Source organism: Henckelia pumila, chromosome 2 (genome assembly GCF_033568475.1).
Source record: "Henckelia pumila isolate YLH828 chromosome 2, ASM3356847v2, whole genome shotgun sequence".
Classification (NCBI taxonomy): domain Eukaryota; kingdom Viridiplantae; phylum Streptophyta; class Magnoliopsida; order Lamiales; family Gesneriaceae; genus Henckelia; species Henckelia pumila.
In genome coordinates, this window is record NC_133121.1 from 196,372,473 (window position 1) to 196,444,561 (window position 72,089).

The window sequence follows — 72,089 nt, forward strand, 5'->3', positions numbered from 1 at the left end:
GATCATACTCTGAATGAGTCGTCTCAGGCAATTCGATAACTCGTCAAATTCTGATCTCAACAATTACAAAACAAAAGAACATCTGGTTGGGTAATTTAGCAACACGGATTTGGCGATGATCCGCAACGAAAGACGAAAATCACCTCGTGAAAAACTGAAAGAGACGGAACAAAACAAGTCTGTAGGCATAAACGCCTATCATCTCCAGACTCTAGTGAGATTAAATCAATCTCAGAGACGATTTCTCTCACTTCGCATATCTGACAATTCTTCTGAAAGTAGAATCTTCAGAAAAATTCAATCTTTTTGATCCAAATACGAAAGTCTGCCTCTAACATTTGTATACTTCAACTGTCTAGTCTAAGCCGTCTTCGTTCATGCCAGACAATCATCATCTGCTCAAAAAACTCAAAACAAATCTGGTCCCAAATCAGGTGACTCAGAAAAGGATCATCCCAAAACAAAGATGTTTTCAATTCTGCTCGTACAACTCATCAAAATATGCCATCCAGATAATCATCTGATAGCTGACGCTGTACAAAACTCCATAGGAGTTTGGAACACTCGTCAGCTAGTGCAGGATCAGGCACCAAACTCCAGATCTTCTCCTCTCGGAGTCAGGGAGTTTCATATTTTCCTCTAATACGAACCATGGACCTTCAGGCTAGGTACCATGAATTATCAAGTCTGGCAATAATTGAGCTAAAGAGATGGCATGGACCGCTCACCTTCAACTAGTCGAAATCAAGCTATACAAATTTTGGGTCGGCCTAGCACTACAGCTCGGCAAAGCCTCTAATACAAAACGTCTGTTCTGACTGTTCGTCGTTCTGAGGATAACAATATTACTCAGCTGCAATTGAATAACAAAAGCCTCTTCGAAGAATATACCAAGGAAAGGGTATATCAAAGATCTCTGTCTGAAACGCCCAAATTCGGCAATCAAAAAATCTGATAAAAGTTTTGACAGAATATCTAACATTTGATCAAGTCTGAGAATCATTCTGTATGGAATACAGAAGCAGCTTTCACCAATCGGTCAGTCTTAAACAGATAGTACCTCAAACTCAGACTGCTCAAAGAAGTTTCCTGACGAATCCATCAGAAACATGATCTAAATCCCATTTTGAACCAGAATAAACTGTACTACAGACCATTGGGTTGTAGTTTCTCTGCTTTCAACTGCAGACAATTCACAATATCGGAATTCATACCTCAACATCGTTCTTTAACTGCTTCTAACAGAACTGACTCTGATCATCGTAAATCTTTTGATCATCTGAAAGAATACTGAAACACTACAATGTGAAAAAATCCAGATATGATGTATCTAAATCAGAGACATCTGGCACAATAGTATGCTCAATCTCAAAATAGAGTATCAAAACCAACCTGAATCTCAGGCAGGTTTAGTTCTGAATTTTCTTAATCAAACTCTAAAAATTTGAATAAAATCTCTAAACGATCTTGATCTTTTCAAACAATTCTGGTTCGGATCGAAAGCAAAATGGCTGATAGAACTCCTATCTGCTTCAATTTCTAAACCAAAAGTGTCGTATTCATCTATAACGGCTCAGAGTATCCGCTGCTGCATACAATCTCTCCGGTTAAAGAAAAAGATTTTCCAATCGGCTATTCCTTAGTACCTCTAATAATCTTATCTTTCTCATACTCAGTCTGCACGATGAAACCAGTACTACAACTTCTAAAATCAAGAAGATTACGGGAATCTCCGCATAAGAAGAAAAAGATAAAAGCCATATCTTCTAATCAATAAGATCGCTGCGAGCTCAATATCCAGAAATGGACATTGAGTCACTTGCGTCTTCAGCTGTCTCAATGCTCGAGCAACAAGTGACTCTTCTGAACACGAAAATACCTCAAATCTCAATAAGAAGAATTCAATGTACTGCAATATCATCAGTACAGAAAGGAATAAATAATACCGAAGTGCTGATCAATCTCTTCTTCAATCAATAAAAATTGGTCTCATAAAATTATGTCCAGACAGAAGAACATATTCTGCTAAGTAATCGGCTTCACAATCGCTAAGAATTCCTCGAAGGGTTGGCGATAGAACTTGCTAAACCAAGAATCTTCAAATTCTAGGTAAGGACGTCGCTCTAGATCAATTCATATCGGCTCCGGTCTTGAGGTGATCACCTGACGTTCCACCTCAGAATAATATGGTTGAGGAAAGACAACTTGATCCTATCAGAATTCAGCCGTCGATAGAATAACATATAACTGTTCGGCGCGCAATTCTGCAAGATGATTCTCGAATGCTCTACATGATCAGTACAACTCTCGATCCGAATGGATAAGAAATCATCGATAAGATTAGTCACAAATTTCGTCCAATTATCTCTGAAGATCCAGCTCCTAAAATTCATACGCACTGCAGGACCGTCTGCCAAAACAACTGCAATACAAAGTTCAAGAGACATACCTCGTTCTGAGTTCTATCTTAGGAAGATGATACTCTAATTTCAATTCTGGCCGAAGTCAATCTAACGAATCAAAATCAAAACCGGAAGCTCATCCTGCTATATCATCGTCTGCAAATTCTATAACCACTGGTGTATCAACCAGATCGGGTTAAAATTTTAGGACATCCTCTGCCAACATAAAGAATTCTTCCGCGCATTTCTGTAATAAACGGTCATTCTACAGAACAATATCAAAAGAATCTACGAATCAAGAATTCTTACCGGAGGGTTTCCACGCGTCTAACGAATCAGATCTGAAATCTGGAGACTTTCAGAAAATAATCCTCGGTTGCCCTGTACTTGGTTAAACAACTCAACGGATAATAACTCATAATCCGATAACCTAAGTACCAGCTGCCCAGTTAAATATTATTCTCAATCAAAACAAGAGTTGCGACTAAAGTAAACAAAAAGCTTGAAAAAAAATGGAATGCATTAACTAGATTCCTCAAGAAAAGGTAGGGAAAGCAACAATATCTAACATTAACAGGCAGAAACCAAAAATTCGAATGATTACCTGTCTTATCATCTCCAGGTGCAGCCCGAGTCTGCGTATCCTCATTAAGAGCAAATACTAAAGTCTGTTGCATCGGAGGTTGATTCATATTCGGATAACCTCCTAGTTGATTCTGCTGCGGCGGCTGAAAGGAATGAACCACAGTAGTTTGCTGCCCCTGTTGAACCATCGGTCGAAAAGAACGCCTGGACCGAGATCCAACGGTATCCCGCAGAGAACATCTCCTCGCGTAGTGTCCGGTCTAAGGCAGATATTGCAACTACCATAAATTCCTAGACAGTGCTCGCTGAGGTGTCGACCTCCACAATTGCTGCAAGATAAACCGGAAGATCCAGAACTCTGTCCTGAACCAAACTGTTGGGATCCGCTGGAGCTATAAGAACTGCTCCCAGACTTCTTGAATTGTTTCCCTCTTGGTTGCAATTGATTCCTCGTATTACTTCCTCTATAACCAGTCGATTGTTGGAACGGAATCTGCCGAAGAAATTCTGCTTTAAATAAACTCCAAGAAACAATCATAACTTGATTCTCCAAGGCTTTCTTCCTTGAATTCCACCAACCTTTGGCAATCCCCTGTAGTTGGTACACTACTAAACTAATTCGACGCTCATCGGTGTAATCAAGAGAATCAAACAACTGATCGATTTCTTCTATCAAATTCTCGCACCCCACATCATTCTCATTACTCTTCAGAGTTGGTGGGTTGAACGACTGAAACCTCAACAAGAGTGCTTCCATCGGAGTTGGAGTGATATCCATTCTTTCAGTCTCAGAACAAAGTTGTTCGATCGGGGTTGCTACTGAATGTTTCCTGATAAAAAAAATTCATCGAGGAAACATATCTCAAATTCAAGAGAATTAGGACACAAATATCTCAATTCAACAATCTCGTGTCGTTGATCTCTGTTCAAAAAATCTCATTCCCTATCAGGAATAATTAAATCCGCAATTCTAGTATATATTATGCTTTAATATTTAAATCACATAATCATGTAATTCAAATAATTTTCAATTAATAAAGCATGCTCGCATGGAATTAAATAAACAAAAGATAACTCAACCACATGCAAGGAGCCAATACATGCGGACTCGAACTACCCCGCTCACTCTAGTTCAACCAAGAATTTATCTCTCTGATACCACTTAATGTGAGACCTCGGTTTTAAACAACTAATATTGGATTAAACAACAATTAAGCATACAAGATCCAAGATTAAAAGCAATAATTTTTTTTTTGAAATAGTGCCTCGCTCGATCTGTAGAATTCAACCTATCGAGCGAGCCCAAAAATTCAAAATTTCTGCCCGGGATTAAAACCCAGCACCGCTCGATCGGTTAAAAACCACCGATCGAGCGGGCAGAGATAAAAAGAACAGCAGAAATCATGCCAACGTTCAAGTCCATTACATTCAATGCATAACAAGGTACATATTACATGCAACGACGACATTCAATCCATAATATTTGAATAATAGAATCTACAAACAACAACAATTCGAGTTCTAACATGCTTCAAATCATAAACTAGATTGACATGCTGATTCAACTTCTAAACCGAGTCTCACTTCTATCCCTTGACCTCAAAGCTAACCAAGCCTTCTCTGACTTGATCCTCCTGCCCCACCTGTTGCCAAGTACACATACAAAATAAAGCAACAGCCGGATAACTCCGGTGAGAATGATATTCCCAGTAAAAGCAACATAAAATGCAATACAAATAATATATCAATAGCATGATATAAAGACAACATATTCAATGCTAATACGAATGAAATGCATGTCTTTAAAAACAGGGATATCAATTCTGATAATCAAGGAATTGCTGCTCTGTTTTTGGGATCCCGAGGATGAGATCACGTAAACAACTCACCGACTCTCCCAATCGAGGTGGTGCCACGTATCTCCATCCTCTAGACTTTGGTGCGACTATAAGGAGTATGCTGACACTAGGCGAACCTCTACGCCTAGGCCATTCGCTTAAAGCCCCCAAAACTTCTAACATAAAAGGGTCGTTCTGCCCGCTGAAATCAAGGATTTTGGCTCAAGATGAATGCATAAAGAAAATGAAATGCATTAAACCATAATTCAATAATAACAAGAGTTCAAACACAAAATACAAGTTCCCCATTCTAGAACAAGTATTGATGCAAGTATGTGATTTAAGGGAAACTCAAGAACCAACTGTCTTGAGTGTGCTACCCCGCTAAAACGATGTCTGCTTGTACCTTTCGATACGAATAGCTCCAACTTCTGGATAAGATACAATAAAAGGTTATATCAGAAATTATACAACCTAACAACAAAAACGGCTCAAGGTAATATCTTTACCGTTCTTCATCCAACTCTTAGACGATCGACAGCTGCTAACTCTGGGCTCGACAACTTCAAACGAATCTGTACATAGGCAAAAGATTATCAACAACGATGAACAAAACCATTTGCCAAAGTTCTACGATTCAAATGTTTCAAAATCTCAAAACTCAAACTGGCGGCATCACGACTACAAACTGATTAAACCGGAAATGCAGACAGCAGTACATCAATGCAACTAACTCAAAACAATGCTAAATCAACAATAACAATCTGATTCCAACAAATCTCAAAATCTCCATTTTCAAATTATGCTTCCGAAAATCATAACAATTCCTAACGACGCTCTATTTTAAAACCGACTGAGAATATACGATCAGAACTCTGCCAAGAACAACATAACCGAAACTCAATAGATTCTAACAACATCCGAAAATAGAAGTCTAGCTGATCGAAGAAAAACTTATGATAGAACGAAGCTCTCGCTACAGTGATCGTTAATCTGTCTTCAGAAATAAATTCTAACGGACGGATCGAGCTCGGGGTGGAATCTGAAAGTTTGGAAAAGCTTGGAGGCGCTTCAATGGAGGGAGGCGTGCAAAAGGGAAGAAGATGGAGTGAGAGACCAAGTCAACCCAAGCTAGATAATATATTAAACTCCAATTTTGCACTCTAGTCCCTGAAAAATCTAAAATTTGCAAAATAGACCCTGATCAAAATCAAGTCGGCTCTTGAACTCTATAATCTCCGATTAACTCAATTAAGATGAAATCGGGGCATTACAAAAATAATAACTCAATCTACGTCATTGAAAATCAATTTGTGAATGTAAATCATTTATGAATGGGTGGTTGATCACATTAATGAAGAGGCTCATTTGTAATATATATATATATATATATATATCTTACTTTCCATATATATCTATGTGTGTGTGTGTGTGTGTGCGCGTATGTGCGTGTATATATAAACGCAGGCAAACCATTCACCAAAGACTATGGCTGATTCTCTAGGCTCTTCTCCAAACCAGTTTCAAACAACGACAATGTCTCCTTACCCACTGAAATATTTCTTCTATCCAGTAGTGATTCAGAGGATGAATATGTAGAAATTGTACTGCTATCTTCTGAAAATGAGTAGCATGATCCACCAGCGCCTTATTTGAGTGATGGTATTCCTCAAGAAAATGTGGGGGACGATGTTGGCGACGAGAAAATAGTCACGAGCAAGATTTATGGAGAAGGAGATAATATAGTAGCTAACGATGATGAAGTGATTGGCACTGATACGACGGTGGTGATCATTGAAGACAACAATAGTGATTGTGATTACCCACGCAGCTCGAAGTCATCGAACTCACTATCTTAAGAAGAGTTCATGAATATGGTTTGGTCATTGTCCCTACTCTTTTGTACCACATAAACTATGTTTTGCATCACGGTTATAATGTCTACATTATATCCGTTGTAAGTAAGTTTTGGTTATCTTTTTGGCATATGTCACTGGTTGTAGGAAATATGTAAACGCCGGTAGACGACTCAACTGCAGGATTATCGCCAAACCATCTCCTATTATTGTGTAATATGTATGTTGATGCATAATTATATGGTCTTTGACTATAACCAAATTATATATTTCATGCTTGCTTGACCGATTTGCTAATGCTATCTTACAATCCAGTCTATGGTATATGAAATCTATAATGGGACCATAATGCACTTGTACATGACATGCCATCATGATTTAGTAAAAACCAGAAAAGCCTTTGTTCGGTAGCGGTATAAACAAAGCTGGTGTATTTTGTCATATGGTATTCAAGAGATGACTTTATATAAAATTTATCATAGTCTTGGCCAATTAGTTCGGTCGCTGGTGTGTTTCTCGTAGTCTTCTGAAGCAGAGATGGTATATGAACAAATATTTTCAATTGTAATTTAATTCTCAAATGTTTTAAAATTTACCAGAACAAATACATTAGCTATGCACTCAAATACCCCTAAATCACTGAGTTTCGAAACATCCATTATGGGTGGCCATGCGTTGAACTCAAATACCAGATTCCCTTACACATGCAGCAGACTGTATCACTCCTTGAAAGCATGTGTTGCTTCCCCAATTCTCTTCCAAGTTATTGGAAAAAAAGAAGCTATACTGCATTGTGTTTGGAAAGCCCTTTATCAGAGATACGGCGCATGAAACCGAGGATGTTAATGAGTCCCACATATCAAGCATTTTTTTTTACAGAGGATGCTTGATAAGTGTATTTTATACACTTAATTTATATATGCTTTTAATTGTTAATTGCTTGTTTCGAGCAGATTTATGTGGGTATTTTGTTATTTTTGTGTTTGTAGGAAATTATGGAATTTATGTGGAAAAGGAGGAAAAATGAGAAAAATGAGATTTGAGAGAAAAGAATTAAAAGAATAAAAGGGAAGAAGAAAAAGGAAAAGAAAAGAACGATCAGACAAAAGAAGAGAAGGAATAGTGTTGGGCCTTTCTTATTTGGGCCAAGGTTCAGCGCTTGTTGTTAGCGCTCCAAGATGTGCTAACGCGCAATGCTATGTTTCTGAGAGAATTGAGATTTCGAGTTGAAGGCGCGCCCGCGCCGTTCTTAGAGCGCCCGCCCTGTAGCTGTTTGGAAAGTTTTATTATTTCGGGAAATTTTTATGGGCTTGATTTTTGTGGGCTTTTGTGCACGTTATAAAAGGATTTTTTTATCTGACAAGTTTGGAGGAGAGCCGCCACACACACATTAGAATATCAGAAGGTTTGATCGAGAGATTTTCCTCGAGATTTTCTGGAGCTTAACTGAAGAACGAAGACGGAGTTTGATAGTCCGGACACGGCATCGACGATGGATTTGTTTCTTTTATATTTTATTTTGTTAATTCTGAATATGTTTGGATTTATTATTTATTGTTTTCAAAATTTTATTATGAACTAAATTTTTAGAGTCTAGAGGTCGGATGGAACCTGGTGTAGACGCTTTCTTGAATTCTTGATTTTATTGAATTGAATTTCTTCTAGATTAATTGTTTTTTTTAGAATTGATTGTCTTTTCAATTATCTGATCAATAATTGATTTGTTATATTTATTTGAAATCTGGCACTCGGGAGAGGAGATTTTGAATAGGACATTAGAAATTACACTGTTAATTGTTTATCTGACTCGGGAGAGCTTATAACTTTAACAGAGCTTTTAAAGAGAACATTGTTTTGTGATAGATCACTGCGATAAATTCTTAATAGGGATATTGGAATTGAATTGTAGTTGATAAACATTATTTGTTGCTCGGGAGAGGAAAATAATAAACTTAAGTGTTCTTGGCTATTAATCGACTGAAATTCATGAAGATTAATTAATTAGGATTGACTGTTGTTGAAACCAGGTGAAATCTATACCTTTAGACCATTTTTCTCTGATTGATTATTCCTGAAAGTTGTGTGCGTGCTATCTAAAATCATCTGATTTTTTATTTTATTGCAAAATTCTCAAAGTTTAATTTTTTAGATAAAGTTTAGACTATTTTAATTACAAGCACTGAATATTTTCATTTTACACCCTGTGGGATCGATATCTGATTTAATCACTATATTAAAACTTGACACTCGTACGCTTGCGAGGAAATTTCACAATAAGTTTTTGGCGCCGTTGCCGGGGAGTAAATTTTGATTATTTTTTAGTCTTGTTACCAATTAGTCTAGATTTTAATTTAGAGTTTTTTTTATTTTATTTTTTAAGTTACTAATTAATTTCTTCTTATCTTTTAATTGCAGTTTATGCGACGATCTCAAAGTGCTAATTTTCTACTGTTTGATCCGGAGATCGAACGCACTGCACGTGCTTTAAGACGAGCTAGAAGAGAAGAAATTGAAAGAATGGTTGAACAAGAAGCAAATCAAGCTCCCCTAGTGCCAATTAGAGATCACTTCAGACCGACGATTCAGGCTCACTATTCTGGAATCGCTCGAGGAACTATCAATGCAAACAATTTTGAGCTGAAGCCTGCATTGATCAACATGGTTCAACAGAACCAATTTAATGGGAGCGCCACTGCCGATACTCATCTACACCTACACACTTTTTTGGAGATAACCGATACGGTAAAAATTAATGGTGTGTCTGAGGATATTATACGCTTACGCTTGTTTCCGTTTTCTCTCAAAGATCAAGCCAGAAGTTGGTTGCAATCACTGCCGCTTGGAAGCATCACTACTTGGGAGGGGATGGCAAAAAAATTTCTTGCAAAATATTTTCCTCCTGCCAAAACCACCCAACTGAAGATCGAGATCAGCACCTTCCGGCAGATGGACACTGAACAGTTATACGAGGCATGAGAAAGGTATAAAGAATTATTAAGACGTTGTCCTAACCACAATTTTGCAGATTGGGAACAGATCGAGTGGTTTTACAACGGACTGAATGCGCCTACAAGGAGGAATGTCGATTCTGCTGCTGGAGGTACTATATATGCAAAGGATCATGTTCAGGCTTATGATATGTTGGAGGAGATGACGGTCAATAGTTTCCAATGGTCATCTGAGCGTATGGGAGTCAAAAAGCCAGCTGGAGTGTATGCAGTGGATCCTCTCACGTCCATCACTGCTCAATTATCGGCACTGACTACACAGGTAGCTACATTGAATAAAGTGAGTGTTGCAGAACCAGCAGGTGTGCGGAGTGCTATGGATGAATCTCACTATCATGAACAAGCCCAGTACATCAATCAAAGAGGTTATGGAGCTTTCAGAGGTAATCCTGTCCCTAATACTTACCATCCTTGCTTTCGAAATCATGAAGATTTTTCTTATGCTAACAATACTAATAAGGGTGATGGTAAGTTGTCTTTGGAGGATGTGGTTAGTACTTTTGTGCAGGAATCAGGTAAGAGGATGGCGAGAACTGAGTCTCGACTTGACAGTTTGGAGACGCACATGGCCAACATGGGCGCAGTGTTGCAATCCATGGAGACTAGTATTGGGCAGTTGGCGAACGCACTGAAGGACAACAATCGCGGCCAGTTCCCTAGCAATACTGAGGTGAATCCCAAGGAGCAGTGCAATGCCATCGAAGTGCGGAGTGCCAAAGACATTGGAGTCCAAATTCCTACTGTTGCGGATAAGAAACTTGAGGAAAAAGTTGAGGAGAAAGAGAAGGAGCTTGAATCTGAGCCAAAACCGATGTACAAGCCTTCACTTCCATACCCGCAAAGGTTCAAGAAGAAATCATTGGACGAGCAGTTCTCCAAGTTCTTGGAGATTTTCAAGAAAATTCACATCAACATCCCCTTTGCTGAAGCTTTTGGAGCAAATGCCGAACTACGCAAAATTCATCAAAGAGGCGATGTCCAAGAAAAGGAGATTTCAAGAGAACGAGATAGTGAATTTAACGGAAGAGTGCAGTGCGGTGCTCCAAAAGAAGATGCCACAAAAGCTTAAGGATCCAGGGAGTTTTACTATTCCTTGCACTATTGGCTCTTCTTATTTTAATAATGCACTTTGCGATTTAGGAGCTAGCATTAATCTCATGCCTTTGTCTGTTTTCAGGAGCTTAGGACTTGGTGAGGTGAAGCCCACCATGATCGCGTTGCAGTTGGGTGATCGATCTATCACATATCCGCTTGGAATCATTGAAGATGTTTTGGTAAAAGTAGATAAATTTATTTTTCCAGCGGATTTTGTTGTGTTAGATATGGAGGAGGATGCAAACATGCCCCTGATATTGGGGAGACCTTTCTTGGCCACTGCCGATGCCAAGATAGAGGTGAAGAGAGGTGCATTGTCGATGGGTGTGGACGGTGAGAGTGTAATTTTTAATATATTCATGAAGTCATCTAACACCCCTATTGAAAAATTATGCTTGATAGAGCCGGTTATAAAGTTGGAAGGTCGTTCAAAAGCCGACATTGCGGTTGATTTATCGAATGAGAGAGCGCCAAAACCACCAAAGAAGGCCACGAAAAAAGTAAAATTTAAAAGGCGGTTCGTGGAATTTATTTGGCGAGTGAAAGAGAAGGGGAAGATCTAACAGCGGTGAAAGTCGGGCTGATGACTTTAAACCAAGCGCTACTTGGGAGGCAACCCAAGCATTTTTTTCTTATTTTATTTTATTTGCATTTAATTTTCCGTTTAATTTATTTTTTATTTAGATTTTTTAAGTATTTTTTATTTTCAATTTTTGAGCTTAATTTTTCTTAATTATCAAAAATTTGTAGGCTCCAAAAATCTCAAATTCGAGCTAGCGGCGCGCCCGCTCCATTTATCGAAGCGCCCGCGCCTTACCTAGACGAAATTGGAGTTGTTTTGCGACTTAAAGGCGTGCCCGCGCCACTCCATTCTAGAGCCCGCGCCTCCCCTTCATGGCACTGATACACGAACAGCGCATGATACCTACCTAACTTGTGCCAACAAGATCACCAAGCGCGATAGCTCTTCCACCAGCGCAATCGCGCCCCTACAGGTTTCATCAGCGCTGCATACTAGCGCAATCGCGCACTCCAACTGCGCTCCCTCTACAGCGCCAATCTAAGCGCTATCGCCCTCTATACCCACGCAAGAACCATGCGCTATTGCGCACTCCAACAGCGCAAGAACTAAGCGCTATCGCGCAATCTAAGGGCGCTGCATTATGCGCTATCGCGCTCTCTAACCGCGCTCCACCATGCGCTATCGCGCAACTTAAGGCCACCGTGGATTAATTCTGATTCAGAGATTTAAAAGCCCACTGCAGTCTGCTCGTTTCCATTCCATGTCTAAATCTCACACTCTCGCATCTTGCCATCATAAATTTTCCCCTGGACAAAACATAACATCTTTGGGATTTTGATCTTCAAGGCCATCGCAAAACAGAGATTCCCAGAATTCATCTTGCTCCATCTACGCTCGTCCAGAAACAGGGTCTCGTCAAGGGTTGTCAAGTTCTCTTCTTGAATTGGTAAAAAGCTCTAATTTTCCCTCATATAATTAGCCGGGTTCTATCTGTAATGTATGCGGCAGTTGATTTCTTCAATCTGTGGTATGGAGAATAGCCGATGCTAGTATATTTTGATATCATTTCAGTAATGCGTACTGAGTGTTTGTTCAATTGTCTGACCTAAATCTTGTCTAGAAAGTTGGTTGGTGTGAAGTGTTGGGATTGTGAGAATTTCATAGGCAATTGAATTGAGTTGAATTATTGAGTCACAATGCCCCCGAAAACCAAAGGGAAAGGAGCAATTTCTTTGTCCTCTGCTGCTTCATATGATAGACACAGATTTTGGAATTCCACAGCAGAGGAGTATTGTTTTGATGTAATGGAGCGAGCGATGCACAAAGAAAGAGGAATGAGTTTGAGAGAGCATAGTGCGCCGACGTTAATTGAAGCTAAGAGAAGAGGTTGGGAGACATTTGTTAGGAGTCCACCAGATGCTGTTATATCATTGATTCATGAGTTTTATGCAAATTTGATGGTCAAAGACGTGAATCTGAAAGTTCGAGTTCGAGGGAAATTGGTGCCTTTTGATAAGAGTACAATTAACAGTCTCTATGAAATGCCGAATTTGGACATTTCAGATGATGAGTATGAGGTATTTAAGAATGAGTCATATCCAGAGAATATTGTAATTCAGACTTTGTGTCATGATGGGGCGGAATGGAAGAGGAATGCAAAGGATGAAGCTGTTACATTTCCATCCATCTTTCTTAGAAGAGAAGCGAATAATTGGCATGAGTTTGTGGCTGCCAGAATTTTGCCATCTGGGCATACATCTGATGTGACTAAGGTTAGAGCTGGTCTTGTGTACTGCATTGTCACTGGAAAATCTGTTGATGCTGGGAGGGTGATTCAGGAGTCTATTATTGCTGCAGTTAGGGGTTCCTCGACTATCAGTTTACCCCACTCGTCTTTGATTACTCAACTTTGCCGGTTAGCTGGTGTTGTGTGGGATGATACGGAGTAGATTCTTCCAATTCGAGGTCCTATAAGAATTACTGGTGCACTGAGACGGGACAAGAAGAAGAAAGCAGCCAGTACTTCTGAACAAGCAGCTGAACCACCGCAACCCTCTGAGCCACTACCACACTTTGAGCCAGCACCTTCCCATTTGGAAGGACCTATGTCACTACCGATACATCCGGCCACTGAGTATTCTACTCGTGATGATTCTACGGCCGTGCTTACTCAGATGAAGAAGCAGTGGAAGATGATGCGAGCACATATGACATATATGCATGACTTCACTGCCGCTCTCGCCCAGAATTATCCGCCCATTGTTGTGCCTTATCCACCTCCCCCGCAGTGGTCTTCTGATGATACTGCTGCTGCTGCACCTTCTTTCCATGGAGATGATGATGATGACGCCGAGTCCTGATGCTCGGTGTCAAAGGTATGAGTCCCTTGTTCTTTTTATTGTTTTTAATCATTAGGGACAATGATTACATTAAGTTTGGGGGGTGAATCAATATTTGATTTAGTTGTTTGGTTGATTGAGTAGTTGAGTTTCATACATGTGCTTCATAGATAAATTTTTTGGTTGAGTTGAGTTGAATTTAAAAGAAGTTGAGAAATATTGGATGCATGGCTGATGAAAAAAAAAAAAAGTTTTTTGTGCTATAACTGAAATCTATGATTGTCTACCTATCTGAAAAATATTTTTGAAAAAATGGAACCAATTGGATGAACAATTTCCTATATACTCTGTGATTAATGCTTGAATCTGATTTTTGAGACATACAAACATAGATATGATTGAGGCATTGTTTGAAATTTTTGGGCCTAATTTTCATTGAATTTATCCTTAGTTGCCCATTTGAGATACACGTATATTAGTACATTGAGGTACGAGAAATCTGAAATTTGTTGAAAATCATCTTTAATTGCTGATGATTATTTTTTCTGCACTGATTGAAATTTGTATGATTTAATTGTGGATTGAGACTTGTCTAGAACTAGTTCAAGCACTCTTCGAGGCGAAATACGGGAAAAACTGAGATTAGGAATGATTTAGGCGATTTTTTTGAATGCGTTTGAGCCTTTCAATCTACCTATTACTATTTTATCCCTAGTACCTTGTTTGAACTTTATTGAAAATCGAATGGCATGCGTGTAAACGTGTGATAACCCCCATTCGTAATTATTTCAAGGTCCTACATTGACTACCCGATAGCTTATACACTAATTCCTAGCTTTAAGGGAGTAATTTGAATGCTAAATTGTGATATGCTCCTAGTTTTATTTGTGAAAAAATGGAATGGTATGATGATGAATTGAAAAGATGCAAAGAGGTAGTAGAAAAAAAAAATTTGAAATTGTTGGGAAAAAGAGAAAAAAAAAAGTTGTGAAAAAGAAGAGAACGTGAAAAAGTTGAAAATCAACGAAGTGAATTGAAGAAGAAAGAATGTGAAATTGTGAATGAAAAAGGAGTTGAAGTTAGAATGAGCATAAAAATATGAATTACTCCTTATTTTGAATTCTTATCCTTTGTTTGTAGCCATGAGCCAGGCCTTACATTATAAGCTAATTAAGTCCTATTGACCGAGTCTCAGTTGCCCAATATACTAGTGGAGAAGAGTTGCGAGAATTTAGCCTATGGACTGTTTATTGATGCTTTTAAAGATTATGAATTTTGATCGAAACACGCACACACTATTATTCTTTGAATTTACCTATTTGTGAGTGTTTTTGATTCAATATCTTATATTTGATCCTATGCTATCCTTGAAAAGTCCTCATGATCTATGAATATTTGAATTGAATTTGGAGAAGGGTGTTTTGAACGTGAGTTGCGGAGATTGTGAGTTTATGCGGTTATTATTTTGTGATTGGCTGAAACTTTCAAGTGTTAGTAGGTTAGATGAGATTGGATTTGATATTTTTTTGAAATCATTGCTGAGACCATTGCTCCATATTATTTCTTGACTATTCTTGTTGGTTTGATAGAATGAGTTTTTGGAATTTAATATTTTTGCTCGGGACTAGCAAAAGTCTAAGTTTGGGGGTATTTGATAAGTGTATTTTATATACTTAATTTATATATGCTTTTAATTTTTAATTGCTTGTTTCGAGCAGATTTATGTGGGAATTTTGTTGTTTTTGTGTTTGTAGGAAATTATGGAATTTATGTGGAAAAGGAGAAAAAATGAGAAAAATGAGATTTGAGAGAAAAGAATTAAAAGAATAAAAGGGAAGAAGAAAAAGGAAAAGAAAAGAACGATCAGACAAAAGAAGAGAAGGAATAGTGTTGGGTCTTTCTTATTTGGGCCAAGGTTCAGCGCTTGTTGTTAGCGCTCCAAGATGTGCTAACGCGCAATGCTATGTTTCTGAGAGAATTGAGATTTCGAGTTGAAGGCGCGCCCGCGCCGTTCTTAGAGCGCCCGCCCTGTAGCTGTTTGGAAAGTTTTATTATTTCGGAAAATTTTTATGGGCTTGATTTTTGTGGGCTTTTGTGCACGTTATAAAAGGATTTTTTTATCTGACAAGTTTGGAGGAGAGCCGCCACACACACATTAGAATATCAGAAGGTTTGATCGAGAGATTTTCCTGGAGATTTTCTGGAGCTTAACTGAAGAACGAAGACGGAGTTTGATAGTCCGGACACGGCATCGACGACGGATTTGTTTCTTTTATCTTTTATTTTGTTAATTCTGAATATGTTTGGATTTATTATTTATTGTTTTCAAAATTTTATTATGAACTAAATTTTTAGAGTCTAGAGGTCGGATGGAACCTGGTGTAGACGCTTTCTTGAATTCTTGATTTTATTAAATTGAATTTCTTCTAGATTAATTGTTTTTTCTAGAATTGATTGTCTTTTCAATTATCTGATCAATAATTGATTTGTTATATTTATTTGAAATCTGGCACTCGGGAGAGGAGATTTTGAATAGGACATTAGAAATTACACTGTTAATTGTTTATCTGACTCGGGAGAGCTTATAACTTTAACAGAGCTTTTAAAGAGAACATTGTTTTGTGATAGATCACTGCGATAAATTCTTAATAGGGATATTGGAATTGAATTGTAGTTGATAAACATTATTTGTTGCTCGGGAGAGGGAAATAATAAACTTAAGTGTTCTTGGCTATTAATCGACTGAAATTCATGAAGATTAATTAATTAGGATTGACTGTTGTTGAAACCAGGTGAAATTTATACCTCTAGACCATTTTTCTCTGATTGATTATTCCTGAAAGTTGTGTGCGTGCTATCTAAAATCATCTGATTTTTTATTTTATTGCAAAATTCTCAAAGTTTAATTTTCTAGATAAAGTTTAGACTATTTTAATTACAAGCACTGAATATTTTCATTTTACTCCCTGTGGGATCGATATATGATTTAATCACTATATTAAAACTTGACACTCGTACGCTTGCGAGGAAATTTCACAACAATGCTTCTGGTGTTGACCAAGTCATGAATGTATTCGAAGAATCACCATTCTACAATCTTAAACAATCCCTGTATAGAACCAGGACATTCATAGAGACCATGAACATTCCATTCAACCAATGGATCTTAGAAAGCACCTAGAAACAAGATTATCTTACTGAAACTAATATTTGTCTAAACCAAAATTGATATTAGAGCATGTGAACCAAGAACAATAAAATTATATATCAGTCAATAAAACACATTAATTACAACATTCCACCTTTAAATATGTCATCCAACCAACACATCAAATAAATCCCAATTCAATAAATGAATCATAGATGACATAATAACATAAACAGGGATAACGGAACTATTCATTACATCCAAGTTCATATAAGCTTACATTTCCATACCATAATTTCAAGACCACACACCTCAAAACTACATTAGTGTAGTAAACAACAAAACAATTGGGTGGTCATGCTTTCAAAAACAACGTGGATGATGATTCTGTTCAAAAATATATACCAATCAATAACCCTTACTAATCCATCAACAACTTGTTCACCATGCTTTTTCTTTCTGGTTCAGATAGCCTTAGAAATAGTGCTAAGTCATTGTGATTTTTGAATAACATTTTCGCAGCAACAATCTTCTGGTAATATGTGAATGTATGTATCCCATCCAATGCCTCGAAAACCTTGTCTTGAGCAACTTAAATCTTATCCTCAGCAGCGATTCCCTTCACCAAGTCGCCCAATGTATCTTTCGTGACATGAGCCCAGTTGTTTATTTCAGCGACTATCGAGTCATCAACATTAGCTGGCTGCTTTTGTTTCTTGATCTTTGAAGTGGCACATGCTGTCGATTTGGTTGATGGAGATTCAGTTTCACCTATTGAATTGTCAATACCGGTTTGAATGTAGGAAGTTGGAATTTCCAGATTGACCACATTAGTTGGATCCAATTCTAATACTTCCTGCAGCACACGATGGTAGCCATTTGAGTGATCACCAGCTGCTCATTCGTACCCAAAGATGTCACACAGTCATCGTAAAGCATCCACTGCTTGTGCCTCAATGTCTTCAATGTCGGATCTGCCTGCATTTAATCATGATTATATATTATTTTACCTTTGAAAAAAGCAGATTATTTGTGTCTCGAGTGTACCTTAACGATTGACTCCCAGGTTTCGTCAGTGGCATCGATCGTGTGATTGGTATCATTCCAACCAACTCCACTCCGACTTAAGATATATACCAACGAACTGTAGGTTTTCTTCCATACATGCATCTTCTAGTTGATATATGGACTTTCCCGTAACGTACAACAAGGAATTGCCTTTTGCATTGGTTGCTCGAGTAAAGTTAAATAACCTGCTCTAAACCCATTTTCACTTCTCCAACCCTTTGTGACTAAGTCCTTCAGATATTGGATCAAACATTCTTCTTCACGTGGACTCCAACTACGTCTTGTCTTGTCAGCTTTCTTAAGCAGCCCGATCCCACTTGCCGAGCTCGCCACTGTCCATGATCAACTGTATATAATTTATCAAGAAAACAACCACAAATGTATCAAGCTGGTCAATGCATGTTTAGACGAAGTAATCGATAAATATTTAACATTCTTAGCTAGTACAATGACAGTAGACAGAGGAAACATAGTCACTTCAATAAATTTGGAAACTAAACACGGTTTCAACAACAAATACACAGTAAAATAGTAACGAACATCACACAAAGTAATGACAACAATGAAATATACAAGGAAAGCTTAATTATTGGTGTTCCACATTGAAAGTGCAAGTTTCTCTCTCCAATCATCCCACAACTCAGAAGGTTGCACTGTAGTGATGAAGCCGGCTTGGGATTCGCCAGCCACAGTAGAATATTCTTCCTCAAATTCTTCTAATGGGTCATCTGGCATAAGAGATCTGACAAAATTATGTAACAAAATACACGCAAGAATGATCTGATTTTGCACGGTTATAGGGTAAAAACAGGGTCTTCGAAGGATAGCCCATATTTTCTTCAACAAACCAAAATCTCTTTCAATTACATTCCGTGCTTGGGCATGCCTCCTGTGGGGGACCTCGGGTGCTAATCTCATCTTAAGGGGCAATTAATAAATAAGCATCATTAATGAGACAATAATAATTTAATCTGAATAAAATTAACCAGAACATTTGGCGACGCAAAACTATACATTTGACGACGCAACATCACGTCGCAGAAAGAACCAATTTTTTTTTCAGGACACCATGCGCGCCCGCGCATGGGTTACGAACAGAATCTAGAAAAATGATAAACATAACAGTTGTAGATCTTTGTCTTAGATTTCCAATGCCACCAACCGCACTGTAGTGACCCTTACCCGGATCACCTACTAAACAGAACTTAGGCATGCAATTAACTTAATAAAACAGATATCAGAATAAAACTGCGGAAACCATAAACATTATACAATCCCAAGAATAGGAATCTGTAATTTATCCAATAATATACAACCAAATCGAATAGCTGTATAAACCCAAACAACAGTAATAAAACCTAGACGAAGCTCCAGCTGGCCAACCACTGACTAGCCCCTCCTGGATCCACCCTCCTCGTCCAATCGCAAACCTGCCCCATGGAATAGGGTGTCCAGAAAATACAGAGTACGAGACGTAAGCATAAAATGCTCAGTGCGAGAGTATGAGTATACATGCATGCAAAGTGAACTCCCTATAGACTCGAGGTCAAAGATCAGATAACAGAGACAGACCGGGCCCTGGTATGTAGCACGCTGTGCCGTCGCTTCAGGAGGTGGCTCCCATACCGAGATAACCGTGGAAACGCCGGACCCAAATCGATGGAAGTCCATCCACTAACAGGATAGGGTACAACCCTACTAACAGACATCTCGAAGGAGATACAGCAAGATGCAAATGAATGCAGCATAATATCATGGCATATAAATCATGCAGTCATATAATACATGCATACTCAGTCAGGATATCTCGAATAGTACTTTCGTACCTCAAAACAGTGAAAGCTCTACCAACTCTAGGTCCACGCCTATAGTCTGCTCTACACTGCCAAATGATACTACTATCATTAAAGTGCTCTAAAAGCCTTAACTAAGCTATTGCATACTCCTAAATATTTATAGGGAGCAAAGCTATACCTTCGTCCGTTGTTAGCCCTTTGATGTCGATGCCTCCAGAACTTGGGCACGACTCCGCTACGACTACCGAACGCCTCTCCGACCTCCGGACCAAGCCTAAGAAGACTAGAACAGCTCCAAAAGGACTAGAAAGGAAAGGAGAACTCGGAATTGGCAAATGAAAGTGAAGCCTCGGCCTTCTATTTATAGACAACGATCGGAACTTCCGATCCTTGATCGGAACGTCCGAACCTCGATCGGAACGTCCGATCCTGCCATCGGAGCTTCCGAAGATCCTGATCTGCCACGTGTCAAAATATCACTTGTTGACTCCGGATAGGGGTGATCGGAGCTTCCGGTCCTGATCGGAGCTTCCGATCCAACCACACGTCATGCCTGACGTAATAACATCGGTGCCTCCGATCGCTCATCGGAGCTTCCGATCCTGTTCGGAGCTTTCGATCGTGCCTTCGGAGCTTCCGATCCGTCCGATACCTAATTCAATTAATTAGCATTAATCCTTTAATTACTCAATTAGGGCACGGGCTACTACATTCTCCCCCACTTAAGATATTTCGTCCTCGAAATCAGATCTTAAGTACCGAATGCAAATACAGAAATCAGAAACATTTTTTATTCAAATCAAACGTTTACAGAGTTTGCAACTGAATACAACTTAAAGAATGAAATCAAAACAACTCAGGATGGTCTTTACGCATCCTGTCCTCAAGCTCCCAAGTAGCTTCCTCAGTGCCTCGGCGCTGCCACTGAATTAAAACCAAAGGGATGACTTTGTTCCGTAAAACCTTATCCTTATAATCAAGGATGCGAAGAGGTTTCTCAACATAAGTCAAATCCTTGTCTACCTGAACCTCAGATCGCTGCAGAATATGAGATTCATCCGCCGCATACCGTCGCAACAGAGATACGTGGAACACGTCGTGAATGCTGGATAGATGCGGTGGCAATGCTAGTCGATAAGCCAAATCGCCAATACTCTCCAAGATCTCAAACGGACCGATAAATCTGGGAGACAACTTGCCCTTAAGGCCAAATCTGAGAATCTTGCAGAAAGGTGACACTCTCAGAAACACTTTCTCTCCGACCTCGAACTGCAAAGGCCTACGCTTGATATTAGCATAACTGGCCTGACGATCCTGTGCAGTCTTAATCCGTTTCTTGATCTGATCAACAATGTCTATCACCTGCTGGATAAACTCCGGTCCTTTAGCCTGTCTCTCCCCCACTTCTTCCCAGAAGAGTGGAGTACGACAACGTCGCCCATACAACGCCTCAAAAGGTGCCATCCCAATACTAGTATGATAGCTGTTGTTGTAAGCGAACTCGATCAACGGCAAATGATCCTGCCAGGCTGAACCAAAATCCATGACGCACGCTCTAAGCATATCCTCTAACGTACGGATAGTGCGCTCTGACTGACCATCAGTCTCCGGATGATAGGCTGTACTCAAACTGAGAGTAGTACCCATCGCACGCTGAACACTCCCCCAGAACCTAGAAGTAAACCTGGGGTCCCGATCGCTGACAATGCTCACAGGCACTCCATGAAGTCGGACGATCTCCTGAATGTACATCCGTGCCATGCGATCCACAGAGTACTCTCGGCTATAGGCAATGAAATGCGCTGACTTGGTGAGTCGGTCCACCACAACCCAGATAGCATCACAGTTCCTCGGGGATACCGGCAAATGGGTCACAAAGTCCATTGTGATAAACTCCCATTTCCATTCAGGAATAGGCAGACTGTGAAGCAATCCTCCAGGTCGTCGGTGCTCTGCCTTGACCTGTTGACACACCAAACATCTCGAAACAAACTGATAAACACTGCGTTTCATTCCCTTCCACCAGAAACGAGTACGTAGGTCCTTGTACATCTTGTTGCTCCCAGGATGAATACTCAACTTAGTGCGATGTGCCTGAGATAAAATCTCCTCTCGCAACTCTTCATCCTGTGGAATCACAAGCCTACCAGACAAACACAGAAAGCCATCTGACTGATAATGAAATCCAGACGAGCTACCCTCGTTAGCTAGACGAGCTAAACGCTGGGTCTTCGAATCAGACATCTGAGCATCTCGGATCCGCGAATACAAGGCTGGCTCAGATAATATCGCAAACATCTGGATACTCTGCATACCTTTCTTATGCTTGAAGGTATAACCTGAAGTACAACAGTCACTGATCGCACTAGACATCGAACAAGTCTGAAGTGCGAATAATCGCACCTTGCGACTCAAAGCATCAGCGGTGAGATTAGCAGCTCCCGGATGGTACTTAATTTCGCAATCATAGTCCTTAAGCAAGTCCATCCAACGTCTCTGCCTCATGTTCAACTCCGCCTGAGTGAACAAATATTTGAGACTCTTATGGTCGGTGAAGATCTCAAATTTCTCGCCATACAGATAATGACGCCAGATCTTCAAAGCGAACACAATGGCTGCTAACTCCAAATCATGGACTGGGTAGTTGTCCTCGTGAAGCTTCAGCTGTCTAGAAGCGTATGCGATCACATGCCCATTCTGAGTCAGGACACAACCTAACCCTTGAAGAGAAGCATCTGTGTAAACTACATACCCTCCAGATCCTGACGGTAATGCTAACACCGGCGCAGAAGTCAACCGCCGTCGAAGCTCACGGAAATTCTCCTCACACTCGAAGGACCACTCGAAATCCATACCCTTGCGGGTAAGCTGCGTCAACGGTCGAGCTAACTGAGAGAAGTTCAGAATGAAGCGACGATAATACCCTGCTAGACCCAGAAAACTACGGATCTCAGCAACTGTCGTCGGACGCGACCAATTAAGTACCGCTTCAATCTTTCTTGGATCAACAGAAATCCCTTCCCTGGATATGATATGGCCAAGAAAGACCACTCTATCCATCCAGAACTCACACTTGCTCAGCTTGGCGTATAACTGCTCATCTCGAAGAGTCTGTAGTACCAACCGCAAGTGAGAAACATGCTCTTCCGTATTACGCGAATAAACCAAGATGTCGTCAATGAAGACCACGACAAACTTGTCCAAGTACTCCCTGAAGACACGGTTCATCAGATCCATGAATATAGCCGGCGCATTAGTCAAACCAAATGGCATCACTAGGAACTCGTAATGCCCATAGCGAGTACGGAATGCAGTCTTGGCTACGTCTTGATCACGGACTCTCAACTGATGATACCTAGATCTCAAGTCAATCTTGGAGTAAACTGATGTGCCCTGCAACTGGTCAAACAAGTCATCAATACGAGGCAACGGATACTTGTTCTTCACAGTGACTCGATTCAGCTGCCGATAGTCAATGCACAGCCGCATCGACCCATCCTTCTTCTTCACGAAGAGAACAGGAGCTCCCCAAGGAGATACACTAGGACGAATGTACCCTTTGTCCAAAAGATCCTGTAGCTGATTCTTCAACTCACGCATCTCTGACGGAGCCAGACGATACGGTGCTCTAGAAATAGGCGAAGTACCCGGCATCAACTCTATGCCAAACTCGACTTCCCTAGCAGGAGGAAAACCCGGAATCTCATCAGGAAATACATCTGGAAATTCATCCACAACAGGAATGCTCTATATCCCAATACTCTCAGCGGACAAATCAACTGCATAGATAAGGTAGCCTTCCCCGCCAGACTCTAGAGCTCGACAGGCTCTCAAAGCTGATACCAAAGGCATCGGGGGTCGCGCTCCCTCACCATAGAAAAACCAGCTCTCACTCCCCTCCGGATGAAAGCGTACTAATTTCTGATAGCAGTCCACTGAAGCTCGATAGGTAGTCAACACATCTATTCCCAGAATGCAATCAAAGTCGTCCATCGCCAGGACCATGAGATTCGCTAACAGAATGTTCCCTTCGAACTCTAAAGGGCAACCCATCACTAGACGCTTAGCCAAAGCAGATTGGCCCGTCGGAGTAGAAACAGACATCACTACGTCTAGTGCAATGCATGGTAACTTATGCCTCTTAACAAAACGTGCAGAAATGAAGGAATGAGATGCACCAGTGTCAATAAGTACAAGAGCAGGTATACCACAAAGCAGAAATGTACCTGCGATGACTTTCTCATTCTCCTCCACAGCCTGATCATGTCTCAGGGCAAACACCTGGCCAGAAGCTCGTGGCCTCATATGAGAACTCCCAGCAGACTGTCCCTGCGACCTCTGCTGTACAGTAGCCTGAGAACCCGATCCTGTACCAGAACCAGAACCGCCTCCCCCAGACAGTGGACAATCCCTCCGGATATGACCAGTCTCTCCACAACGGAAACAAGCTCCAGAAGCTCTACGGCACTTGTCGGATGGATGGTTCTTCCCACAGTGATCACACTTGTCCTTCTTACCATAACGGACAATACCTCCAGAACCAGAGGAAGAAGAAGATTCAGACTTCTTGAAAGTTTGGGCACGGGGACCCAAAGAACTAGCAGGCCTCGACTGAGGGAAAGACCGGTTCCGCCGAATGCTGTCCTCTGCCTGATGACAACGGCTCACCAAACCCTCGTAGGACATGTCGTCGCCAACCGCCACACGGTCATGGATCTCAGGGTTAAGGCCCTGAAGAAACAGATTATACTTCATATCTGAGCTATCAGCAATCTCGGGGCAATAGGATAGCAGATCAAAGAACCTCTGCTGATACTCATCGATAGACATGGCTCCCTGTCGCAGACTCAGTAGCTCGCCTGCCTTCGACTGACGGAGTGCCGGAGGAAAATACCGCTTTTGGAAAGCTGTGCGGAACTCGGCCCAAGTGGCCATTCCTCTCGCCGCAACAAAAGGTGCAGAAGTAAACCTCCACCACCTGCGCGCACGCCCATCTAGAAGATAGCCAAGGGTCTCTACCTTCTGCTCCTCGGTGCATTGGAAAGTCTGAAAAGTCATCTCCATGCGGTCTAACCAGTTCTCCGCATCCTCCGGAGACTCACCTCCAACTAAGGGCTTAGGACCCATAGCTAAGAATCGACGCACAGTGAAACGCTCGTCGTCATGGTGACGATGACGCCGTTCTCGACGAGGCTCCCGGTCGGCATCACCCCAACGCCCACCAACACTGCCATGAGAACTCTGGTCGTCACGATTTGACATCTACAAAAATACCTCAAGATGAGACTAAATCCCAAGAAATCTTTTGCATGCTCTGATACCATAAATGTAGTGACCCTTACCCGGATCACCTACTAAACAGAACTTAGGCATGCAATTAACTTAATAAAACAGATATCAGAATAAAACTGCGGAAACCATAAACATTATACAATCCCAAGAATAGGAATCTGTAATTTATCCAATAATATACAACCAAATCGAATAGCTGTATAAACCCAAACAACAGTAATAAAACCTAGACGAAGCTCCAGCTGGCCAACCACTGACTAGCCCCTCCTGGATCCACCCTCCTCGTCCAATCGCAAACCTGCCCCATGGAATAGGGTGTCCAGAAAATACAGAGTACGAGACGTGAGCATAAAACGCTCAGTGCGAGAGTATGAGTATACATGCATGCAAAGTGAACTCCCTATAGACTCGAGGTCAAAGATCAGATAACAGAGACAGACCGGGCCCTGGTATGTAGCACGCTGTGCCGTCGCTTCAGGAGGTGGCTCCCATACCGAGATAACCGTGGAAACGCCGGACCCAAATCGATGGAAGTCCATCCACTAACAGGATAGGGTACAACCCTACTAACAGACATCTCGAAGGAGATACAGCAAGATGCAAATGAATGCAGCATAATATCATGGAATATAAATCATGCAGTCATATAATACATGCATACTCAGTCAGGATATCTCGAATAGTACTTTCGTACCTCAAAACAGTGAAAGCTCTACCAACTCTAGGTCCACGCCTATAGTCTGCTCTACACTGCCAAATGATACTACTATCATTAAAGTGCTCTAAAAGCCTTAACTAAGCTATTGCATACTCCTAAATATTTATAGGGAGCAAAGCTATACCTTCGTCCGTCGTTAGCCCTTTGATGTCGATGCCTCCAGAACTTGGGCACGACTCCGCTACGACTACCGAACGCCTCTCCGACCTCCGGACCAAGCCTAAGAAGACTAGAACAGCTCCAAAAGGACTAGAAAGGAAAGGAGAACTTGGAATTGGCAAATGAAAGTGAAGCCTCGGCCTTCTATTTATAGACAACGATCGGAACTTCCGATCCTTGATCGGAACGTCCGAACCTCGATCGGAACGTCCGATCCTGCCATCGGAGCTTCCGAAGATCCTGATCTGCCACGTGTAAAAATATCACTTGTTGACTCCGGATAGGGGTGATCGGAGCTTCCGGTCCTGATCGGAGCTTCCGATCCAACCACACGTCATGCCTGACGTAATAACATCGGTGCCTCCGATCGCTCATCGGAGCTTCCGATCCTGTTCGGAGCTTCCGATCCGTCCGATACCTAATTCAATTAATTAGCATTAATCCTTTAATTACTCAATTAGGGCACGGGCTACTACACGCACCCTATTCGAAATTTTCAGTAAAAAGTTATACTCATTCTACCAAGAAGGGTTGGTGCAGAAAGTTACAAAAATTACCAAAGGCTACAACAAAGATCAAAGTTGCTAGGGCTATTTCAAATCTGAAAAAAAATTGCATACATAATCTCAACATGTCCCAAGCATAAACACATGCATATCTAGACATAACAATAATCGCATACATGTTTCTAAGGTGCAATACAATAAACTCAATTCTAAGTTTTCAAAGCTCAAACTAAACCAACACCTTCTATCATGCATTTGACAGCAATCTATTCTTAGCCCGAAGTCACCACATGCTAATCTTTCTCAATCTCGAGCTATCCAAGCCACTTCTGACTCGCTCATGCCCCAAACCTAATGCAATGCACACATACAAACAAAGCAACAACCGGATAACTCCGGTGAGAATAAATCTCAGTATGAAAGACATGCATATACACCATATAAGCATATTGAATCTATATGCTATAAGAATTCTAAATCATCAAAACATGTAACAACATGTAATCATAGAAATATACTTCATTCTTAAATCATTAAAGCATAGCTATTCATCTAAAGCAATATCATATCAAGCATATCAATGCATTCATATCTAGAATGGCATATCACAACATTCTAGCATTTATAATTGCATATTCTAAACCATAGAAATCTCTAGGTTAATGCATAAATGCAATGCATGTTTCAAGGAATAGACTATCAAATCTGATACCAATAAATCTTAGTTCTTGGGATCCCGGGGAAATAAAAACTTTAACCGACCACCAACTTACCCAATCGAGGTGACGTTAAATATCTCAATTCCCCTGACTTTGGTGCAACTATAGTGAGTCTTCTAGCTCTGGAAGTAAATCTACATTCCGTGCTACTCAACTACAGCCCTCCAAACGTCATATGCACTCTAGGCCAATCAGCCCTCTGTGCTTTTCAAGGTAGGGTTCAACATGAATGCAACATAATCTTGATGCATTAAATCATACAAATACTGATAAACATCTTGAACACACAATTCAATAATCATTCATAGCAACAATAGCAAATAAATCGCATAAGAGCACTTAACCAGATAAGTATGTGATTTTAGGAAAACTCAAAAACCAACGTTCTCGAGTTGTTCTACCTGGCGAGGATAATGTCGAATGATACCTTTATTCTGATTCAAGTATCTGAACTCGTGCAAGTCTTGATCAGACACAACTATCAAATTTCTGCTCTTCACAATCTGCTTCAACTCTTAGTTTCTCTCATTTTGGATTCGATATTCAAACGGATCAAACACGTCGATTCGACTTCGAGAACTTCAATTTTCAACTGAAATGAAGTGTAAACCATGCTCCATATCATTATAAATCTGTTATTTATTGCTAAGTTGAGTCTATAATTGAAATCGGATTAAAATGCAAATCGGAGGCGTAATAGTTCGAAATCGATAATTCCAAATGGTTAAACATCAATATTTCTATCATCTTAATACTATATCATCACCATTTCCACCACACATACACGTACATAGCACCTTATAATTTTCAGATTTCTCACAATTCTTTCAAAATTCGAAAACATGTCCAAACGACGGTATTTTCTCGATCCGTCTTAGATATACTATCGTCGTATGTTTAAACAATTAAATCGTAATTCTAACAACAAATTAAAATTAAAACATGGTAGAACTTCAAAAAAATTTCGTCAAAACGTAGAACTCGAAGCCGTGATCGCAAATATACAATCAATCGGAAATTCTACAGGGCGGATCAAAAGATATGGAAGCTTGAAATGCGAAATTTTCTTGAGACAATTTCTTCCAACCTTGCTCTCGGCTTCTTCACAAATATTCTGAAAGAAATCTTCACAATAAATATATACATCCCACGTGGGATTCCCACTTGCATAGAAATTGCACTTTGGTCCCTAAACTTGTGCATAATTGCAAATCAGTTCCCGGACAAGCGATTTAATTCAATTTTAATCCTAAATAATTTAAGAATATTATAATTTAATTCTAAACTCCAAATATTCTCAAATTAAATATTTTCGGATTAAAATTAAATAATTTTGGACCTTATCGCATTTTAATCCTTGATCTTATCAAAATTTGTAAATTGGTCCTTGCTCGGATTTCAATCGCAATTAAATCCTTGATATTTCTAATCTTGGAATTCCCATCTTAAATTCCATAAATATCAATTCAAATAATTTTAATATTTTAATTTAAGAATTCCGGATATTAAAATCTTACAATCCGAAAATCCTCAAATTAAATATTTTCGACCCGAAATCAAATATCTAATTTCTCAAATTCTTCAAAGTAATATTTTATCATATTCGGAATTTAAATTTAAAATCCCGTAATTAAGAACTTAATATTTTCGGGCCTTACACTTCCAATTAAATAACTCCTTGTAATTTTCTTTTCCACCCTCACGATGACCCCAAGCATCTCTGCGTTACCTTACTTGTCTATACGGAGTTAAGAATCCCTCGACATTTGCATATACATTATCACAAAGGTAGTAACAACCAACATCAATGATAAAAATCAAACTTATACGTTTTCAATTCACAAGAGTTTTCAGCATATATATTAATGAAGATTCAAAAATAAAGTTAGAAGATTGTAAAAATATAAACTTGCTAAATTACATACTGGAACTTTGAACTAATCACTTCTCGCGTCAATGCATTTCGAAGAACTCGAGCATCTGTCGTGGAGCCCTCCCACCCAGTCAAGGCATAAATGAAGTTCATATTGTGATTGCATACTCCAAGGACGTTCACCGCTAGTATTCCTTTTCTAGTCCTATACTTCGCTTTATCTCGTGTAGGGACATGAACCGAAATATGTGTTCCATCCAATGCACCCAGACACCCCTACAATTGGAAGAAGAAATACCATAATGCATAAAACAGAAATATGTATTAACAAGCAGATTCTTATAAAAAAAAATACAAAATGAAGTACTACCTTGAACCATTTCCATGTATCGTTTGTGCAGTTTCCATCAACCGCAGTTGACTTCATAAGAAGAAGAAGATGTAACTTCAGAACGAAGTGCAGCACTTCATGTAAATAAGCGCTGATTGTTTGACCACTACGTCTATAATCATGACCCACAACATGGTTTTTTATGGTACGCCAAAATGGACAAGAACATCGCTACTTTCTCCTCGACTGTCACATATCTTGAATCTGCTACACCCCCTATGTTACTTACAAGGTAACAAAGCCTTTCAAATGCGGTTCAGCTCATTCTTAAGTTTATTAAACATTGAACATCTCCGGTGTCAATAATCCTCTGCAAATGACTGATTTGACCAGGGATCATATTGATCATCGTGTATGACAGAGAATCTCTTCGAATGCTACGATGTCTTTTTTTCAACATCCTCGATCGTTGGCGTAATAGAAAGCATAACAACAACATATTCCGACATTGCAGTTGGTGTACGACGAGAAAGAGTAGAATTTTCCTACGTCTACTATCCATCATTCAAGAAATCTCAAATACCCAAAAATAGTTCCAGTAAGGCACCATAATTCGTTGAAATCAATTAAACAAAAAGTGAACAAAAAACAGAAGTATCATAAGAGAAAAAAATCATTCGTATTCATACATATTGGCAGAACATGGAAGTATGAAATTGAAAATGACGAGTGAAGAGCATTTCAAAACACATTCATTCAAAGGAGAAAAGTCGGCGAACACAAACACAATGGAGTTGATTAAAAAATTTAACTAGTAAGGAACATAACAAATTGATTTCAACTCCTGAACTAATAAGAAGAAGCAGAGTTGTAGATTGAAAAAGAATAAGCAAACCTGTTGAGAGTTGAACGTCGTCAACAAGTACTACCGTCAACCTATTTTAAAAAATAGTTCTTGAGTTGCAGATCTTAAAACGTAGAAGAAAGCAACTTAGGAGAAATATATTCTTACCTTCAAAGCGGGAACAAGATGGAAGAAATGGCCAAGACGGTTGGGTGAAAGAAATACTAGGGCAAAGGGTAGAAAGGTAAAATCTTTTATAATCCGAAACATTGTTGACTTCTGGGTTAATAATACCTTCACCGAAGCGTGGACAGTAGTACCAGCATTTCTCTCATGAACAGTACCCTAATGCCGGGCCCTCGATATTAGCAGATTTAGTGAAAAAAGCTACCAAGCGTTTGATAAAGGGCTTATCCTAAGTTAATCTATGCTACCAAATGCATCCTGAAGGAATAATTTTTTATCAAAAAAAAATTTCTTTAAAAACTTTATCAAATAAATAAAAATAAAAATAATAATAATAATTTATTTAGACAAACACAACTATTAGACGGTCTCACGGGTCTAAATCCGTGAGACGGATCCCGACCCATGACCCTACCGCACAATTTTTGACCCGGTTTGTGTGCCCAATTCCTTCCTAGGCATAACACGTCTGCCCTCCAATCTCATCTCGAAGAAGAAATTAGTCTGCCCTCCATCTTCATCTCAAATTCGCGATCCATATCAAATGCGATCTCCAAATGAAGAAGAAAGTAGTTATCAGGTGGGATTCAACTTATATATGCACATATGTTATCCTTGCATTGAATCTGAAGCTGATTTTGGGGGGTTTTCAAAGTTAAAAATTGAATTGATTCTTGTTGTGTTCCAAATCTCGGTGAGTCTTAACTTTCTCAGTTTACAAGTCGTTGAGCTGGAAATGGCAGATTGATGAATTCTTCTTAAGATTTATGCTTGTGTTAGTTGCGTGTTCTTGGAATTTTTGCGTTTAGCATCGTTTTTCAGTAGTGTACCAGTAATTTTAGAATTTTGATAATATATGTATGTGTTAGTGCATTTCCGTGGAATGCAGTGAACAAGGAGTCTAGATTTTAGTAACTGATAATTATACTTTCGAATTTTGAAGATACACTTTGAACAAAAGTTTTATCTCTGTTTATTGGCTTTGAATTGGTGCTAGAATCATGTCATTTGATTTAAAATCAAAAGAGATATGTTCATTTTACTGAAACTGGCCTGTGTTGAAATCATGGTGCGAGTCTGTGCATTGTCCTACTGTTCTTTTGAATTCTGGAACTTATCATGACATAATTTGAAGTTGAGGTTCAAATAAAACTAGTAGATAATTTTGTTTCTTTGATTTTCCATCAGTTATAGCTCATTTGGATGTAAAATGAATTTTATATGAATTTTCCAAGGGAACTACTCTAATCTACAAAAAAACAGAACACCCAAATGTCATGCATGTTTTTGCACACGGATTCAAGCCTGTTAGTTGATTTTATTTGGAAAATATTTGAGAATATAAAATGTAGAAAAATGAGTTATCTTTCATTTCCAATATACATAACTTGTTTTGGATAAAAAAAAATGAATCAGATGTGTGAATTTTATACTAACAAGTGACGAACCTGGTATTCTGTGGTAACCTTGCTGATTATGTACTGTTATGGGGTGTTTTAGCCTAACTAAATGAACAAATTTCAGTTCAGTGTTTTCTAATGAATCGTGGGAACCTGAGCTAGGTTTCTAACCATGCATGCCATCCGTAATTTTGATAAGTATGAGGTGATCTATGAGCTTGAAACCTAGTAGGAGTACAAACTGGAAATTTGTCAATTACTAAGTTTTAAATTTGTTTGGCACTTCTTAATTGGGTAATTGAAATATGATGAAATCTATTTTGAGCTTGTTTTTCTTTCTTTTTTCTTTAGTTTTTGTTTTCTACAAGATTATCCTTGTTGATTTTAAGGAAATTTATCCTAATAAATGTACATACGCTTGATGGTATTTTGTCTACGAAAATAGTTGTGTTCGTTTTGTATGAATCATGTTTTTTTTTCAATGAAACATAACAATTTGAAGTCCTAATGAAGTTTTATGATCTTTGGAATATTGAAGTCATCCTTTTGCTATCAATAACAAATATTAGTTTACATACCCTTTGGGTTTTTTATTTTATTTTAAAGAAACTAATAGACATCGTAATAAATGCTATACTCCATATTGTTAATTCTCTGGTTAATTCTTTTCAGGTCAGCGATCTAACCAAAGCAGCATCTAGCTATGGGACACTAAATACTATACTCCATATTGATGTGCTAAATGACACAGTGAGGACATCGGGAAGTCTTTCACGTAGTTTACGCAGAGTTAGGCAGGGTCTTGATCTCATCAGATCTCTATTCCAAATTTTTTTTTCATCAGAGTATGTTTAGCTCCTTCATTTTAGTTCGTGCTTTAAAATATTATTGTTTCACATTATTGAAAAGTCTAATGATGTTCTTTGAATTTTTTCAATAATTTCAATTTTCCCCATTCTTTTAGTTTGAGATTTCCTGCTAAGTAGTAAACTATGCAATAAAATGTTAAAATTAACTATGTTAGCTTGGTGAATGAACAGTACAGTGATGAATTGAACCATACGTCAAGAAATCTAGACTTACCAATTGTTGCAATTCCAACTTTGGCTCTAGCAGGTTTAATATCTGAGCTGCTGCAATTATCCGAGCCTAAACCAATGCAATTTTGTTGCAGGGTAATATGTTCTGTGGTAATTTTTCACGTCTGATCGAAGCCCAATTCTCTTGTGGTTTCCATGCACTGTTTTGTTCCACTAAAATTCATATCATTTTATATGTTTTAACTAGGAAATTAATTCCCTAGTATCTATTTGTTGTGAGACAGGTTGTGGATATTTATGTTGTTGTGCTAGAGAAGAACATAAATATAACTCAATTGCAATCATGCGTTAGGTCCACACTATCAGTTGTTCAAATCCCATTCGCTGGTTTTGTCTTCTATCCTATGATGGTAGTAATGGTCGTTAATTGTGAAATAGTTAATGTTTTGTTCAAAACTGTCGACTGAATTTCAAAGTTTATGAGCTTGTTGCGTTATTGAATTGAATATTGAACCGTTCTCCATTGATTTTGAAACATTTGTGTTTATTTGAAAATGAAAATATACAAAGGTTTTATAAATTTGAAGCTCGTCGGAAGCAGAGTTGAATATCTGAGCTTAAACCAATGCATATCTGAATTCCTTTGCTATGTAGATGATGGGTCGTCCTCTTGCTGTTGGTGGATCGACTTTGAGAAGGCTGTGACCTTGCTTGGGTTGGATTGTGAAGAATTCTCACACAACATGTCTTCTTCGAAAATGGTAGCCAAATCTCATACTGGACCACTGCTTTCTCGTAGCTCGACAATTGTCGCCCAAAGCAAATATTAAAGCGGCATCAGAGAATTGTGGCAAAAAGCTACGGAGCAATGCTTGATTCCTCTTGTCAAGACCTGACATTTTCTTTCGACACATTAATAAATGGATCTCATGATTATCTCCTGAGAAGCTTTGGCAATGCTTGTTTCAGCAAATTCTGGGTAAACTTAGCCAACCCAAAGCTACATACTCCCCACTTTTATCTTTCTGTTCTCTGCCCCGTTTTCCAAATATTTTACATTCAATGTATTTACACTTCTTAGACCAGCAATTTCGATTATCTTCAGACTTGAACAGTTGAAGGATTTCAGTTATTTTTGTCTGCTGCACTGTTGTGGGAAGCCTCATGGATTCAAGTGCCACAAGACAGTTGGAAGAACACCTGTGCGAACTGGGTATGACGATGCCTGGACTGTACAATGTGTGGGCAAGAAGTATCTCTTTAGCAGACATGCTTGCAGAAGCTAGGAACATTATGAAGCAACTTTCATGAATTTCCACTCACTTGCAGAAGATGAATATCGGGATGTCAAGCATAGGATAAATGGTGACAAAGATGTTGTCGAAATATAATTTTTTGTAATACTTTTTATGTTAAAAGTATTAGTTTTCATAGTAAAATTATTATTTTATATGTTAAAAATATTAAACTATAATATATACTTATTTAACTAAAAATATTACTTGTTAGCTCAAAAATAGTAGTTTTCACGACAAAAGTATTACGTTTTATGTTAAAAGTATTATTTTGTAATATATACTTATTTGATTGAAAAATATTAATTTTAATGTAAAAAATATTATTGTTTACAACAAAAGTATTATTTATTAGTTCAAAAACATTAATTTGTATTTATGTATAATTCAATAAAATTATTACTTTTTAGATCAAAAAATAATAATATCGGGATGTCAAGCATAGGATAGATGGTGACAAAGATGTTGTCGAAATATAATATTTTTTATTATTTTTATGTTAAAATTATTATTTTTCATAGTAAAAGTATTACTTTGTCTTGTAAAAATACTAAAGCATAATATTTACGTATTTGACAAAAAAATATTACTTGTTGACTCAAAAGTATTAGTTTTCACTACAAACGTATTGCATTTTATGTCAAAAATATTATTTTGTAATATATACTTATTTGATTGAAAAATATTAATTTTAATGTCAACAGTATTATTGTTTACTGCAAAACTATTACTTATTAGTTCAAAAATATTAATTTGTATTTATGTGTATATCAATAAAATTATTACTTTTTGGATAAAAAATATTAATTTTTCCTTAAAAAAATTGCAAAAATATTAATTTTTACTTATGTTTATTTGATTGAAAAATATTAATTTTTAGGTCAAAAATATTATTTCATCAGAAAATAGTGGAATTGGAAGGTCCAGGAATCTTACCCAAACATGAACAATCGAGCTTTCCCTCTGATAATCGAACGTTGGCATCCACTTAAACACCCGCAGCAGGTGTCCTTGAAGAAACCAGCGGCCCTTTCTCCAGAATCTAGCCATATCCTCCTCGAGTTTGAAATCAATAAATAGATAGTCTGGCTGAAGAAATTTCACAACGTAAAGACCAGAAAACCCTACAATAGAAAAATCTTCCAACGTCCGCTGGCGAGAAGGCCAACCCCCTAAAAATTTTCCGATTAAAGCAGAAGGATAGACCTTGCCCATGTCACGCGTTTCCTTCTCCGCGAAGAAAATACCCGGGGTGTTCTTGTTCGTCACCATCGGTTTGCAATCCAACGGCCGCTCGACTCCTTCCAAAAAACTTTTACAGAGAGTATGTGTAGACGACGCCATGAAAGCCGCTGCATAGGATTTTTTTCCTCCATCCGGTGGATCCGGTTCAAGCACCATTGTTCCACCGACCAGAGAAGGGTGATCTCTCATGGGAAATCTCTCCAGAAATGACTAAAATTGTTGAAAACTTATAGTCAAGGCAATCAATGAACATCACTTTATTTTCTTTTCTTTGTTCATTACCTTCATAGAGTTGTATCAACTTTTCCCAGAATACCTTGGCAGTCTTACACATTTTGATCTTGCTAAATATGTTATTGTCGAGAGTTTTGTATAAGATATCCTTGGAAACATTATCCATGTTTGATTTCTTCCTGTCTTCCGTTATCCACTCGCTTCTTGGTTTTTCAATGGTATATGGTGCTCCACCACTCACAGAAACATCAATGTTAGCTTTGGTAATGGTCATGGGTCCGTCAGTAATGATGTACCACATATCATCGTCCTGTGCTGCCAAGTGTGCTTGCATCCTGATTTTCCAATCATCAAAGTTTTCCTTTGAGAACATAGGTATTTTGCTGAATGATGTCATCTTTAATGAGTGCTCAAATCAAGAAAGAATCCTCGCTCCGAGATCACTTTTGGACCGCTTAGTGTGTGTGTAAGAGGGTGAATACACAACTTCTAAATTTTATTCTACAAATGATAGTTCAGATGTGATGACAACTGGTCCACTAGCTCTTTCTTGAATGTCTATATCAATCAACCAAAAAAATAATTTTGTGGAAAGAGGTCGACTAACAGATAGAAAACAAAAATGATATATCAACTGAAATAAGATACCACAAAATATGTTTATGGGGTTTAAAGATTAAAGACTCCTAAAGCACCTCTTCTTTCTTTTGGGACGGTTTTTACTATAAGATTTGAGTGTTACAAACATTTTTCAAGACCCCGATTCAATAGGGACTTACACTACCTTGAGTGAAACTCCTAGTACTTACAAATACAATACATATTACTCAACTGATTTTACAAATACAAAGTTTACACTTTGAAAAATTAGCACGATGTGATCCTAACTGTTTAGATATGTAATTTGTAAGAGTGTACTTTCGAAAGTATCAATTTCTTGTATTAAACTTGATAATTTTGATATTGCGACTGTTTGATGGAATGCGATTATTCAAGAGATCAAGGAGGGTTCTTCAACTGATCTTTGAGCTATTTATAGGCTCCTATTGCAACGGTCATAAATACTTTCAAAAAGTATATGTTTCTCACTATAAATTTCTGTTGCTTTGTGTTGTAAATCTTGTAGACAAAATCTGAAAGAAAGTACACTCTGAGCATTGTCACTGTTGCGACGTCTACAGTGTAATATTGTCCTTTTCCAAAAATAGTTAAAATCCAATTTTTGTTGATATCGTCGTAGACTTAGTTCTGGTCAGATCAATCGAGCAACCTTGACTAGTCGAGAATATCTCCAGTTAAGATTCAGTAAAGGGGCCTAGTTCAGTCGTAGTCTTCAGTCGTCAAATATTCTGCTAGATCCAGTATTGGATTCCTTGATGAGTTCAATTGTCTGATCCATTCGAATAATTCCAGTTGCGATTAAGGACTAGCTCACTGACTTCTATTGACTTTTTCTAGTTGAGTAACTCGATCCAGTTTTCTAACTTCGTCCAGTTGAGTTAACTTAGTCTCTTTTTTTTTCCTTAGATTATTTTTGTAACACCAAAACTCGATAATTGGTTTCCCAACACTCTTTTTTATAAATCCCAATGTAACTTCAAATCAGAAAATACTGGCGTTGAAGGCCAAAATCCTCACCATAGAAAAACCAACTTTTGTCTTCTTATTGATAAAAATGAATGATGCTCTGATAACAATATACGGTGTCCTTGTATTTGGTCAAAATATCTATACCCATGATGTAGTCAAACTTTTCCATGTCTAAGATCAATAAGTTAAGTCATTTCTATCAAATTCTAACAAGCAATCCAACAACAGTCTCTTGGATCACAACTCCTGACCCATAGGTGTAGACACAGACATTAAAAACCTAATGAAATGCACGAGAACTTATGATCCTTATAAAATAGAGATGCTATGAATGAATGTGATTATCTTGTGTCAATTAATACATATGCAAAAATGCCACATAACTCGGCTTGCTCTTGGTTTAGAGAAAACACTTGCCCTAGGACTCGTGGTTTGTAGGAGTTGCTAAGATCCTTGAGACTTCCCTCTGCGATGAGAACCCGGAGTAGGAAAATTTTTTTGTTGCATGGTGACCTCAAACTGATTCCAATTGTAAGATCCTACCATTGAACCTTTGGCTCCACTTTGATTCTAAAATTTAGGAACATTCCTCTTCATGCGGTCAAAACTACCGCAGTTGAAGAAAATACTTGTTTCCCTTCAACACCTGCCCATTGGGTCATTGCCCCTAAAATGACCACACGAATTATTCTTTCTACCAAAACTGTGCCCTCATCCAGAACCTGAAGAACAAGAAGTGGGATTATAAAAAATTGACTCTTTGGTCCCAACAAAGTAGAACTCTTACTGGCTTGTATGGCTTTCCTCATAACAGTGCTGATCTTGATTAACCAATCCTTTACATGAAATTCGGATATTCACAAACAAAAACTCTATTAATGATCTTCTAATTCAAACCATTCAAAAAATGTGAATATTTCAATGCAAAATTCTCATTGATATGTAGCATATGGTAGTAGATCCAAAAAGGTTTATGATATTCCTCAATACTAGAATCTCCTTGCTTAATGATCGACAGTTCCTTTAGTGACTGGCTCCGAAATCACCTACTACATAAACCTAAGCATGTAACTAAATCTTGGGCACAAAAATTCAATTAATAACCAGCAGAAACATTAAACGATTCAACAATCCAATCGGCGGAATACAACCGGTACTGAAATCAAATAAAATAACTGTTATACAACCCAATAGAAAGATAGTACTGATAATATACAAATAGAAACCTAGTACGGAAACAATCTCAACACTGCTGCAGACAATGACCGCTATCTCCCGGTCCATCCAACCTAAGCCCTATCATGTGGAATGGGGTGTCCAGAACCAAAAATAGAGGACATGAGCTAACAATTCTCAGTACGTAAGTATGAGTATATACATGTTATGAATGCTAATGCAAATGAACGGGTACCGTAAACCTATCATGGTAAAAATTTGCTCAAACAAGAGGCACCATGTTATGTAGCACGCTAGGCCATCACATCAGGAGGTGGCTCACATACCAGAAGGAAAAGGTGGATATAGGTGACCTGATCATATAATCCAACGGGTTCAACCATCCACTCAATAACCTGGGGCTGAGCGACCCCGCTATGGATAATATCAAGGTACAGACTCAACATGATAATGCATGCAACATAATAATTGTGACATAATATATACACATAAGTCATGCCATATAAATATGCACACATAGAACATGCATACTCAACCAAGATATCTCGGATAGTACATCCGTACCTCAATACAAGCAACCTACCAACACTGGCTCTCTAGTTCAAGCCTATAAACAAATAATCATCATATCACTTATTTCTACTAAAAGTCTTAACTAGACTCATAGCTACTCACTGAATCTAATAAGAGTCTTGAATTATACATACGTTCTTCGTTATCCCTTTGATGGAGATGACCTCAAACTCTAGGCACAACTCCGCTACGATCCCGGTAGCGCGTTGCTATCGACTGGCCCTCAAGACGACGCCTGGAAGCATTCCAAATCAGCATGAAATGAGATAGAGAATTGTGAATTGACAAGGAAAAGTGAAGCCCTCGGTCCCTATATATAGTCAACGATCGGAACTATCGATCCCACATTCAAACCTTCCAAACTGGGGTTCGGAGCTTCCGATCTTTAGCCACCAAACGTGTGTCTCTGATTGGACAACACACCGCTATTGACGGAGTTTGGAGCTTCTGAACTGGAGTTCGGAGATTCCGATATATCTCCAGTCATCTCACCAACCAGAAAGCCCATATTTTCTTATCCAAAGGAGATCGGACCTTACGATCGTGAGTTCGGAGCTTCCGAACTCATCCTCTGCCTTTGAAGTACATCGCTGCTTCTGAACTGCTCTTTAGAGCTTCCGAACTGTTCCATAACTTGAAGTACTTGGAACCAATTCCGATCGTTCTGAATCCGATTTTCAACTCCTTAAATCAATTGGGAGTCTCAAAATCATGTTTTTACCAATTGAACATGTTTATGCTGTTGATTAACTTAATTGAGAATCGGGCTACATCAGTTCCATCTATTTTGCTTGCCGAAGATCTGGCAGAAAGTGATGCTTAACAAAGCTTGATGGAATTGTTCCCGACGGATCCACCCATACCGTTGGACTAGCTAGAATGTTAGAATCAGATTTCGACCAGTTTTGTGCTTTACGAAATCAGCTACTCCATCTTTTAATCCTCGTTATAATACAAAACTCAAAAACATTGATCCATTCTATTTTCCCAAGCCTAAGCTACATCATAACTCTCAATATCTCTTGTTAGTAATGGATGTCCAATCTTCATGAAACCCATCATATTGATTCCATTTCTTCTTCTTCTTCTTCTTCTTTCATCATTGTCTCTATGTTGCCTTCCGTTATGATCTTTACAACGACGTTCCCGACCTGCATTGTCACCATAAAATCCATGTCCCACATTGTCATCAACACTTTTGTTGGGATCTCGGGTGATAATCTCCATTCGTATTGGTCATCGATATTAATAACAATCCAGCAAAGAAGTAAGCAAGAAATAATTTTTTTAAATTTCGGGCGCAAGTGCGCCCAAAGTGGCAGAAAGTTTTACTCAACAGGGTGCGGGTGCGCCCAGGGACAGCGCGGGTGCGCCCAAACGACCAGAAAAATTCCACTTTGGCATCTTTTGCTGTCAATTGCATTTCTAAAGTCTAATTAAACATAGAACCATCTCAATTCAATTCTAACATGATCTAAATACATAATCCAAGCTAAAAAATAAATCTCAAAGTATAAGAATCTCATACATAATTTTAGAATACAAAACAACAAGTTTAAATTTAGTTCTAAAGTCTCAAATACTTCTAAGACTTCAATAACACTAGTTTGACAGCAAAATCTACTTCTTAACCCGAGTCTCCACTTCTAAATCTTTCAATCTCAAGTTATCCAAGTCTAGTCTGACTAGCTCCTGCCTCATCTGTTGCCATGCACACATACAAAATAAGACAACAGCCGGATAACTCTGGTGAGAATATATTTCTCAGTATAAAAGACATATTTATGCGTTAAAATAGCATCATCTCAACTCTAAACATATCAACTCAAGAATATAGTAATATAACTCATATATCAAAAATTGATTCATATCAGATCTCTGCCATCAAGATTCGTATCCGATCTTGACATGGATATCCATTTATCGTAGTTCGTATCCGACTCGAAAATAAGATCTTATAAGATCTTGGAAATAGAATCAATTCATATATCATATCATATATAAATCAAAGATCCACTACCTGAAATGGATCAACAATCATAATTTCTAAATCAAGAACAATCAAATAACCAAGTATGTGATTTATCGGGATAACTCTAGAATCATCATTTTCGAGTATCAAATCTGTGAGACATCGGTTCTAAACATCTAATTAAGGAGTAAACAATAATTAAGCATCCAAGATCTAAGAACTAAAAGCAAAGCAAAGGAAAAAAAAAATTTTTTAAAAGAGGGCCGTGCTCGGGCGGCCAAAAACCGCCGCTCGAGCGCGCCCTGGACAGAGGCGCTACTGGTCTCGGGGTGGGGTGCGCTCGGGCTGCTAAAAATTGCAGCTCGGGCGCCCCCTACAGCAGAAACAGAATAGCAGAAAGCATGCTTGCAACTCCATCTAAATATATTCCAATGCAATCCAAATCAACACATACATTATAAATGCAGTTCCTCCGATTAATACATGAAGTTCTAGAGTTTAACAACTACTCCAAAATAGAACATGCCACGATAACAATACGGCAAAGCTTGCATGTCAATACAACATAATAACGAAGTTCGATATCTAAACATGTTCTAACAACGCTAGGTAGACATGCTGACATGACTTCTAAACCGAGTCTCACTGCTACAACTTTCCCTCGGAGCTAACCATGCCTCTTCTAACTTGATCCTGCCCCACCTGTTGCCAAGTACACATACAAAACAAAGCAACAGCCGGATAACCGGTGAGAATGATAATCCCAGTAAAAGCAACATATCAAATAATGGATATACAACATGCTATCAAACAACATATTCAAGTCGAAGCTAAATATATGCATGTCTTTAAAACCAGGATATCGATTCTGATAAACAAGGGAGTGCTGCTCTGCTTTTGGGATCTCGAGGATGAGATCACGTAACAACTCACCGACTCTCCCAATCGAGGTGGTGCCACGTATCCCACTCCTCTAGACTTTGAGCAACCATAATGAGTATGCTAGCACTAGGCGAAATACTACAACTTAGGCCACTCAATCATAGTTCCCAAACGTCTAAACAAAAAGGGCGGTTCTGCCCGCTGAAAACAAGATTGGCTCAAGATGAATGCATAACAGAAACATAACACATAAGCCATTTAACAAAAGCCAAAACAATCAAACAAAACACAAGTTCCTCATGCTAGAACAAGTGTAGATGCAAGTACGTGATTTCAAAAGGGAAAACTCGAGAACCACAGTCCCGAGTATGCTATCCCGCTACGATGACTGCTTTTACCTTTCAATGCAGTAGCTTCCAACTCCGGATACACTACAAAAGAGACTGTATCAACAACTATACAATCTAACAACAACAAGGCAACGGTTCAAGGAAATGCTCTATACCGTTCTTTGTTCAAATCTCGGAAACGATCAAACAGCTGCTAACACTGGGCTTGATACCTCCAAACGGATCTGTACGGAGACAAATGAATGATCAATAACCAAGATCAACTTATAAGCCAAGTTCCAACAACTCAAAAACGGTTCAAAATCCCCAAAACTCAAATCGACGGCATAACGGCTATAACTGAACAAATCGGCAACGCAGACGGCAGTTCAATACCGATAACAACTCAATTCAATGCTAATACAACAACAACAAGACAAACCCAGCAAATCTCAAAACTCACATTTTCGAAAATAGCTTCCAAAAATCATAACAATTTCGAACGTCGCTCTATTTCAAAACCGACAGATAATTAACGATCAGAACTCTGTCAACATACTCGAATCTAGAACGATTCTAACAACATCCAAAAACTAGAATGTATCGGATCGAAGAAGAACTTACGATATAACAGAGCTCTCACTGCAGTGATCGATAATCTGCCTTCAGAAATAATTTCCAACGGACGGATCGAGCCCGGGATGAAATCACAAAGCTCAAAAGCTCAAAAGTGGCGTCTACAATGGAGGAGGCGTGCTTGAGGAAGGAGAAGAAAGCTTCTCCAATCAAATCCAAGTGTAGATAATATATAAAAATCAATATTTGCGTTTTAGTCCCTGAAATTTCCAAAATTTGCAAAAAGGACCCTGATCAAAATCAAACCGGCTCGAGAACTCTGTAATCTCTGATTAACTCAAATAAACTCATTTAAGATAAAAGGGGCGTTACAATTCTCCCCCACTAAGAAGAGATTTCGTCCTCGAAATCAATGAGAACCACAACTCATAAGATAGAATAAAGAACTAAAGACAGTAAGAAGAACTCACGTCATCCGAATAACTCTGAAAAACGCTGTCTCATGCTAGAATCTGTCTCCCAAGTTGCTTCCTCGACGCCGTGACGGCTCCACTGCACCTTCACTAACGGGATCGACTTGGTTCTGAGTTGCTTTTCTTTCTGATCAAGGATCTGAATCGGTCGTTCAAAGTAGCTCAGAGTCTCGTCTAACTTGGCTTCGTCAGGCTGAAGGATATGAGAAGAATCTGGATGATACTTTCGCAGCATAAAGACGTGAAAAACGTCGTGAATACCAGATAAAGACGGAGGAAGTGCAAGTTTGTAGGCAAGATCGCCTATCTTCTCGAGAATCTCGTACGGCCCAATGAATCTCGGAGATAACTTCCCTCTCTTACCGAATCTGACGGTGCCTTTGAACGGAGAAATCTTAAGGAAAACACGGTCTCCCTGCTCAAAACTCAGAGGTCGACGTCTGACATTTGCATACTTCGCCTGTCTATCTTGAGCTGACTTCATTCTGGTCTGAATGATCTTAACCTGCTCTGCCATATCTCTAAGCATATCCGGTCCCAAATCTGGTGACTCGGACAAGTCATCCCAAAACAACGGAGATCGGCATTTCTTATCGTACAATGCCTCAAAAGGCGCCATACCGATACTCGCTTGGAAGCTGTTGTTGTAAGAAAACTCAACAAGAGGCAAAGAATCCTGCCAACTAGTGCCAAAGTCTAGCACTACCGCTCGCAGCATATCCTCTAACGTCTGGATAGTCCGCTCTGACTGTTCATCGGTCTGAGGATGATAAGCTGTACTCAGATGCAATCGAGTACCAAGTGCCCCCTGAAGACTGTGCCAGAAGTGAGAAGTGAATCTAGGATCTCTGTCTGAAACGATCGACTTCGGCACACCATGCAGTCTCACAACATTGCTAACATACAACTCAGCCATCTGATCATGGCGATACGTCATCCTGTACGGAATAAAACACGCAGACTTCGTCAATCGGTCGATCACTACCCAAATGGCATCGCATCCTCGAACGGATCGTGGTAGCTTCGTGACGAAATCCATGGAAATGTGATCCCACTTCCATTCAGGAACAGATAAACTGTGCAACAGACCTCCTGGTCGCTTCCGTTCTGCTTTCACCTGTTGACAATTCAAACACCGAGATACAAACCTCGCTACGTTGCTCTTCATTCTCTTCCACCAAAACTGGTTCTTCAGATCGTTGTACATCTTACGACCTCCAGGATGAATACTAAACCGACTGCAATGAGCCTCTCGGAGAATACGCTGTCTCAACTCCGAAATATCAGGCACAACAATACGGTTATTCACATACAGTACATCATCTCTAACCTGGAATTCAGACTGATGACCCGATCTGACTTTCTCTACTGAAATCTGGATACTCGGCTCAGACTTCTGTGCTTCTCTGATTGCAAAAAACAACTCCGGTTTGGCTTGAATAGCAAACACTCTGATAGTCTCCCTATCTGTTTCAAACTCTAAACCAGAAGTGCAACAATCATCGATCAACTGAGAAACACCAATAGTAGAAAGAGATAAAGAACAAAGCTTTCGGCTCAACGCATCTGCAACTGCATTCGACTTCCCCGGATAATACTTGATCTCACAGTCGAAATCTTTCAACAGATCTAACCACCTTCTCTGTCTCATATTCAGCTCTGCCTGAGAAAACAAGTACTTAAGACTCTTATGATCAGAAAAGATCTCGAAGGACTCAACATAAATATAGTGACGCCAGATCTTCAAAGCAAAGACGATCGCAGCTAGTTCAAGATCATGGACCGGATAACGAGTCTCGTGCGGTTTCAGCTGCCTCGATGCATACGCCACCACATGCTTATGCTGCATAAGAACACAACCCAAGCCTCGGTTAGAAGCATCACAATAGACTGTGAAACCTCCAGTACCCTTCGGAATAGAAAGAATTGGAGCACTGGTCAGTCTCCTCTTCAGATCAACAAAGCTAGCCTCACAATCTGGAGTCCAAACAAAAGGCGCATTCTTCTGAGTCAGTTGGGTAATTGGCTTGGCAATAGATGAGAAACCCTCGATGAAACGACGGTAATAACCAGCTAAACCCATGAAGCTTCGGATCTCCGGCACTGAAGTAGGTCTAGGCCAATTCATAACCGCTTCAATATTGTTGGGATCGACAGAAATCCCATCTTCAGAAATAATATGACCGAGAAAGACAACTCGATCTAACCAGAATTCACACTTAGACAGCTTGGCAAACAACTGCTCAACTCGCAAAATCTGCAGTACGGTCCTCAAGTGCTCTGCATGGTCAGTACGGTTCTTCGAGTAGATAAGAATATCATCGATGAAAATAATGACGAACTCATCTAAATAATGCTGAAAGATATGGTTCATCAAACCCATAAAAACCGCTGGGGCATTAGTCAAACCGAACGGCATGACTATAAACTCAAAGTGACCATACCTCGTCCTGAATGCTGTCTTAGGAACGTCTTCCTCTCGCACTCTCAACTGGTGATAACCTGACCTCAGATCAATCTTAGAGTAGACAGAAGAACCCTGCAGCTGATCAAACAAGTCATCTATTCTGGGTAAAGGATACCTGTTCTTAACTGTAGCCTGATTCAATTGGCGATAGTCAATACAGAGCCGCATAGAACCATCCTTCTTCCGAACAAAAAGCACCGGAGCACCCCAAGGCGATACACTAGGTCTGATGTATCCCTTGGCAATCAAATCCTCAAGTTGCTCCTTCAACTCTCTCAATTCAACAAGTGCCATACGATAAGGAGCTTTTGAAATAGGTTGAGTACCTGGCACTAAGTCAATGCTGAATTCGATTTCTCGAATTGGTGGCAAACCAGGAACATCTTCCGGGAACACATCCGCAAAATCTCTAACCACTGGTATATCGACCAAAGCTGGGCTAGATTTCAGTACATCAACTGCATACACCAAAAATCCTTCTGCACCTTTCTGTAGCAAATAAGTCATAGATAACTCTGAAATCAAAGGAATTCTAGATCGAGAACCCTTACCAAAGAATTTCCACTTGTCTGCCCTTTCAGGTCTAAACCGGACAACCTTCAGAAAACAATCGACTGTTGCCCTGTACTTGGTCAAAGCATCTATACCGATAATACAATCAAAATCTGACAACCCAAGCACAATACAGTCGAATTCTAACAAATTCCCCTCAAAACAAAGTTCACAGTTCCTGACTAGTCTGACAGAAACAATTCCTCCACCCAAAGGTGAAGTAACAGCTACTACTGTAGGCAACAATTCAGTTGGCAAAGCATGCAATAATACGAATTTCTCAGAGATAAAAGAATGGGAAGCACCCGTATCTATCAAGACATGAGCAGAATAATCGAAAATCGAACAGTTACCTGCTATGACATCGTCAGGTGCTGCCTGAGCCTGATCCTCTGTCAATGCAAAGACTCGTGCTTGCTGTCTCGGAGGCTGATTTGCACTAGAGTTACCCCCCTGTCGGTTCTGCTGCTGAGGCTGGAAAGAGTGCACTGCAGAAGACTGCCTCTGAGGCTGAGCTGCAGGTCTAGACGAACTCCCACTCTGAGCTCTATCTTTGTTACGTTGAGGGCACACCTTAGAGAAGTGTCCCGGTTGCTGACATGTGTTACAATTGCCGAAGACTCCCACACACTGATCCGGTGAGTGTCTTCCTCCACACTTGCTGCAGTACAAGGATGAGGACCCAGAACTCGGTCCTGAACCGAATTGCTTCGAACCACTGGAACTGGACGAACTGTTTCCTTGCCTCTTGAACTGTTTACCTCTTGCTTTTTACTGATCCTTTCTGTTTCCCCCACTGCTACCACCTTCGTACCTCTGCTGCTGGTTCTGATGTTGAGGTGGCTGATTCTGGTACTGAGATGGTTGGTTCTGATACTGTCTCTGCTGCTGAGGTGCCCCCTGATTACTTCTTTGCCTCCACAAGCCTGCTTCTGCTCCCTTTGCGTAATTCATGGCATCCGCAAAGTTGCTAGGCCTGTTGGTGTTAACCAACGTGAAGACATCGGGGTTCAACCCGTTGATGAACTCATCTGCCTTAGCTTCTTCATCTTCGGCAATTAGCGGTGCAAAACGCAACAGACTATCGAACTTAGCCACGTACTCTTCAATGTTCAGATTCCCTTGCTTTAGATTTGCAAACTCTGCTCCCTTATCCTTACGATACGAAATAGGGAAAAACCGCTTATAAAACTCAGATTTAAAAAGAGTCCAAGTAACCTCTGTACCTCTACTCTCAAATGCTTTCTTTGTCATGATCCACCAGCTCTTAGCACCACCACGCAGCTGATGAATTACTAACCTGATTCGGCGGTCATCTGTGTAGTCAATGGAATCAAACAACTGATCCATATCATCCAACCAACTTTCACAGTCAACTGGATTTTCTGAACCCATCAACAACGGCGGATTGAACGACTGAAACCTCTTCAGCAAGGTTTCCATAGGAGTTGCTGAAGCATCCAACTGATCAACTTCAGTGCTAGCTTGCTCAGTCGCAGGGATAAATGGCGGTGTGTTTCTGTTTATCACTCGACGAGGACCCATCTGATAATCAAAGGTTAGGACACGAGATATCTCAATTGCTACAATCAGTGCCCTTACAACCGCTTGGAATACCGGATACCAGTCGGTAACAGAAACAGTTATATCTCAAGTAGATCATGCTTTATAAATTAAATCACATAACCATGTAATTCAATAATTCTCAATAACAAAGCATGCTCGCATGGAATTAAGTACATAGTTAAAATAATTCAAACACATGCGAGGAGCCAATACACGCAGACTCGATCTACCCGCTCACTCTAGTTTGACCAAGAATCTTAACTCCTGATACCACTTAATGTGAGACCTCGGTTCTAAATATCTAATTAAGGAGTAAACAATAATTAAGCATCCGAGATCTAAGAACTAAAAGCAAAGCAAAGGAAAAAAAAAAATTTTTTTTAAAAGAGGGCCGCGCTCGGGCGGCCAAAAACCGCCGCTCGAGCGCGCCCTGGACAGAGGCGCTACTGGTCTCGGGGTGGGGTGCGCTCGGGCTGCTAAAAATTGCAGCTCGGGCGCCCCCTATAGCAGAAACAGAACAGCAGAAAGCATGCTTGCAACTCCATCTAAATCTATTCCAATGCAATCCAAATCAACACATACATTATAAATGCAGTTCCTCCGATTAATACATGAAGTTCTAGAGTTTAACAACTACTCCAAAATAGAACATGCCACGATAAAAATACGGCAAAGCGTGCATGTCAATACAACATAATAACGAAGTTCGATATCTAAACATGTTCTAACAACGCTAGGTAGACATGCTGACACGACTTCTAAACCGAGTCTCACTGCTACAACTTTCCCTCGGAGCTAACCATGCCTCTTCTGACTTGATCCTGCCCCACCTGTTGCCAAGTACACATACAAAACAAAGCAACAGCCGGATAACCGGTGAGAATGATAATCCCAGTAAAAGCAACATATCAAATAATGGATATACAACATGCTATCAAACAACATATTCAAGTCGAAGCTAAATATATGCATGTCTTTAAAACCAGGATATCGATTCTGATAAACAAGGGAGTGCTGCTCTGCTTTTGGGATCCCGAGGATGAGATCATGTAACAACTCACCGACTCTCCCAATCGAGGTGGTGCCACGTATCCCACTCCTCTAGACTTTGAGCAACCATAATGAGTATGCTAGCACTAGGCGAAATACTACAACCTAGGCCACTCAATCATAGTTCCCAAACGTCTAAACAAAAAGGGCGGTTCTGCCCGCTGAAAACAAGATTGGCTCAAGATGAATGCATAACAAAAACATAACACATAAGCCATTTAACAAAAGCCAAAACAATCAAACAAAACACAAGTTCCTCATGCTAGAACAATTGTAGATGCAAGTACGTGATTTCAAAAGGGAAAACTCGAGAACCACAGTCCCGAGTATGCTATCCCGCTACGATGACTGCTTTTACCTTTCAATGCAGTAGCTTCCAACTCCGGATACGCTACAAAAGAGACTGTATCAACAACTATACAATCTAACAACAACAAGGCAGCGGTTCAAGGAAATGCTCTATACCGTTCTTTGTTCAAATCTCAGAAACGATCAAACAGCTGCTAACACTGGGCTTGATACCTCCAAACGGATCTGTACGGAGACAAATGAATGATCAATAACCAAGATCAACTTATAAGCCAAGTTCCAACAACTCAAAAACGGTTCAAAATCCCCAAAACTCAAACCGACGGCATAACGGCTATAACTGAACAAACCGGCAATGCAGACGGCAGTTCAATACCGATAACAACTCAATTCAATGCTAATACAACAACAACAAGACAAACCCAACAAATCTCAAAACTCACATTTTCGAAAATAGCTTCCAAAAATCATAACAATTCCGAACGTCGCTCTATTTCAAAACCGACAGATAATTAACGATCAGAACTCTGTCAAGAACAACATACTCGAATCTAGAACGATTCTAACAACATCCAAAAACTAGAATGTATCGGATCGAAGAAGAACTTACGATATAACAGAGCTCTTACTGCAGTGATCGATAATCTGCCTTCAGAAATAATTTCCAACGGACGGATCGAGCCCGGGATGAAATCACAAAGCTCAAAAGCTCAAAAGTGGCGTCTACAATGGAGGAGGCGTGCTTGAGGAAGGAGAAGAAAGCTTCTCCAATCAAATCCAAGTGTAGATAATATATAAAAATCAATATTTGCGTTTTAGTCCCTGAAATTTCCAAAATTTGCAAAAAGGACCCTGATCAAAATCAAACCGGCTCGAGAACTCTGTAATCTCTGATTAACTCAAATAAACTCATTTAAGATAAAAACGGGGCGTTACAAAATCCCTGAATCTCGATGTCATCTTATACCTTTTGTTTTGTTGAATCATAGACGCTTCAAATCTGAACCATATACATCAAAGAACATCAATCAAATCTGCTCATGTTTCTTACTCAATCTTCAAGGTAGAAACAACTTCAAACTTTGATCAAATCTTTCTCGGTTCAAAGCTGAATTCTTGAGTCATCAAAATTCATTACCAATCTGAAAAGAAGTGATCATAATCTCGAATTATCAGTAATGAACTCACATATATCTCAGCTCAATCAAAGAGAATCCAATACTAACCAATTCTTAACTTAATGGCGTAACGATACAAAATCGGTAACCGAAACTCAATCTAACAACTCTATCATTCAACACCACTTCATAAATATCATAAACCAGAAACATATCATCAAATCATAACCATATCAGATGTCATGAGTTTCGAACCATGCTGGAATTTTCATATCAATTTCAATCTATAGTTCAATCATTTTTTGATTCAACTTCAAACACTTCAAACTCGAACTCGTCAATTCGAATTTGATAACCTCAACTATAATCTGAAATGAAGTGTTTAAAATCAATATATATCAGCTACCAATTCATATAATCTTTAGCTCAATCACAAGACATCAAAACAGCTTCAAATCGTAAACCGGCGGCGTAACGACTGAAAACCGGCAATCCAAACTATATCTAAATCGATCCCACAATCTAATACACCACATATCACAAAAATATCCGCATGAAACCCACAAAATTCAGCAATATCAGAAGCGGAGGATTTTCGAAATTCATAAGAAAAATCATAACAATTTCGTACGTCGTTCTTTTCCCGATCTGTCTTTGAATATACAACACATTCTAGCTCAAGAACATATATAATCAATAATACTTGAATTTCATCTTCATATCAAAATTCAAAGTATTATAGAAATTAAGAAAACTTACACCAAAACGTATCTCTCAAAGAGGTGATCGCGAATATATGTTCAAATCTGAATTCTGATGGACGTATGAAGAAAAATCGGAGCTTTGGATGGGCTGAAAATGGCGTGAGGTTGCTGCTGATTCTTCTCCCTCTTTATGCTTCTAACTCACGTGAATATGATGATATATCAATTAGGAGTTTAGATATATATTAGTCAAATTGCAATTTAGTCCCTGAACTCTTTAGTAATTGCAAATCAGTCCTCGACCAATCTTTTTAATTCAATTTCAATACTAAATAATTTAAGAATATTAGAATTTAATTCTAAACTCTAAAAATTTTCAAATTAAATATTATCGGATTAAAATTAAATAATCTCGGGTCTTACCCTTGAAACTTATATAATTGCAATTCGGTCTCTGCTCAAATTCTGAAATATCCCTTCAGTCCCTTCAATATCGTAATCTCATAATGTAATTCTTAAATCCCATACTTATTCACTTCAAATATTTCAATCTTTTAATTTAAGAATCCCGGAATTTAAATCTCAAAACCCGTAAATTCTCAAATTAAATATTTTCAACTCGAAAATTAAATCTCTAATTTCCATAAATTCTCCAATTAATATTTTTCCATATTCGGAATTTAAATCTCAAATTTCATAATTAATAACTTCATATTTTTGGGTCTTACAGCTTTCTTGTCCTCTCATACGAAAAGAAACTAAAATCAAATTAATTTCTCAAAACGGAATTACTAAGTCCCAAAAATATTTTCATGATAGAATACCACTAAATGTAGTGTCCCTAACTAAGCTTCATAATTAAAGCTTAAACATCAATATAAACAACGTAAAAACTAATTATCTTTACAACCCTATAGAATTATTGATAACTGTAAAATGGTTTAAATTTATTCAGCTCAATAGAATCATCAATACATAATCTCAAATACAAGAAATTCCAAACTAATAAATATCCTTAGAACCACAAATACAGACTGAAATCGGCTAACCACTGTCTTGACTATCAGAAAATTCCAACTTGAGACCTGTCTCATCAAATAGTTTGTTTAAGATGAAAAAACGGACGAGCACGATAATTGTGAGGACCTCGGTTCTATACATCTAATCGAGAAATAATCCTTCAATAGCTAACAGAGAATCGAGACGAAAGTAGGAAAAGATTTTTTTTAAAAGAACATGCCCGGACCCCGTGCACACCTCTGTGCACGGGTCCGTGCATTAATCTGTAGGGTACACGGTGAAAGAGTGGGTGCCCAGTGAGCCAACTTGTGGCTATGGGCTTTGATGACTCTTTGTACAAACGATCTTTTGTTTAATATAATTTACACTTTTATTAATGGCAATGACTTTATCTTTCTTCATATTGTTATATTGTGATATACTATTGTTGTTTTGATAAAGACCTTGAATATACTATAGTGTATGTAAGATGTGGTAGAACATGGGGATGTCTATCATGAAATACATCTTATAGTCACTGTATATTCTAAACTGTTCCTAGTCAATTGAGCCGTCCGATAATAAGGATAAGGATCGCTCGAGTTTGAGACTAGCATTTGCGATGCGGAGTACCACGTTTCATTGGTAGGGAACATGGAGATGTTCGAAGCATGCAAATGGATATTCATAGGATGAATAATCGAACTACCCTATCCGGAATTTCCAAGTGGTTATCACTTATCGAGTGGATAAAGTCCGCGGTTTTGGTTGTACACCATTAGTCCTTACTACTTGAAACATCATGGAGACTCTATATGCTAGTACTGTGCTTTGACTCGTTTACCGACTCTATGGGGGTCATCAGGTGTCGGGATTGGGTACAGTTACAACACATATAGGAGTCGATGCATTGTTGTCAAGGATTCACCACATACTTGTGAGTGTGGATATCCTATGCGATCTGAGGAGATATTAGTGTGACGAATATCTGGCCAGAGTACTTGATGTGATTTAAGAAATGGTTTCTTAGTAGCACATGCGATGTCACTAATTTGATCTTCAAGATGTATTGCATAGTTATCGAATCTTGAGCGACTCTCGATATACCAATGGTTGTTGATTCGATCGGGATATATGGATGAAGGGACCGTACTGTACGCTAACCAAAATCTACTGGTTCTTGTAGGCACTATCAGTGATACCTAGGGAATCATGGGGCGATGTTGCTAGGCGCTTTACCATGATTCGTTGGGCAAGTCGGAAATCGTTGTTCCGAGTCACAAGGAGTTGTGAGCCCACGGCTAGCTGTATCCCTGAACCATTGAGGTTCACACAGTGTAATGGAGTTTTAATCCCCGTTGAGATAGTTAAATTTAAAGAGTTAAATTTAATGAATAAAGAAGTTGGACTTCTTAAATAAGAGTAAGGGAGTAGGATTTCCTAAAATGACATAGGGATGGACATTTTTTGGAAATCACTGAATTCGGATTCAGGAAAATTTATCTTGACTTTAAAATGTGCAGAAATGGTTTCTGTGCACATTGGTGAAATCGGTTCATCAATCGGAGTCACGATGAATTTTATATTAATTTCTGAACATGCGGGCTTTGCTTTTCGGGCCTCAACTTATGACTAATGGGCCCTAAGGTGTTAGTGGCCTGCATTATAAATAAGTTATTGCAGTACAGAAATTACATACAACAGGTCATAATTTGAGACAGGTTTTTCGAAAAACCTAGCCTCCTCTCTCTCAAAGTGGCTGTACACCCTCCCTCACTCTACCTGAGATTTTCCGGTCTGTGATTTTGAATTGCAGTCTGGAATAGCGAATCAAATTCGTTTATTCTCTTCGTAGAAAACTTCTGATAGATTTTCTAGTGCAATCTATCAGAGGGATTAAACCTCTATTCGTGGACCTGATTGAAGGACAGCTTGTTCATCAGTTCCAGGGAGATACAAGAAGCGCAGAGAAATCTGTGTGGTGTCCAATAATCTCGCTTCGAGATTGAAGGTAAAATTTAATAATAGTTATTTAATTTTACACACACAAATAATTTAATCGTTAAACGGTTGATACCCACACTATGGAATTGTTCCATAATAAAATTTTTAAACTTCCGCTGCACCGGGTATCAATCGTGATTGATCTGAACGCCAGTTATCCAACAGTGGTATCAGAGCCAGGTTGCTCAGATCAAACGATTAAATTAATCGATTGTACAAAAATTTTTGAGTTTTGGTTTTTAAAAACAAAATAAATATTTTAAATAATAAAAAAAAAATTTTTCGGGCAAAACCCGGGCAGCGATTGGATCGCTGCCCGGTGGGGCAGCGATGGTCGCTGCCCCGGGCGGCGCACGTCGCCGCCCAGGGGCGGCGCTCAGCGCCGCCAGGGCAGCGCTCGGCGCTGCTCAGCGCAGAGCGCTGCGCAGGGCGGCGCACGGCGCCGCCCTGGGGCGACGCTCGGCGCCGCCCAGGGGCGGCGCCAGGCGCCGCCAGGGCAGCGATTGTCGCTGCCCTAAAGGGGCAGCCGGGCTGCCCCGGCCCGCGCCCACGGGTGCGGGCCGGCCCGGGAGTGTCCCGGGCGGCCCGCGGGAAAAATTATTTTTTTATTTAAATTAATTTTAATGTGTTAAAATTTTATTTTTGGTCCGGTCAAAAATTGTTTTTGATTGGTTCACGAGGCATCGGATCGAATTGTTCGAGTCCGAAAATTTTAAAATTGATTTTTGGATAAATTTGAATTTTTGGAAAATTTTAATATTTTATCCTTAAATTGAATTTTGAAATCAATTATTTTTGGTACAATTGATGATAAGATTTGATCTTATGTATATATTAAGTAAAATATGATTTTATCTATAAAATTAGATTCTGTAGATAAAATATGATTTTATTTAATAAAAGGTAAAATATGATTTTATATGTAAAATATGATTTTATATATAAAATATGATTTTATCCTGTTTAAATTTAAATTGCCATATGCATGATATCCAATAAATTAATTTTGAATTAAATGTTATTGGATAAGGATGATCGATTGCCATGACCAATTTTGTAGGTGTATGTTAGGAATTTACATTTGTTTTATTGTTGTTGGTTTTATTAATGGGCCTGGTTTATGGCCCAATATGAATGTCATATGTAATAAAAGTGGGCTTGGTTTATGGCCCGTTCCCACCCCTAAAATGTATCCCCTACTTGTCATTGCTATTTATTGTAAATACATTAGATTTAGTGGGAGATCAAGATTTGAAGATGGTGGGCCCAGCAGACAATAAAGACGAAGAAATGTAAATTGGAAGCTAATGTAATAGGATTGCATTGCATACTGCATATTACCTAGGATTGGACTAAGACTCGTGATTGGCAACCACGAGTCAATTAGAAATGGAATCGATCATCCTATATATAATATATGATATTATGATTGTATGCATGTTTTAGACATAATTGTATGAATCCGGCAAGCATACAATAAATTGAAAAATGATGAGACAAATTTTCATAATTAAAAATCCCTCATTTTAAATATGATTTAAAATTGATATCAAGATAAATAAAGGAAATTTAAATTTGTTTAAATGTTCCTACCTTCCATCAACGGTCAATGTATGTGATGCTACCCGCGGATACGGTCCGGCTCATATTATTGGGGGGGCCCGTCCGTCGGAAAGCTGTACATTGGATCGACACATGTTGTAAGTTGGGTGGAACTCCCATGGGATCGGCTCATATTATTGGGGGATCCACATGGCGACCGTCCATCACAACTTAATATTGATGGGTCATCTTGACATGTCACTATAAACGGCGTCATATTATTGGGCCCTTATTGGACATGAGGTAAATACATGGGGGTTGCTTTGGAAGCAATTGGGCTCTACCTTTTGAGAATTATGGTTGGCTGATATTATTCGGGACCATAAGTTTTTCAATTGGACTCCATGTTCTCACTAAGGAAAAAGTTTCCCGTTTTCACTAGAGGGTAGTGAAATCATTAAAATAGTGGGAGTGAGATTCATAAAATTAAATTCGCCTATTTTATGTCTTAGTAAATTGCTTAAACAATCATTGATATATGTCTGTTTTTCTTTTCAGTATTTCATACAATGAATTCGCGTAATCCATTATTCTCGATCCTCGAACAAAACAAGTTGACTGGCGCAAACTATACGGAATGGTTCCGGAAGTTGAAGATTGTCTTGACTTCGGAGAAGATGCTCTACGTGTTAGAGAAATCACCTCCGAAGGAAGCACCAGCTGACGTAAGTCCGGAGGAATTGGCCAAACTTGATGCATGGTGGGACCATGACATCAAGACCAAATGCTATATGCAAGCCTCGATGTCTGATGAACTCCAGAGGCGATTTGAGGACACCGTGAATGCTGCTGACATTCACGCTCAACTCAAGGAACTTTTTGGGGCTCAATCGAGGGCTGAAAGGTTCGCTACTTTTAGGAGCTGATGACGTGTCGCATGCATGAAGGGACTTCGGTCCGTGATCATGGGGTACGAGTGATTTGGCTCATACAAAAGTTAGCGACCCTTGATTTGGTGTTGGAGCATGAACTCAACGTGGATTTACTGCTTCTGTCTCTTCCTTCTTCGTTTGACGGATTTGTGGTAAATTTTAATATGAACAAGATAGAGGCCACCCTTGAAGAGATGGTCAATATGCTTGTGACATATGAATCCACACTAAAGAAGGATAAACCAGCTTTCTTGGTGGGCTCCTCATCTTCTGCTAAGAAGGGGCCAAGTACGAAGGGTAAGAAACGTTCTGCCCCACCCAAGAAAGTCGAACCCGAGAAGAAGCACAAGACAAAGGCTTCAAACAATGGAAAATCCAAGGATGTTTGCCATTACTGCAAGAAGCCCGGTCATTGGAAGCGCAACTGCAAGGAATATCTAGAGCAGTTGGGACCTGCAAAGGGTATGTTCTATATTGAAATAAACATTTCACTTAATACTACTTCTTGGGTATTGGATACCGGATGTGGATCTCACATTTGCAATGATTTGCAGGTGATGACAAGAAGTCGCAGGCTTAGAATGGGTGAGACCCAGCTGAGGCTCGGGAATGGTTCCAGAGTTGAAGCTACAGCCATTGGAGATGTTTGTTTAATTTTGCAGAACGGTTTTAAGTTATTTTTAAGAGATGTTTTATTTGTTCCGGATTTAATTAAAACATTATTTCTGTTTCTATGCTAGATAGAGATGGTTATTCTTGCAATTTTGTGAATGAGATTTGCAATATTTACAAGAATGAATTTTTGATTGGAAATGGACAACTTGAAAACGATCTATACAACTTAAAACTGAAAGACGTTCCAATAAATTATATTGATAAACCGGCAACAACAAACAAAAGGAAAATGATAGTCAAAACCCGGCAAACCTTTGGCATGCTAGGCTAGGTCATATTTCCTCAAGGAGGATGAACAAGCTAGTGGGAGAGGGCATGTTTGATATGTCTGATATTAACTCTCTACCTACTTGTGAATCCTGTCTAAAAGGGAAAATGACTAAATCTCCTTTTAAGGGGAAGCCTGAGCGTAGTCAAAATCTGTTGGATTTGATCCATACAGATGTTTGTGGACCATTTAGAGTTTGGACTCAATATGGCCACACCTACTTCATTACCTTTACTGACGATTATTCAAGGTATGGGTATTTATATTTAATGAAATATAAGTCTGAAGCATTTGAAAAGTTCAAAGAATTCAAGGCTGAAGTAGAAAACAAGCTAGGTAAAAGTATTAAAGCACTTCGATCGGATCGAGGTGGAGAATACTTAAGTACCGAGTTTTTGGACTATCTAAAAGAGAATGGGATTCTCTCTCAGTGGACTCCTCCTATGACACCACAGCTTAATGGTGTATCGGAGCGTCGTAATCGAACTTTGTTGGACATGGTTCGATCCATGATGAGCTTCACTGAGCTTCCACCTTCGTTTTGGGGCTATGCGCTTGAAACGGCGGTATTGTTGTTGAACAACGTCCACACTAAAGCAGTGGACAAAACACCATACGAGTTATGGAATGGCAAAGCTCCTAAGTATTCGTACTTGAGGATTTGGGGATGTCCTGCTTACGTGAAGCGGACAGTGGGAGATAAGTTGGATAGTCGATCCAGCTTATGTTATTTTGTAGGGTATCCGAAGAATTCAATCGGATATTATTTCTATTATCCTGCTGAAACAAAGGTGTTTGTTTCTAGGAATGCCACCTTCTTGGAGAAGGAGTTCTTATTGGATAAGAAAGGCGAGATGATGGAACTCGAAGAAGTTCGAGAAGAACCCGAAATACAAAATAACGATCCTACGCCTCAGGAACCATTACTGGACACGCCTGTACCTAGAAGATCCGAGAGGACTTCTAGACCTCCTATTCGATATGGTCTTCTTCTTGAAGGGGATCAAGATGAACCCGACATTGGATGTGATCCAAGAAACTTCAAGGAAGCAATTTCTGATGCGGATTCAAATTTATGGCTTGAAGCTATGCAGTCGGAAATTGATTCGATGCATACAAATCAAGTTTGGTCTTTAGTAGATCCTCCCGATGGAATTGTTCCAATAGGGTGTAAATGGATCTACAAGAGAAAGATTGGGCCTGATGGTAAGGTATTGACCTACAAGGCGCGATTGGTGGCGAAAGGTTATACTCAAAGACAAGGAGTTGACTATGATGAAACCTTTTCACCAGTTGCGATGTTCAAGTCCATAAGAATCCTTATTGCTATAGCTGCATGGTATGACTATGAGATATGGAAAATGGATGTGAAGACTGCTTTTCTTAATGGAGACATTAAGGAAGAAATCTATATGAAGCAGCCTGAGGGGTTCACATCCATGGGAAGCGAGCATAAGCTATGCAAGCTTCAGAGATCAATTTATGGTCTAAAACAAGCATCAAGAAGTTGGAACCAGAAATTTGATGAAACAATAAAAGATTTTGGTTTCATCAAGAACCCGGAGGAACCATGCGTGTACAAGAAAGTAGTTAAGGATGCTGTGACATTCTTAGTACTTTATGTTGATGACATCCTACTCATTGGGAATGATGTAGGGATGTTGCAGTCAACAAAGATATGGTTATCAGGTAGATTCTCGATGAAGGATTTGGGTGAGGCATCCTACATTCTTGGGATACAGATCTATAGAGATAGATCTAAGAGAATGATAGGACTCACTCAATCAACCTACATCGACACCATATTGAAACGGTTTTCAATGGATGGGTCCAAGAGAGGACATCTACCCATGTGTCATGGAGTTTCTTTATCCAAGTCTATGTGTCCCAAGACTGATGCAGAGATAGAGAATATGACACATGTACCATATGCGTCAGCTATAGGTAGTATCATGTATGGGATGATATCTACCAGACCGGATGTAGCATTTTCTCTGAGTGTCACGAGCAGATATCAGGCTAATCCTGGTCAAATGCATTGGAAAGCCGTGAAGGACATTCTTAAGTACTTACGAAGGACTAAGAATATGTTCATGGTATATGGAGGACGAGATCTGAAATTGGAAGGCTATACCGACTCTAGCTTCCAAAGTGACGTGGATGACTCGAAGTCAACCTCTGGATTTGTGTTCATGCTCAATGGCGGTGCTGTCTCTTGGAAGAGTTCCAAGCAGGACACCACAGCGGATTCCACCACTGAGGCTGAATACATTGCAGCATCAGCTGCTGCTAAAGAGGCCGTTTGGATGAGGAAGTTCGTCCAAGAGTTGGGCGTCATTCCTGAATTTGTTGGTCCAGTCCCGGTGTACTGTGACAACACGGGTGCCGTTGCTCAAGCAAAGGAACCAAGGTCTCATCAAAGATCCAAACACGTACTGAGGAAATACCACATCATCCGGGAGATTGTGGAAAGAGGAGACATCACTGTCGAACGAGTGGCCTCTGCAGACAATATCGCTGATCCGCTTACTAAGCCCTTGCCAGGACCATTGTTTGACAAACATCGCGAAGCAATGGGTCTACGTAGTATGACTAGTTGGCTATAGGGCAAGTGGGAGATTGAAAGAGTGGGTGCCCAGTGAGCCAACTTGTGGCTATGGGCTTTGATGACTCTTTGTACAAACGATCTTTTGTTTAATATAATTTACACTTTTATTAATGGCAATGACTTTATCTTTCTTCATATTGTTATATTGTGATATACTATTGTTGTTTTGATAAAGACCTTGAATATACTATAGTGTATGTAAGATGTGGTAGAACATGGGGATGTCTATCATGAAATACATCTTATAGTCACTATATATTCTAAACTGTTCCTAGTCAATTGAGCCGTCCGATAATAAGGATAAGGATCGCTCGAGTTTGAGACTAGCATTTGCGATGCGGAGTACCACGTTTCATTGGTAGGGAACATGGAGATGTTCGAAGCATGCAAATGGATATTCATAGGATGAATAATCGAACTACCCTATCCGGAATTTCCAAGTGGTTATCACTTATCGAGTGGATAAAGTCCGCGGTTTTGGTTGTACACCATTAGTCCTTACTACTTGAAACATCATGGAGACTCTATATGCTAGTACTGTGCTTTGACTCGTTTACCGACTCTATGGGGGTCATCAGGTGTCGGGATTGGGTACAGTTACAACACATATAGGAGTCGATGCATTGTTGTCAAGGATTCACCACATACTTGCGAGTGTGGATATCCTATGCGATCTGAGGAGATATTAGTGTGACGAATCTCTGGCCAGAGTACTTGATGTGATTTAAGAAATGGTTTCTTAGTAGCACATGCGATGTCACTAATTTGATCTTCAAGATGTATTGCATAGTTATCGAATCTTGAGCGACTCTCGATATACCAATGGTTGTTGATTCGATCGGGATATATGGATGAAGGGACCGTACTGTACGCTAACCAAAATCTACTGGTTCTTGTAGGCACTATCAGTGATACCTAGGGAATCATGGGGCGATGTTGCTAGGCGCTTTACCATGATTCGTTGGGCAAGTCGGAAATCGTTGTTCCGAATCACAAGGAGTTGTGAGCCCACGGCTAGCTGTATCCCTGAACCATTGAGGGTCACACAGTGTAATGGAGTTTTAATCCCCGTTGAGATAGTTAAATTTAAAGAGTTAAATTTAATGAATAAAGAAGTTGGACTTCTTAAATAAGAGTAAGGGAGTAGGATTTCCTAAAATGACATAGGGATGGACATTTTTTGGAAATCACTGAATTCGGATTCAGGAAAATTTATCTTGACTTTAAAATGTGCAGAAATGGTTTCTGTGCACATTGGTGAAATCGGTTCATCAATCGGAGTCACGATGAATTTTATATTAATTTCTGAACATGCGGGCTTTGCTTGTCGGGCCTCAACTTATGACTAATGGGCCCTAAGGTGTTAGTGGCCTGCATTATAAATAAGTTATTGCAGTACAGAAATTACATACAACAGGTCATAATTTGAGACAGGTTTTTCGAAAACCCTAGCCTCCTCTCTCTCAAAGTGGCTGTACACCCTCCCTCACTCTACCTGAGATTTTCCGGTTTGTGATTTTGAATTGCAGTCTGGAATAGCGAATCAAATTCGTTTATTCTCTTCGTAGAAAACTTCTGATAGATTTTCTAGTGCAATCTATCAGAGGGATTAAACCTCTATTCGTGGACCTGATTGAAGGACAGCTTGTTCATCAGTTCCAGGGAGATACAAGAAGCGCAGAGAAATCTGTGTGGTGTCCAATAATCTCGCTTCGAGATTGAAGGTAAAATTTAATAATAGTTATTTAATTTTACACACACAAATAATTTAATCGTTAAACGGTTGATACCCACACTATGGAATTGTTCCATAATAAAATTTTTAAACTTCCGCTGCACCGGGTATCAATCGTGATTGATCTGAACGCCAGTTATCCAACACACGGATCTTGTGCCACCTCCGGGTCAAGGTCCGTGCATCCAAAATACACTAAAATTCCAATTCTCTGTTTTTTTCATGGACCCCGTGCACCATCCGTGCCCGGGTCCGAGCCCAACATTTCAAAAACTTCAAGTTACTGCCTCGAGCCATGATCACACGGACCCATGCACGGAGGCATGTCCGGGGTCCGTGCATGAACAATTTCCAGGCATTTAAAAAAAAAAAAACAAAGGTATACGGACCTTGGCATGGACGTGGCACGGGGTCCGTGCCCTGCATAAACTAAAAAAAATAAAAACACAGGCAGCAGATCTTGCAAATTCCAAAATCAACTCAAACATTCAAATACAACATGCATTTATACATTCAACTAGCATAATACAATACATGAGTTCTAGAGTTAATCAAAAGCTCAAAAGGGTAGAACATGCATCAGTTCTAGTTGTTACAACACAAAATACATAACAAGTTCAAATTACAAATTCGACTTCTAAAACCAATTCCCCACTCTATCATCACATCCCCATCTAGCCATGCGATCTCTGACTCGGTCCTGCCCCACCTGTTGCCAAGCACACATAAAAAAAACAAGACAACAGCCGGATAATCCGGTGAGAATATTTCCCAGTAAAAGAGAAATAAACAAGCAATAAAGATAATATATCAAATTCATGATATAATGTAAATGCAATGAATGTTTCATGAGTTTCTTCTATTATCGAGATTCGTATCCGATCTCCTAATCAAGATTCATATCCGATCTTGTCATCAAGAATCGTATCTGATCCTGGTATGTAGATATGTGATGCAATATAAAACAAATATGATCACATTTTCAATCAAGAACACTTAAGCATATAAGTATGTGGTTTTAGGGAAACTCGAAATCCTCTATTTTGAGTTCAATCCCTTTTCAATAGATGTCCGCTTTTACCTTTCTCGATGATTCGCTCCAATCTGGACAATCTACAACAACAATATTTCCAATGAAAATCCATTCAATTGTAATTCAACGATTAAGGTAAACTTGTTACCGATTCTCGATCAATACTTCGACTAATCCAATTCTGCGAATTCTGAGCTCAACAGCCTTCAATAAAATCTGTACGGAGTTATAAAAGAGCTCAATATCAATCAATCCAATTCAAATCAACCCAACTTATATCAAACTCCTAAATTATGAAATTTCAAACCGGCGGCATAACGACTATAAAACGGCTAATCGAAAAACCACAGACAGCAATATATCGATCCCAACAACTCATAACAAAAACAATTCATCCATTTCAACTCAAAACCAACAAAAATCCAAAACCCCTATTTCGAATAATGCTTCCAAAAATCATAACAATTACGAACTTTGTTCTTTTTCCGATCCGACTTCGAATATACGATCTATGCTAGTTCAAGAACAACATACCCAAAAATAATCGAATTCCAACTATGTCCAAAAATCAAAGTATAACCGATCTAAGAAAAACTTACGGTACAATGGATCTCTTGCAGCCATGATCACAAATATACCTTCGGATAGTTTCTAATGGACGGATTGTGCAAAACCGGAAATCAAAAAGCTTGAGGAAGCGGCTATGGAGGTTGTCGGCCAAGGAAGGAGAAATAAGAGAATAAGAATAACACCTACACGCTTCAATTTTTTTTAAAGCAAAGACCAAGTAAAAAAATGATGAAATCGCATTTTAGTCCCTGAATTCCTCAAAAATTGCAATTCAGTCTGAAAACCACTCAAACTACTAATATCTAAATAAATAAAGAAAATGCGGAAAATTTTAAAAAAATTTTGGCATGACCTATTTGTTTGAATAAGAAAACCACCTGTCTCAAATAGCAGTTTAAATAAACCTCAACCCGAGGTGAACAAAAAACACAAGCATGCAACATAGTACCTAATCCGACGCCAGACGAAGGGGCAAAGTATTTAATGTTTACATGCCAACATAGTTTGCAGGGAATAACACATCCTGCTACGGAAAGGGGAAACAACAATCGATACAGTATAATTATTACATAGACATAAATGCGGAAAAATAAAAGAGCTGCAATGGTCAGGGTGTGCCTCCGAACACCTATGGGCCCTGGAAATCCTGCCCCGCAGCCACATCCAAATGCTCACCTGCACCAAGCATAGTAGTGAGCCTAAAAGCCCAGCAAGTTTTAAATAATACAGCAAGGGTTCAAAATAATGCATAATACTAAAAATAGTGCTCAGTAAACTAATCTCACACGAAAAGGAAAAAGTCATAACATGCCCGAAGTAAGAACAATATCAATATGCGGTGAAAAACACAACCATGATTCATTCATCCTTTACTTTTACTATTGAATTTGGATCCTCGACTGTGACTATGATTTCGATCGATCGATGGCTATAGTATACAATGCCGGCAAGGAAGTCAAGATTTCTCCGGACCCCTCATTGCCCTTTAATTGGTAGGAAAATCGAGATTTCTCCCGACCTCGTACTACACGTCCATTTGGTAGGGAAATCTAGATTGCTCCCGACCTCGTACTACACGTCTATTTGGTAGGAAAACCGAGATGTCTCTCGACCTCGTACTACACGTAATTTGGCAAGTGAATCAGGGCATCCCCCGACCCAACATTGCACGTACAAGTCACAACAACTCACTTCATTCATTAACTTTTTCTTTCATTCAACAATTTCTCATTTCAACATTTAAACCTTTACAAACATTCCTTTTGATACTAGACTTCGGGACTAGAATATTAAATAAATTTTGAAGTCACACACGCGAATAAATGACGTTGAATAATGTAAACAAAATAACTCAAAAGATAGCATAACATAAATTTTATGGATGATTGGAGTGTAGGGAAGCACCATAGGCTTAAAGCTTTACTCCCTTTTTCTTAAGTTTATGCTCACAAGGCCCAACTCGAGCGGTTAACCCGTAAAATCCAAAACTCATCCTATTTAAATCCAAAAGGTTTCCCGTTCGAACTGGAACTTCAAACACACCTTAAAATACTCTAAGAACCAGTATTTACATTTTTATAATGGTCCAAACCAACTCAAAAACTTAGACACCCGGACAGCCAGGAAACAAGGGAAAAATCTGCTCACGTCACTCTAACTTAAAACATACATAACCCAATTGATTTTTATCCAAAATAGGCTCAATTTACACCGACACAATCCTAACATCCTATACTTTAAGAAAATCAGAGGTAGGCCCTGTCCAGGCCTCTAAAACCGAACCCATCAGAACTATTTCCCAAGACTTGACGCAACGGTAAAAATTCTGTTTTGACACCTTTGAAGCTAAGGCCACTCAAACTTACTCCTCATGCTCTAACCCTTCAACAACCCATCCAAGCAACTCATTAAAATCCCTATATGTCAATCTAGGGACCTTGATATAGTCTCTTGCCCGATGCTATCTCATTACATTTGTTTCATCCAATACTATTACCCGGCGCCCTCAAACTCTTCAATCCAACACCTCAACCAAAATCCTATAGGACCAGCCCCTATCATGCACCCAAACCTCATTAAAAACACATGTTTAAGACCCATGAACACCCCATGGGCAGCCCCTCTACTCCTTTCATCCATATCCTCCAAAACTTCTATTCAAACGCCACAAACTCAATACAATTTACAACATTTCAAGACATAAGCATTAAATAACTTGTCCACCATATTGAGAAACTTAAAACCAATCATACACACACAATGATGGATCAAAATCACCAGGGTATAATCTGATTTTTCCATTCCCAACATGCAAAATTCCATTTAGAAATCATTCATACAAGCTCAAAATGCAACCTAGGATTTAAAATACTCGAAACCAACCCCAAGCCCTACCATACCCTGAAAACCGAACCCAAACACACACAATAATCACGTTTCAAATTGTGAGAAATTCAAAGTAAGGCCAAGAACAATAAAGAATATACTCTATACTTGGGTTTTAAAGAGAGGAAAAGATGTCTTGCCTCAAACTTGTAACAAGTGAAGAAGAGGAAGGGATGGGCACCCTTAACTCACGACCTAGGGCTGAAAAAAAACCTCCAATCGGGTTCTCCACGACGACAGCAAGGCGGAATGCTAGCTGGGAAGGGCGGTCGGCGGCAGGGAAGTGGAAGAATGGTGGTGGCCGAAGGGTTCTAGTGGAGGGGAGGTGTATGACGTGAGAAGGGGAGAGGAGATGAGAGAGAGGCGGCTAGTGTGATTAGAAATGTTAGGGTTTAAGTTTGTGTGTGATATTATGTGTATGTATGTATTGGTGTGAGTGTGTGATACTAGGACTAGTCAAAAGTGCTTTTTGACCAAGTAAAAGTGCTAGTTTTGAATTTAAAATTTTTTCTTGAAGAATTCCCTCTAATTTAAATATCTAACTCTAGAACCTTAAATTTTAAATGCCAAGAATGAAATTTCACTTGTCCGGGTCCAAAAAGGCTAAATTAGAAAATTTAAAGAATTACGCGCGAAAATGCGCTTACGTGATTTCTTGAATGAAAAAATCTAAAATAAAGATTTTTATTTTATTTTCCTCACCTCTCAAGGAATTTAGGTCACCTAAATTTAAAATAAATGATTTTTCCGCCGTGCTTGCCTTTTCCGTGCGCCGAAGCCGGAAGTCACCAATATAAACAATTTAAGCAATTAAAATTTTAATATCATACGAATAAATTCTAAGGAGATTTAAATCATTTAAATTACCAGGAATTTTAGAATTTTAAACATTAAAACTAATTTAGGCATGAAATTTAATTTATAAAATTTAGGCGTCACAATAACAAATAAACGTTTGAGGGAATTTAAACACTAACTTAGAAATTAAAATCAATACTTTAGTTATTTTGATGTCACAATGTTAAATAAAATGTTTAAATAATAAACTTAGCGATTAAAATAATTTAAATAAATTAAATGATTGTTTAAAAGTCATTTAAATAAAATACACAAGCGGAATAAAAATCTTTAAAACAACTTGGACAACTGTAATTATTTAAATAAATAAGCTAGACATTTAAAATGATTTAAAACAACTAACAGCTAACTTAAGGTATTTAAAACAAATAAGTTGGACCATCAAAAAATATTTAAATAAATAAGCTTAACAGTTAAAATCATTTAAATAACTATCCAATAAACTTAAATCATTGGACAGTTAGGATCATTTAAACGAATAAAATAAATAATTAAAATCATTTAATTAAGCAAACTTAAACATTTAAAATATTTAAAACAATTAAGTTGCAAAAATAAAAATCATTTTGACAAATAAATTTAAACAATTAAAAGCCTGAATTAATTAGTTAGTACAATAAAAATAATTTGAATAAATAATTAATATTTTATTAGCGAATAATCCAGATAAAGAATTTTAAATCGATTAAACATAAAAAAAATAATAATCATCATCATATTTATTTAATTTAATGCATGAGATTTAATAGATTGAATTTTAGGTGCTACACAGTCCCTGATCAAATATCACCTCAACCCTCGAATCTCATAAACTCTTATTATCAATATTAATCTCCTATAATCTCGATTAGGCTAATTTTGGGGCGTTACAATTCTCCCCCTCTGAGAACTGATTTCGTTCTCGAAATCGCATACAAATCGATCACCTAAGATAAGAGATAGGACAAAAAACTGCAATAAGAATTCATCTCTCTGAAAATAATTCTGGAAATCGCTACTTCACATCGGAATCTTTCTCCCAATCGCTTCTTCACATCCGTATCGAATCCACTGCACTTTCACAAACTGAATCGGTCTATTTCGGAGCTACTTCTCTTTTCGGTCAAGAATCGGAATCGTTCATTTCAAGGAAATTCGACGTCTCATTAAATTCGATCTCATCGGCTAAAGAACATAGGAAAGATTCGGGTTGGTATTTTAGCAACAAAGAGACAAAAATAACGTCGTGAATACTAGAAAAGAGACAGAACAATTCCAAGCCTATAGGCAAGATCTCCTATCTTCTCCAGAATCTCAAACAAACCGGTGAATTCACGAAGATAATTTCTCTCTCTTCTCATTTCTGACAAAGCCTCTGAAAGGAGAAATCTTCACAATAGTTGATCTTTCTGATCAAATGTAGAGATTGGCATATGAAATTCAATTACTTCATCTGTCTATCAAGAGTCATCTTCATTCTCGTCAGAATAATCTTCATCTGCTCAATCATAATTCGAAACATATCTGGTCCCAACTCAGGTGACTCAGAAAAATCATCCTAATAAAAATGGGATTTTTCTTTCTTCTCGTACAACTCTTCGAAAGATGCCATCAAGATATTCGTCTGATAGCTGTCGTTGTACGAAATCTCCACAAGAATCATGAATCCTGACAACTAGTGCCAAAGTCAAGCACTACAGTTCAGCATATCCTCTAAAATCTGAATCGCCCACTCTGACTGTCCATCGTTCTGAGGATAAAAGCTGTACTCCAAAGTAATCGAATAACAAATACATCTTGAAGATTGAGTCAAAGAATGAGAAATAAATCCATGATCTTGGTCTGAACAGTAGAATTTGGCAGACCATACAATCTGATAATATTTTTGACAAAATATCGGCCATCTGATCATGTCTCATAGTCATTCTGTACTAAACAAGGCAAATAAATTTCGTCAATCTGATAATCACTACTCAGATAGCATCACATCCTCGTACTGAACGTGGTAGCTTCGTGACGAAATCAATTGAAATGTAATTCCATTTCCACTCTGAACAGATAAACTGTACCACAGACAATCAATTTGTTCTCTCTCTACTTTCAACTGCTGACCGTTCAAAACATCGGAATACATACTTCGTAACATCGCTCGTCATCTGCTCCCACTAGAACCGACTCTTCAAATAATCGAATATCTTTCGGCCATCGGAATGAATATTGTATCGAACGCAATGTGCCTCTCGCAAAATACGCTGTCTCGATGCCTAAGCTATCATGTGCTTCCTCTGAATAAGAACACTTCCCAAACTTCGATAAGAAGAATCGTAATAAACTGTAAGATCATCAATATCTGAAGGAATATAGAATATTGGAGCGCTGGTCAATTCCTTCTTCATGTCAATAAGAACTGATCTTATAAGATTCGGCCCAGACAAAAGCGCATTCTTCGAAGTTAGCTGAGTAATCGGCTTCGAAAAATAAGAGAATCCCTCAATAATCTGCGATAGTAACCACTAAATTCTCAAATCTCAAGTACAGGTGTCAGTATCGACCAAATCATAATAGCTTCGATCTTGCGGTGATCAACAGAAATTTCATCTCCAGAGATAAAATGATCGCAAAAGACAACTCGATTCCATCACACTTCGCACTTCGATAGAATAGCATATAACTGCTCGGCACGCAAAATATGCAAATGACTCTCAAATGCTATGTATGATCAGTACGACTTTTCGAATAGATAAAAAAATCATCGATAAGAATAATCACGAATTCAACTAAATACTTCTGAGAGATTTGGTTCATAAGATCCTTAAACACTGCAGGAGCGTTTGAAAATTCAAATGGCATGACAAAAAAAAATCAAAGAGGCCATACCTCATTCTGAATGCGGTCTTAGAAACATTCTCTTCTCGAACTCTCAGCTGGTGATGTCTGATCTTAAGTCGATGTTGAATTCAATCCTCACAAATCGGAGGTAAATCGGGAATTTAACCCGGAACGGCGTCAGCAACTTTATAACCATTGGTATATCAACCAAATTCGGCTAAATTTCAGGACATCAACTGCTAATATCGATAATTATTCTGCACTTTCTGTAACCAACAGGTCATCGACAAAATATTGATATGAAAGGAATCTTGGATCGAGAATCCTTACCGAAAAATTTCCACTTGTATATCATCTCGGATCTGAATCTGACCACTTTCTGGAAACAATTCACGGTTTCCTTGTACTTGGTTAAAGCAGCTATACAGACAACATAATCACAATCTGATACCTCAGTACCATACAACCCAGTTCAATCACATTTCCATCAAATCAAAATTTCAAATTTCGCACTAACCTCGAAGAAAACCATTCCTCCTCTAAAAAGCGAAGAGTAGCAACTGCAGTAATCAAAATCTCAAGGTCAGAGAATACATCATAATGAATTCCTCAATAAGAAAAAAATAAAGGATGCACCAATATCCATCAGTATACGAGCAGAAAACCAAACATCGAACGGTTACCTGCCAAGTCATCGTCAGGAGCATCCTGAGCCTGATCCTCGATAAGAGCAAAGGCCAGTGCCAGTTGCATCGGAGGTTGATTCACGCCCTGATAACCTCTTTGTCGATTCTGCTGCTGCGGCTGAAATGAGTGAACTACAGAAGCTTGCCTCTCAGGATAAACTATTTGTCTAAAAAAGCTTACAGTATGAGATCCATCGGTATACGCTGAGGACATCTCCTAGCAAAGTGTCCATTTTGATAGCAGATATTGCAAATTCCCTGAATTCCACGACAATGTTCACTGAGGTGTCGACCTCCACAATTGCTGCAAGACATACCTGAAGATCCTGAACTTTGTCCTGAACCAAACTGTTTCGAATCACTGGAACTAGAAGAACTACTCTCAGACTTCTTGAATTGCTTTCCCTTCGATTGTAGATGTCTCTTATGTTTCTATCTCTATATCTGGTCGATTGCTGAAAAGGGATCTACTGATGAAATTCAGATTTAAACAGACTCCAAGAAATAGTCGTACCTTGATTCTCTAATACTTTCTTCTTCGAAATCCACCAACTTTTAGCAATACCTTGAAGTTGGTACATCACTAACCGAATTTGATGGTCATCAGTGTAGTCGAGAGAATCAAACAACTAATCGATCTCATCTAACCAGTTTTCACACCCAACGGAACTTTCAGTACACTTCAGAGTCGGTGGGTTGAAAGACTGAAACCTCATCAACAAGGCTTCCATCGGTGTTGGAGTGATATCCATTTGCCCAGTCGTAGAACTCTTCAGTTCAATTGGGGTTTTTGCTGATTGTTTCCTGTTCAAAACTCGTCGAGGAAACATATCTTACATTCAAGAGAATTAGGACACAATATCTCAAATTCAATAATTTCGTGTCCATAATCTCTATTCAACGATTCATTCAATCTCAAGAGTATTCAAATCCTAATCTCTAATATCTCATGCTTTACTATTTAAAACAGACAATCATGCTTCGTAATATAAATCACAAAATCATGTAATTCAAATAATTCATGAATAATAAAGCATGCTCGCATGGAATTCAAATAGCCGAATAAAGAATTCAAACTCATGCGAGAAATTAAATCAAGCAGACTCGATCGACCCCGCTCACTCTAATTCAGTCCAAAAAACATATCGCTCTGATACCACTTAATGTGAGGACATCGGTTCTATACATCTAATCTAGAAATAATCCTTCAATAGATAACAGAGAATCGAGATAAAAGTAGGAAAATATTTTTTTTAAAGAACATGTCCGGACCCCGTGCACGGGTCCGTGCATTAATTTGTAGGGTACACGGATCCCGTGCCACCTCCGGGTAAAGGTCCGTGCATCCAAAATAAACTAAAAGTCCAATTCTCTATTTTCTGCACGGACCCCGTGCACCATACGTGCCCGGGTCTGTGCCCAACATTTCAAAAACTTCAAGTTACTGCCTCAAGCCATGATCACACGGACCCATGCATGGAGGCATGTCCGGGGTCCGTGCATGAACAATTTTCAGGCATTTCAAAAAAACGAAGGTACACGGACCCTGTCACGGACGTGGCACGGGGTCCGTGCCCTGCATAAACTCAGAAAAATAAGAACACGGGCAACAGATCATGCAAATTTCAAAATCAACTCAAACACTCAAATAAAAAATGCATTTATACATTCAACTAGTATAATACAATACATGAAGTTCTAGAGTTGATCAAAATCTCAAAAGGGTAGAACATGCATCGGTTCTAGTTGTTACAACAAAAAATACATAGCAAGTTCGAATTAAAAATTCGACTTCTAAAACCAAGTCCCCACTCTATCATCACATCCCCATCTAATCATGTGATCTCTGACTCGGTCATGTCCCACCTGCTTCCAAGAACACATACAAAGACAAGACAAGATCTGGATAATCCGGTGAGAATAATTGCCAGTAAAAGAGACATAAACAAGCAATAAAGACCATATTGCTTCATGAGTTTCTTCTATTATCGAATGCAATGAATGTTTCATGAGTTTCTTCTATTATCGAAATTCGTATCCGATCCCATCATAAAGATTCATATCCGATCTTGTCATCAAGATTCGTATCCAATCCTAGTATGCAGATATGTGAATTCAATATAAAACAAATATGATCACATTCTCAATC

At 38.9% G+C, this 72,089-nt stretch overlaps 1 protein-coding gene and 1 long non-coding RNA gene across 2 annotated transcripts; one reads left to right on the forward strand and one right to left on the reverse strand.

Moving 5' to 3' along the window:
• Nucleotides 1-18,444: 18,444 nt before the first annotated feature.
• Nucleotides 18,445-30,370, reverse strand: LOC140879317 (uncharacterized). Its single transcript, XM_073282992.1, has 4 exons — nucleotides 30,269-30,370; nucleotides 29,296-29,346; nucleotides 28,978-29,201; nucleotides 18,445-18,604 (listed from the first exon to the last, which is right to left on the reverse strand). The coding sequence occupies exons 1-4, from the start codon at nucleotides 30,368-30,370 to the stop codon at nucleotides 18,445-18,447; spliced, it is 537 nt and encodes a 178-aa protein (XP_073139093.1).
• Nucleotides 30,371-30,761: 391 nt separating this feature from the next.
• On the forward strand, nucleotides 30,762-34,229 carry LOC140884639 (uncharacterized). Its single transcript, XR_012150690.1, has 3 exons — nucleotides 30,762-30,980; nucleotides 32,359-32,531; nucleotides 33,381-34,229. It is a non-coding gene; the product is annotated as an uncharacterized lncRNA (long non-coding RNA).
• Nucleotides 34,230-72,089: the final 37,860 nt, after the last annotated feature.

What these genes read in the sequence shown, in the direction of transcription:
- LOC140879317 (XM_073282992.1), bottom strand. Translation starts at nt 30,370, where the DNA reads ATGTTTCGGATTATAAAAGATTTTACCTTTCTACCCTTTGCCCTAGTA. An exon ending in ATCTTGTTCCCGCTTTGAAG is followed by an intron (nt 29,347 to 30,268) that starts GTAAGAATATAT and finishes CTTCTTATGAAG; the next exon opens with TCAACTGCGGTTGATGGAAA. An exon ending in ATACATGGAAATGGTTCAAG is followed by an intron (nt 29,202 to 29,295) that starts GTAGTACTTCAT and finishes TTCCAATTGTAG; the next exon opens with GGGTGTCTGGGTGCATTGGA.